The sequence below is a fragment of the Salvelinus fontinalis genome, chromosome 33 (assembly GCF_029448725.1).
Source record: "Salvelinus fontinalis isolate EN_2023a chromosome 33, ASM2944872v1, whole genome shotgun sequence".
Taxonomy (NCBI): Eukaryota; Metazoa; Chordata; class Actinopteri; order Salmoniformes; family Salmonidae; genus Salvelinus; species Salvelinus fontinalis.
In genome coordinates, this window is record NC_074697.1 from 28,022,945 (window position 1) to 28,094,661 (window position 71,717).

Sequence of the window (71,717 nt, forward strand, 5' to 3'; positions counted from 1 at the left end):
ATGATACTCACTCATTCTTTTTATACAACAAACAGATGTAAACCTCATATCTGAGGTTATTTTATAAACAGCGGTATGGTAATGTAGTCCTACAGTCTCTCATGAGTTTCCCACGTGGTGACAAACGGGTATGTTAATAGCTGGACTCTCCACCGATCTTTTATACTTTTGCAGGAACATGAAATATGTTCGTACCTCAAGTTCTGTGAGGTGGAAGAAAATTCCTTTGTCCTGAAAGTTTACCCTCTCCCTAATACTGTTTGGCCATGAGGAGATTCTCAGGAATTTACGATGTCTCTCTGTGATCACAGCATGGGTTGGAGGAGGGAGAGGGAGAGGGGATGGGGTTTGCAATACCCAAGCAGGCAACGTCATGACACTATCATATAATGTGTCAACATCGGTAACGATTATAAAACAATATGGTTTTCAGCCTAACATGCATTAGATATCATTTTAAAAGTGTAAACAGAGTGCAGCATGGATCACGATACATACCTCCATCAAAGTTGAACAACTCTTTGGCTGGATGCTGCGTGATTATGCCTACATTAAAAAAAAATCCAGAGCTAAGAGACCACTGATCTGGTGGTCCTCCAGCCACACCTTGATTGACCTGGCTGTGTGGCATGGAACATTGTCCTGCTGGAAAAAACAGAGTTGGGGAACATTGTCAGAGCAGAAGGATGCAAGTTTTCTTCCAGGATAACCTTGTACGTGGCTTGATTCATGCGTCTTTCACAAAGACAAATCTGTCCAATTCCAGCCTTGCTGAAGCACCCCCAGATCATCACCAATCCTCCACCAAATTTCATAGTGGGTGCGAGACATGGCGAGGCCTACAAGCCACAGTGTCTCACACCCACTGTGAAATTTGGTGGAGGATTGGTGATGATTTGGGGGTGCTTCAGCCAGCCCAATCTCCAGATCTGAACCCGATTGAAAACCTCTGGAATGTGATCAAGAGGAAGATGGATGGTCACAAGCCGGGAAACAACGCTGATCTGCTTGAATTTTTGCGCCAGGAGTGACATAAAGTCACCCAACATCAATGTGAATGACTGGTGGAGAGCATGCTAAGACGCATGAAAGCTATGATTGAAAATCAGGGTTAATCCACCAAATATTGATTTCTGAAATCTTCCTAAGTTAAAAGATTAATATTGTGTTTAAAAATGAATATGAACTTATTTTCTTTGCAATATTTGAGGTCTGACCACACTGCATCTTTTTTGTTATTTGACCAGTTTTAATTTTCTGCAAACAAATGCTCTAAATGACTATTTTTATTGTCTACTGAAATGTTGTCAGAAGTTTATTGAATAAAACAAATGTTAATTTTACCCAACCGCATACCTATAAATAGTAAAACGTATCATTTTGCAGTGGTCTCCTAATTTTTTCCAGCGCTGTATATAGATACTCACGGGAATGCAGTTACTCAAATAATACAGCAGGTGGCTTCACAGCTATACATGCATAACCTGACTGCTTAATTATGACAACTCATACAACTAAGAATGTCTATTTCAACCTTGTCACTGGTGCATTGAGTTGGTTGGTATCTCTCTAGCACGCTGACAAAAACAATTATTCATATCAAGATTGACTGAGTGTCTCTGTGTAAGAATTTCCACAACACCACATTGACAAATCTGACCACACCCTCACCCGTATGACCTGATCGAACAGGAAGTCCATAATCCAGTTATACAGACGTCCCCCAATTTCTCCCTTTTCTTTTTGTTCATCGTTCTTCTCGCCATTGAGCTCTTTCTTTGATACTCCGTTTCTGTCAATCCATTAAGTACCCGTGGAGCTATATCCCTTTCCTGCACCACCTTTGAGCACTCATCTGTCCACCATGGCACCACCCGCCATCTTCTTCCCTCCGAACCCACTGGAACGATCACATCTGCAGCTGTTATAATTACAGACATTACTGCCTCAGCGCACTCATTCACAGACCCCTGCAATGATAACTTTTGTCCCACCCATCTTCGTTAGCTTTCTCAAAGCACCACCTCATGTTATTGCCTCTATTCTGCATACACACATCCGTATTGAACTTACATCGAACCGGAAAATGATCTTGGCTATCTTGACTGAATGATGGAGATGAGTGTTGGTTCCTGCTGAACTTTGGGGTCTACCATCCACAAAAGCCAAGCCAGATTAGCGTGGTTTTTGACTCCAGTACACAGCAGTACAACCTAAACAACAGCCTCCTGGGAGTTCTCAACCGCTTCAGGAAAGAACCTGTAGCAATAACAGCACACATCCAGCAGATGTTAAATTGTTTCATTGTGAGAAGATAACAGAAACTACCTGAGATTCCTCTGGTACTGAGAAAACAACGTCACAAAAAGACATCGAGTACAGGATGAAGATTCCACGTCTTCGGCAAAAGCCCATCTACTGCCGTCGCCATATACAGGCTCAGGCGAGCTGAAGAAGGTGAACAGGACAATGGGGCAGGCACCTGACAGTTTGTGGAGAGACTTCTATGTCGATGACGGGCTCAAGTCTCTGCCCACAGACAGAGGCCATCGGCTTCCTACAGAGAACACAAACATCGCTAGCAGTGTTAAACATACGACTGCGCAAGTTCGCATTAAACAGTGCAACCATGATGGAAGCATTCCCCCCCAGAAGATCATGCCGAGGGCATTAAAGACCTAGGGCTCGGAGGAGAAACCACGCCCATGCAACAGTCTTGAATTATGCTGGAAAATAAGCAAGGACCCCTTTACCTTCAGAGCATCAGTCAATGACATACCATTCACGCGTCGCTGAGGCCTGTCAACAGTAAATAGCATCTTCGACACTCTCAGACGGGTAGCTCCGGTAACCATACAGGGAACTCTCCTCAGACACTTGCGATTGTGATTCACCAATCTCTGAAGAAAAGCTGAAAGAATGGGAAACATGGAGGGACTCACTACAGGATCTGAAGCAGCTTCATATCCCACGCACCTACACCACAAACTCCCTCTCAAATAAGAACACACAGAGCTACGTGTGTTTTTAGATACTTCCAAGATGTGGGCTTCATTCTAGGGAAAGCCAGGCTAATCCCTCAGTCTGATCCTACTATACCCCGGCTCGAACTATGTGGAGCAGTGTTGGTAGTAGAAATGGCAGAGCTCATGCTAGATGAAATAGACCTCAAACTAGACACCATCAATTTATACTGTGACAGCAAAGTAATGGCAAAGTGGGTGGGGTTATATCCTTCCTATTTGGCCCTGTCCGGGGGTATCTTCGGATGGGGCCACAGTGTCTCCTGACCGCTCCTGTCTCAGCCTCCAGTATTTATGCTGCAGTAGTTTGTGTTGGGGGGCTAGGGCCAGTTGGTTATACCTGGAGTACTTCTCCTGTCTTATCCAGTGTCCTGTGTGAATTTAAGTATGCTTTCTCTAGTTCTCTCGTTCTCTCTTTCTTTCTCTCTCTCTGAGAACCTGAGCCCTTGGACCATACGTCAGGACTACCGGGCATGACGACTCCCTGCTGTCCCCAGTCCACCTGGCCTTGCTGCTATTCCAGTTTCAACTGTTCTGCCTGCGGTTACGGAACCCCTACCTGTTTTCAACTCTTAATGATCGGCTATGAAAAGCCAACAGATTTATTCCTGATTATTATTTGACCATGCTTGTCATTTATGAACATTTTGAAAATATTGTCTCTCTCTAATTTTCTCCTTCTCTCTTTCTTTCTCTCGGAGGACCTGAGCCCTGGGACCATACGTCGGGACTGCCGGGCGTGGTGGCTCCTTGCTGTCCCCAGTCCACCTGGCCTTGCTGCTGTTCCGGTTTCAGCTGTTCTGCCTGCGGTTATGGAACCGCCACCTGTCCCAGACCTGTTGTTATTCAACTCTTAATGATCGGCTATGAAAAGCCAACTGAAAATTATCCATGATTATTATTTGACCATGCTTGACACTTATGAACATTTTTGAACATCTTGGCATAGTTCTGTTATAATCTCCACCCGGCACAGCCAGAAGAGGACTGGCCACCCCTCATAGCCTGGTTCCTCTCTAGGTTTCTTCCTAGGTTTTGGCCTTTCTAGGGAGTTTTTCCTAGCCACCGTGCTTCTTCACCTGCATTCTAGCTGTTTGGGGTTTTAGGCTGGGTCCCTGTACAGCACTTCGAGATATTAGCTGATGTACGAAGGGCTATATAAAATAAACTTGATTGATTGATCCTCCGGTACATATACAATGAGACTAAACGCTATCTGTATGTGCACAAGAGTCCAACACATCTGACCATCAACATGGCCGGAGCAGTGGCACTACGTACCTACAGAACACAATCTCATTGACCACACCAAGGTCAGTTCCCACTTCCCATCTCACCAGTACGTCATGGTTCACAGGACCAGTGTTCCTGTACAAACCTGATCATGCTCAGCCAAAGACACAAGATCTGTTCGAGCTGGTCAGTCCAGGCTTGGATGTCGAATTCAGCCCCAGGTAACAAGCCTCATCACGCAAACCAGATACAGAAAGCTTACATCAGAACACTTTGAGCGCTTCTCCACATGGAATTCACTACTGAGAGCCGTTTCATTCCTCATCTACATTGCTCGCTCACACAAGTCAGACTCGATGGGCCAACCTACCAAATGCATAGGTTGGCATCAGCGCAACAAACTCGGACTCCAGAAGAGCTGTCTCAAGCCAAGAAAGTCATCATCAGGTCAGTTCAAAAAGAAATCTACTCTGAGGAGTTCACTGCATTTGAAGTGAAAATAGACCTTAAGATCAGTTGACTCACAAAGCTGAATCCCATCCTGGACGAAGGTCTCATCAGAATAGGAGGCCGTCTGAAACATGCACAGCTGGACAGTAGTAAGAAAAAGTCCCTTCATCCTATCAAGACACAACCACATACGTATCTACACTGCTAGTACGGCAAAACCATGAACAGGTGAAACATCAGGGCCGCCACTTCACAGGAGCAGCAGTCAGAGCAGCAGGCCTATGGATTGTTGGGGGAAGGAGGCTCATCAGCTCTGCACTACACAAGTGTGTCACATAGTGGAAGCTCTGCGGGAAAATGAGCAACAGAATGGCAGACCTGCCTCCCGAAAGCCTCAAGACAACCCCTCCCTTCATATACTTGGGGTTGGATGTCTTCGGCCCTTGGACAGTCACTGTTCGCTGTACCAGAAGAGGTCAAGCTCAACGCAAAGCTGGGTGATGTTGTTCACCTGCATGAGCACGAGGGCAGTGCACATCAAAGTCATCGAGTCCATGGACACCTCCAGATACATCAATGCCCTCAGGAGTTTCTTCGCCATCTGTAGACCAGCAAATAAGCAAAGATCAGATTGTTCCACAAACTGCATAGGGGACTGTAAGAGGTTGGAACTCGGAAAGGAGAAACATCAGAGGCCTGGTGTCCAGAACTACCTCAATGAACGAGGCTGTACATGGGAAGTCAACCCTCCTCACTCTTCACACATTGGAGGTGCCTGGGAGCACATGATTGGGGTGGCGCACACAATTCTCAACTCCATGCTGCTACAAAACAAGTTTCACTTCTCACAAAAAGTCCTGTGCACCCCTATGGCTGAGGTCACAGCTGTAATCAACGCCAGACCTCTCGTTCCTGTCTTCACCGATCCAGACTCCCCATTCATCCTGACTCCTGCTATGCTACTTACCCAAAATGTTAGTTCACCCACTCCTCCTGGAGATTTATGACAGATTTCTTCAAGCGCTAGTGAAGACAAGTGCAGAGTCTCACCAGCAAGTTCTGGTCTCGCTGGAGCTGTGAGTACCTCCCTACCTTGCTGAGCTGACGGAAGTGGACTGAAGATCACCGCATCCTACAGAGGGAGATCTTGTGTGCTTCTAAGAAGCCAACCTTACTGAAGCACAAATTCGTATCACTCTGTATTGGCCTAGGCCTACTACTTACCCTTGGCCACCCATATCATCCTCTACTCTCTTCACTGCTTCAGCATACAACACATTCTGTTCTACTCTGACCCTGGCAACCTCTACCGGTCTCTCTCGCACCAGACACTTCTGATCCCCAGCAAAATTGACGCACACTGTTTTTTTCACCAATACTACACATTCCTTTGTCCCATGCCCTCCTGCACACTTCTCACATCTCGGAATCTCCCTCTAACACACTGCTGCAACATGACCATAAACTTGCCATCTGAAACACCTTAGTGGGTTCGGCACAAAAGCTCTCACTGGATAACTGACATATTCTAATATGACTTTATCAGGTAAAAATTCAAAAGGACAGACAGTGTCCTCTCAGTTTCACCATCGTTGCCACTGGGTCTGTGTTGCACCAAACGGGCGGCGTCACACAGGGAATTAAACATTTTAGTTGCTCCACCTCCACTCCCAATGGGCCTGAATAATCCTTTGCATGACCATCGGGGCGATGCTCTTTACCACACCTGCCACCCACCACAAGTAATTCCGGTTCAATTTCTAAGCCTTCAGAGACAGCAGAATACACATCCTCAACACATCTGCCCAATGCACTCGGCTCTTCTCTTTCTTCCTCAATGTCCATAACCATGTCTATCTGTTCACCATGCTCATGCCGCGTCTTCATCCGCTGTACAGCTTCTCCAATACCCACCTTCTGTTCTTTAGCCCAATTTACTAGTCTAGCTATCTCTGGACTTTCCAAGCTTCCAAGCTCCAAAAACGTGCCACAGTCATCAGCCAGGTCTCCTCCTCATCCATCGCAGTTTCTCGATGCCATGGTCACATTAAACTTCTTCTTCTACGCTGTAGTAAAATTTATGACATGCGTGTCATGAATCATAAATTATGAAATATCATGTATATATGTAGCCTATGCTAAAATATATAGAAAATAACTCGAATGAATACAAACAAATACAAAGCAGGGGAATAATCTGCATAGAAATTTGGACTCAATTAGGAGATTCATGTCAATTCAGTAAAACTATTTCTCTGGCTTTGACTGTACATTTTGTGTTCCAGTGTTAACATTTCCATTAAAACAAACATGCAAATTACTGTGCTGTTATGTGAGATAATCTAGTATCATCACAAACCACAAAACACTGGATGTATTTTCTTTTTTCACTGAGCAGTGTGAATTTTACTATGAAGATACTATAGTCACATCATTTCTAAGCCATGCTTTTCTGTGCTTCTGCAGTGGAAGATCCATTATGGGATTTTGGCATTGAAGCCCTTTATCTACTTCCACAGAGTCAGATGAACTCTTGGATAGCCTACCATTTTTATGTCACTGTGTCCTGTATGAAGGAAGTTAGATCCAGTTTCGCGAGCCAATGCTGTTAGCGTTAGCTCAATGACTGAAAGTCTACAAGAAAAATGGGAACTAGATAAAGGGCTTCATTGCCAAAATCCCAAAGTATCCATTTAATGCCCTGTAGGCACAAAGAGTGATGAAAATAACTTTGACTGCCACACTGTGGACCGTGCCCTACAGGGGCATAGATGAATGTCTCTGAAAGCTTCCTCAAATTTGCTTCCAACTACATTAACGGTAGCCTATATGAAAATATGTCTATTGAGAGCCCTTTGCTGACTATATCCAACTAGAAAAATCATTTTGCCTCTTGGTGTTTGATTTTGTGTTTCCCGAGTGGAGCAGCAGTGTAAGGCACTGCATCTCAATATGAGGTGTTACCGCAGTCTCTGGTTTGAATCCAGGCTGAATATCATCTGGCTATGATTGAGAGTCCCATAGGGCAGTGCACCATTGGTCTGGGTTAGGCCGTCATTGTAAATAAGAATTTGTTCTTAACTTTAAATAAAGGTTAAATTTAAAAATACCTGATCATTATCATATTGTGACTCTTTTTAAATCAGTATAATTATCACATTTCCCACTCTCCTATAGTAACACCATCAGGCCTATTGTGTTCAGGAGCCTTTTCAAGGTGATCTGTTAAAGGATTTGCTGTGTGGAACAAAACAATAACTTCTCTCTACCAATTAGCATGATTTCTCCACCAATACCCTTGTTTAATTAGTAATCAGTCATTGAAATAGTTTGGAGCTGGAATAATTGGAACATTAAAATTGATAGTTACACTACAAAATACTTTTACAGTATATGTACACTACTGTTCAAAAGTTTTGGGTCACTTAGAAATGTCCTTGTTTTTGAAAGAAAAGCCCCAAAAATTTAAATTTAAAATAACATCAAATAGAACAGAAATACAGTGTAGTAATTGTAAATTACTATTGTAGCTGGAAACGGCACATATTTTACATCTACATAGGCGTACAGAGGCCTATTATCAGCAACTATCACTGCTGTGGTCCAATGACATGTTGCGTAATCCAAGTTGATCAATTTAAAAGGCTAGTTGATCATTAGAAAACCCTTGTGCAATTACGTTAGCACAGCTTAAAACTGTTGTTCTGATTTAAAGAAGCAATAAAACTGGCCATCTTTAGACTAGTTGAGTATCTGGAGAATCAACATTTGTGGGTTCGATTACAGGTTCAAAATGGCCAGAAACAAAGAACTTTCTTCTGAAACTCGTCAGTCTATTCTTGTTCTGAGAAATGAAGGCTATTCCATGCGAGAAATTGCCAAGAAGCTGAAGATCTCGTACAACGCTGTGTACTACTCCCTTCACAGAACAGCGCAAACTGGCCCTAACCAGAATAGAAAGAGGAGTGGGAGGCCCCGGTGCACAACTGAGCAAGAGGACAAGTACATTAGTGTCTAGTTTGGGAAACGGATGCATCACAAGTCCTCAACTGGCAGCTTCCTTAAATAGTACCCGCAAAACACCAGTCTCAACGTCAACAGTGGAGAGGCGACTCCGGGATGCTGGTACGGTCTACAATATGCAAAGCTGAGGTTGAGTTTTTGTAAGCAGCCTGTTTTAATATTTCCATCAATGTTTTTACCAGGGGGTTGCATCATGCAAAGTTTCTAATTAATGACAAACTGGTTACCATGGTGTTCCACCCTCAGTCCTGTTGTAACATATCAAAGGTCTCTTTGTGAATTCAACACTTCCCTGATCCATCCTACATGTTATACTTAAATGTGAGAGCAAAATGGGTTGTTCCAAACAAAACAGATTGCCATACACACCTTGCCTTTCACCTGTGAACAAGGAAATCATCTCTGCCTCACATCACATAGCAGGCTATCTGGGCTGGGTTAAAAGGAGATGTGCCTGGGAAAGAAAAATATATTTTTTTAAAATGCAAGAAAGAATATCCTCTTGGCTTATCAAGGTTGCCTTTATGTTATGTAAGTACCACTGATTTAATTATGTTGCATAGTAGCTGGAACCAAAACGTTTTTGTTGTCCATCCTTTCCTTATTACTGAATAAATCGACAGCATGATGACACAGATGACAAAATAATAAATAGAGACCTTATGTGCAAAAAATAATAGATCTCTGTTAAATTTTGTTACATGTTTTATGTATGGTTTCATGAAGCTTTTAATTTGATAACTGATAACTTTAACCCAGTTGTTTCCTAGGTGATAAACTTTAAGTAGACTGTAGTTTATGACTCAGCTTTCCACTGTCCACTGAGGTCAAAGCAGTTTAAAATGAACTAATGCTAAGTATTTGAATGACATTTAAAAAGTAAAGAGCAGTGTGACGTTTTAGTAATTGTTAATATACTACATTGAGTGTACAAAACATTAAACACCTACTCTTTCCATGACATAGACTGACCAGCTGACTCGAGGTGAAAGCAATGATCCCTTATTGATGTCATTTGTTAAATCCACTTCAATCAGTGTAGATGAAGGGGAGGAGACAGGTTAAAGAAGTATTTTTAAGCCTTGAGACATGGATTGTGTTTGTGTGCCATTCAGATGGTGAATGGGCAAGACAAAAGATTGAAGTGCCTTTGAACAGGATATACTAGTAAGTGCCAGACGCAGCGGTTTGTGTCAAGAACTGCAACGCTGCTGGGTTTTTCATGCTCAACAGATTCCCATGTATATTGAGAATGGTACACCACCCAAAGGACATTCAGCCAACTTGACACAACTGTGGGAAGCATTGGAGTCAACATGGGCCAGCATTTCGACACCTTGTAGAGTCCATACCCCAGAAAATATAGGCTGTTCTGAGGGCAAAGGGGGAGGGGGGTGTACTATTCTTTCTATTTATCCAGCTTAACAGCGTACACCCAACATGTTCCCCCTGTTGATGATGCTTATTATGCATTATGGTTGAACTAAGAGATTACATGTCACAATAACACTTAATTCATACTAATCAACCTAATAATAATGACACACCCCTGACTATTGTCATTGGTTGCAATAATTGCACTGTTTGTCTACACAACCTGTTTCAAGCATTCATGAAATTACCCCGAAGAAGGCACAGTGATGCCGAAACGTTGGTGTTTTACCCAATAAATTACTGGGAGTTTATATATAGAGTGTGCGACTCTCTTCAAATAGATACATTGTTGTTTTTATTCACAGTTGTCACATACATTACATCCGTGTCAAGTGATGCCACTACTCCCTCAACTACACCAACACCCACTTCAAGTGACGCCACCACTCACTCAACTACACCAACACCCTCTTCAAATGACGCCACCACTCACTCAACTACATCAACAGTCACTTCAAGTGATTCCACCACTCACCCAACTACATCAACAGTCACTTCAAGTGATGCCACCACTCCCTCAACTGCATCAACAGTCACTTCAAGTGATTCCACCACTCCCTCAGCAGTCACTTCAAGTGATGCCACCACCACCTCAACTGCATCAACAGTCACTTCAAGTGATTCCACCACTCCCTCAGCAGTCACTTCAAGTGATTCCACCACTGCCTCAACAGTCACTTCAAGTGATGCTACCACCTCAACTATATCAATAGTCACTTCAAGTGATGCCACCAATCCCTCAACTGCATCAACAGTCACTTCAAGTGATTCCACCACTCCCTCAGCAGTCACTTCACGTGATGCCACCACCACCTCAACTATATCAACAGTCACTTCAAGTGATTCCACCACTCCCTCAACTACACCAACGCCCACTTCAAGTGATTCCACCACTCCCTCAACTACACCAACACCCACTTCAAGTGATGCCACCACTCCCTCAACTGCATCAACAGTCACTTCAAGTGATTCCACCACTCCCTCAACAGTCACTTCAAGTGATGCTACCACCTCAACTATATCAATAGTCACTTCAAGTGATGCCACCAATCCCTCAACTGCATCAACAGTCACTTCAAGTGAATCCACCACTCCCTCAGCAGTCACTTCAAGTGATGCCACCACCACCTCAACTGCATCAACAGTCACTTCAAGTGATTCCACCACTCCCTCAACTACACCAACGCCCACTTCAAGTGATTCCACCACTCCCTCAACTACACCAACACCCACTTCAAGTGATGCCACCACTCCCTCAACTGCATCAACAGTCACTTCAAGTGATTCCACCACTCCCTCAACAGTCACTTCAAGTGATGCTACCACCTCAACTATATCAATAGTCACTTCAAGTGATTCCACCACTCCCTCAACTACACCAACTTCAAGTGATGCCACCACTCCCTCAACTGCATCAACAGTCACTTCAAGTGATTCCACCACTCCCTCAACTACACCAATGCCCACTTCCAGTGATTCCACCACTCCCTCAACTACACCAACACCCACTTCAAGTGATGCCCCCACTCCCTCAACTGCATCAACAGTCACTTCAAGTGATTCCACCACTCCCTCAGCAGTCACTTCAAGTGATGCCACCACCACCTCAACTATATCAACAGTCACTTCAAGTGATGCCACCACCACCTCAACTATATCAACAGTCACTTCAAGTGATTCCACCACTCCCTCAACTACACCAACGCCCACTTTTAGTTATGCCACCACTCCCTCAACTACACCAACACCCACTTCAAGTGATGCCACCACTCCCTCAACTACACCAACGCCCACTTTTAGTTATGCCACCACTCCCTCAACTACACCAACACCCACTTCAAGTTATGCCACCACTCCCTCAACTACACCAACACCCACTTCAAGTGATGCCACCACTCCCTCAACTGCATCAACAGTCACTTCAAGTGATTCCACCACTCCCTCAGCAGTCACTTCAAGTGATGCCACCACCTCAACTATATCAACAGTCACTTCAAGTGATTCCACCACACCCTCAACAGTCAATTCAAGTGATGCCACCACTCCTTCAACTACGTCTACAGTCACTTCTAGTTATGCCACCACTCCCTCAACAACATCAACAGTCACTTCAAGTGATTTCACCACTCCCTCAGCAGTCATTTCAAGTGATGCCACCACCTCAACTATATCAACAGTCACTTCAAGTGATGCCACCACTTCCTCAACTACATCAACACCCACTTCAAGTGATGCCACCAATCCCTCAACTACATCAACACCCAGTTCAAGTGATTCCACCACTGCCTCAACAGTCACTTCAAGTGATGCCACCACCACCTCAACTATATCAATAGTCACTTCAAGTGATGCCACCACTCCCTCAACTGCATCAACAGTCACTTCAAGTGATTCCACCACTCCCTCAGCAGTCACTTCAAGTGATGCCACCACCACCTCAACTGCATCAACAGTCACTTCAAGTGATTCCACCACTCCCTCAGCAGTCACTTCAAGTGATTCCACCACTGCCTCAACAGTCACTTCAAGTGATGCTACCACCTCAACTATATCAATAGTCACTTCAAGTGATGCCACCAATCCCTCAACTGCATCAACAGTCACTTCAAGTGATTCCACCACTCCCTCAGCAGTCACTTCACGTGATGCCACCACCACCTCAACTATATCAACAGTCACTTCAAGTGATTCCACCACTCCCTCAACTACACCAACGCCCACTTCAAGTGATTCCACCACTCCCTCAACTACACCAACACCCACTTCAAGTGATGCCACCACTCCCTCAACTGCATCAACAGTCACTTCAAGTGATTCCACCACTCCCTCAACAGTCACTTCAAGTGATGCTACCACCTCAACTATATCAATAGTCACTTCAAGTGATGCCACCAATCCCTCAACTGCATCAACAGTCACTTCAAGTGAATCCACCACTCCCTCAGCAGTCACTTCAAGTGATGCCACCACCACCTCAACTGCATCAACAGTCACTTCAAGTGATTCCACCACTCCCTCAACTACACCAACGCCCACTTCAAGTGATTCCACCACTCCCTCAACTACACCAACACCCACTTCAAGTGATGCCACCACTCCCTCAACTGCATCAACAGTCACTTCAAGTGATTCCACCACTCCCTCAACAGTCACTTCAAGTGATGCTACCACCTCAACTATATCAATAGTCACTTCAAGTGATTCCACCACTCCCTCAACTACACCAACTTCAAGTGATGCCACCACTCCCTCAACTGCATCAACAGTCACTTCAAGTGATTCCACCACTCCCTCAACAGTCACTTCAAGTGACGCTACCACCTCAACTATATCAATAGTCACTTCAAGTGATGCCACCAATCCCTCAACTGCATCAACAGTCACTTCAAGTGATTCCACCACTCCCTCAGCAGTCACTTCAAGTGATGCCACCACCACCTCAACTATATCAACAGTCACTTCAAGTGATTCCACCACTCCCTCAACTACACCAACGCCCACTTTTAGTTATGCCACCACTCCCTCAACTACACCAACACCCACTTCAAGTGATGCCACCACTCCCTCAACTACACCAACGCCCACTTTTAGTTATGCCACCACTCCCTCAACTACACCAACACCCACTTCAAGTTATGCCACCACTCCCTCAACTACACCAACACCCACTTCAAGTGATGCCACCACTCCCTCAACTGCATCAACAGTCACTTCAAGTGATGCCACCACCTCAACTATATCAACAGTCACTTCAAGTGATTCCACCACACCCTCAACAGTCAATTCAAGTGATGCCACCACTCCTTCAACTACGTCTACAGTCACTTCTAGTTATGCCACCACTCCCTCAACAACATCAACAGTCACTTCAAGTGATTTCACCACTCCCTCAGCAGTCACTTCAAGTGATGCCACCACCTCAACTATATCAACAGTCACTTCAAGTGATGCCACCACTTCCTCAACTACATCAACACCCACTTCAAGTGATGCCACCAATCCCTCAACTACATCAACACCCAGTTCAAGTGATTCCACCACTGCCTCAACAGTCACTTCAAGTGATGCCACCACCACCTCAACTATATCAATAGTCACTTCAAGTGATGCCACCACTCCCTCAACTGCATCAACAGTCACTTCAAGTGATTCCACCACTCCCTCAGCAGTCACTTCAAGTGATGCCACCACCACCTCAACTGCATCAACAGTCACTTCAAGTGATTCCACCACTCCCTCAGCAGTCACTTCAAGTGATTCCACCACTGCCTCAACAGTCACTTCAAGTGATGCTACCACCTCAACTATATCAATAGTCACTTCAAGTGATGCCACCAATCCCTCAACTGCATCAACAGTCACTTCAAGTGATTCCACCACTCCCTCAGCAGTCACTTCACGTGATGCCACCACCACCTCAACTATATCAACAGTCACTTCAAGTGATTCCACCACTCCCTCAACTACACCAACGCCCACTTCAAGTGATTCCACCACTCCCTCAACTACACCAACACCCACTTCAAGTGATGCCACCACTCCCTCAACTGCATCAACAGTCACTTCAAGTGATTCCACCACTCCCTCAACAGTCACTTCAAGTGATGCTACCACCTCAACTATATCAATAGTCACTTCAAGTGATGCCACCAATCCCTCAACTGCATCAACAGTCACTTCAAGTGATTCCACCACTCCCTCAGCAGTCACTTCAAGTGATGCTACCACCACCTCAACTATATCAACAGTCACTTCAAGTGATTCCACCACTCCCTCATCTACACCAACTTCAAGTGATGCCACCACTCCCTCAACTGCATCAACAGTCACTTCAAGTGATTCCACCACTCCCTCAACTACACCAACGCCCACTTCCAGTGATTCCACCACTCCCTCAACTACACCAACACCCACTTCAAGTGATGCCCCCACTCCCTCAACTGCATCAACAGTCACTTCAAGTGATTCCACCACTCCCTCAACAGTCACTTCAAGTGATGCCACCACCACCTCAACTATATCAACAGTCACTTCAAGTGATTCCACCACTCCCTCAACTACACCAACGCCCACTTTTAGTTATGCCACCACTCCCTCAACTACACCAACACCCACTTCAAGTGATGCCACCACTCCCTCAACTACACCAACGCCCACTTTTAGTTATGCCACCACTCCCTCAACTACACCAACACCCACTTCAAGTTATGCCACCACTCCCTCAACTGCATCAACAGTCACTTCAAGTGATTCCACCACTCCCTCAGCAGTCACTTCAAGTGATGCCACCACCTCAACTATATCAACAGTCACTTCAAGTGATTCCACCACACCCTCAACAGTCAATTCAAGTGATGCCACCACTCCTTCAACTACGTCTACAGTCACTTCTAGTTATGCCACCACTCCCTCAACAACATCAACAGTCACTTCAAGTGATTTCACCACTCCCTCAGCAGTCACTTCAAGTGATGCCACCACCTCAACTATATCAACAGTCACTTCAAGTGATGCCACCACTTCCTCAACTACATCAACACCCACTTCAAGTGATGCCACCAATCCCTCAACTACATCAACACCCAGTTCAAGTGATTCCACCACTGCCTCAACAGTCACTTCAAGTGATGCCACCACCACCTCAACTATATCAATAGTCACTTCAAGTGATACTACATCAACAGTCACATCAAGTGATGCCATTACTCCCTCAGCTACATCAACAGCTACATCAACAGTCACTTCAAGTGATGCCACCACTCCCTCAGTTACATCAACAGTCACGCAAAGTGATGCCATCACTACATCAACAGTCAATTCAAATGATGCCACCACTCCCTCAGCTACATCAACAGTCACTTCAAGTTATGCCACCACTCCCTCAACTACACCAACACCCACTTCAAGTTATGCCACCACTCCCTCAACTACATCAACAGTCACTTCAAGTTATGCCACCACTCCCTCAACTACATCAACAGTCACTTCAAGTTATGCCACCACTCCCTCAACTACACCAACACCCACTTCAAGTTATGCCACCACTCCCTCAACGACATCAACAGTCATTTCAAGTGATATTACATCAACATTCATTACAAGTAATGCCAAAACCCCCTCAACTACATCAACACCCACTTCAAATGATGCCACCACTCCAACAGTCACTCAAAGTAATGCCATCACTCAGTCAACTACATTGACAGTTACTTCAAGTGATACCACCACTACTACATTGACTTCAAGTAATATTACATCAACACCCATTTCAAGTGAAGACACCACTCCCTCAACTATGTCTACAGTCACTTTAAGTGATTCCACCACTCCCTCAACTACATCAACATCCACTTCAAGTGATGCCACCACTCCTTCAACTATGTCTACAGTCACTTTAAGTGATTCCACCACTCCCTCAACTACATCAACATCCACTTCAAGTGATGCCACCACTCCTTCAACTACGTCTACAGTCACTTCAAGTGATGCCACCACTCCCAATGCTACATTGACAGTCACAAGTGATGTCACTACTCTAAGACCAATAATGCCATCAACAAGTGTTACTACTACAGTAATAACAAAAACCTCAACATTTGTAGCAGTATCCACTCCCTCCACTCCCTCACAGGGACTAACTTTCAGAGACACTACTTTGTTGACAACAACCAAAACCACTGTTGCAGAATGCGGTAAGATTATATGCACTCATCATCTTATGATGGTTTTTGAGAATATGATTCTTAATAAAAAAAGTAGTAGACATAGTATAGAATTATTTATTTTTTAACTTACAAATTAATACCAAAGACTATTGAAATGTGTGAAAATATTGCTGTACATACACAGAATTATTTTATCTTTATTTATTGTAATTTGTTTTCAGTGTCAGAAACTCTGGTGAATGTCATCAGGCTGGAGAATGCCACCAGTATGTTAATCAGTGTGAGTTGGACAGGTATTAACCTGGACCAGCAAATACAGTACAAGGTGAAGCTGGAGTCTGGTTCAAACTCAATCCAGAGTGAGACCTCAGCCACCAAAGCTGTTTTCTCAGACCTTACTCCTGGAACCATATACACTCTGATTATTGAGTACTTATCCTGCAGTATCAAGAAATACATTTCAGCAAACATAATATAAATATAAACATAAACAGATAAACATAAAGCGTCATTAATGTGCTGAATTCATCTGCACTCGGAGTGGATCTGAATATCACCTCTGTAAAAGGTTCAATTCCAATAACTACGTACAATGATATTTTCTATGCTAGTTAATCAAACAAGTGATTTCGGAATAAATATTTAAGAAGTAACATAAATATTGATGCTTTGGATCAATTGAATGATAGATTTGTATGTCTAGGTATAAAACAAGTCTACACACCAGGTGGCTATCATATCGCCATGTGTATTTAGTGGCTTTTAGTAACTTAATTTATTACTTTATTACAGAGGCAGATATCTGTCAAAGAGGAGGTTACACATGCTCAAAAAATGCCAGCTGTGTCAGAGAGGGACCTTCACATACATGTGAATGCAAGGCAGAATTCTATGACCAAAATCCAACCGTACTGGGTACCGACTGCAAGAGTAAAATAACTTTGTTGCTTGAAATGTGTGCTACACTTTACATTAAATAAGTACTTTATACAAGAGTAACTACCAGTGGAATAACATTTGTTATTACCCTGTAATACACTAGTAAGTACCTCCAGTTAAGCAGTATTTACCACTATTGCACTCACTATTTTGTAGGAAATATCACTACAGGTGCAGATCCATGCAAAGGCTTGTGTTCATCACGTGCTCAGTGTGTGGTTGGTCCTGGAGGCAGCCAGCAGTGTAGCTGCTATCCTGGTTTGATAGATCAGAATCCTGTTAATCCTGGGAAGCTGTGCATAGGTACACTAACGTCCTCTGCCTCAAAATGTATCTGTGTCAATTCCTTACTTAAGTATCTTACACATAGGTTACATTACATCTACATGTCATCAAAATCTACCCACTCTAGATCCAGTGGACTGTTTTGATCAAGAAAATGAACTTTGTTCATCCCAAAATCAGTGTCTTCCGTCCAAGTTTCTCTGCTCACGTAAGTTCTGAAATCATACCAACTCTTCAGATCTCACATACGGTATTCAGAGAAAGAGGAATCTGTAATACTGAGGCCTTTTTGTGCCTCTGACTGAGTCATGATGACCTACAGCTTATTATAACAACTCTCTCTGCTTCCCTCAGTGAGGAATGTTTTCCAATTAACAGCAAAGTTAAACTCTTGGATCTTCAATTCCTCTCTGTACGACCCAGGGAGCGATGCTTGGGCGTATGCCTCTACAAAGATCGTAACAACTGTAAGTGCATAGCTTTGTAATTATCATTATGTCTTAAATATGCTATCTTAAAATACTATGGTTTCTTTTCCGTAACAATTTCTTCAAATAGACATCTACTTTACTATTTTTTTAAATCCAGGTTGTCCCCAGAATACGGCGTGTTCTGTCAGAGCCATCCTTTGACATGACAGTGGTGGGCTTTCAGAAGGGTAGTGTGGTAGTTAGGATGATGTGTGGTTTTAATGGGAATATTTACGATGATGAAAGAGCTCTCCAGACTGCTCTACAGGACACTATCTGCCAACACCTGGGCACAACCGCCATAACTACCTTGAAAAGTATGTTTAAAACATAATTTTTTGTTGTGTGAATTGGCATAACATGGCGATGGTGTTTGTTCTGTTCAATTAATGTATGTGACTTAGTTGTGGTTTCACTAATTTCTTCTGTTTTATTTGGTGTGGGATGCTGCTTATCTAATATTGTCCTTTCAGTAGTTACTTATAGACATTGACCAAACATTCGTTTTTTCCCCTGTAGGAGTTTCCCAGATATCAACGGCCCCGGGAGAAGGCTGGAAAGTGGCGACCATAGTCCTGGGAGTTCTGTTGGGCTTGATTTTGTTAGTCGGGGTTGTCGTTCTGATCAGCACCACAGTGAGGAGAGCAACTAGCAAGCTGACCTCATACAACCTCCAGCACACAGAGCACAACAGACAGGTGGTGTCCAATGACTATTTACAAGGATGTTATTCTTACCAGATGTAGTTCAGAGATAAAAAATATCAAGATATTGAATATTAATAACATTTGAATTATATATTTTGATAGACAGAAGTATCAGCTATCACACCATGTAAAGGAACAACGTCCTAATTCTTTAATTGTTTTATAAAATGCAACTGGATTGATGTCAACCCCATCAGACAAATATTTATTGTCCAACAAGTGTTTAATAAAGGCCTTGATTGTTTAATTCTAACATTAGATTGTTCAAATATGATATGATAATGCTCCAAGGCTAATTTCGTTAGCATTTTGACATGTTCTTCTAGATTCAGAACATAAAACAACATTTAGAAAGCAAACAATAACCCTTAGGTCTAACACAGCAAATAAGTCAGTAGTTTAAGCATATGTTGCAACAATGTTAAAATATATTGACAAAAAGATCGATATTAAGAGGGTTAGCCATCAGTGTGTTGACAAGCCATTGACGGGGCTGACAATGAATACTCAAAACAACCTCTAAAAATATAACCATTCTATCAGATCTTTCAGCACTCTGACGGAGTTGACTTTAGACAAAAATCTGGAGTTGATGTTTTACGGAGTTGACAAAAATAAAATATTTCTTCTTCAATCAAGTAATATACAAAGTTTTTCCTCAGTTTCTTTATGACTCTAAAACCTAATCATATAATGTCCTATCTTAAACTATTCGGCAGATGGAGTTGACAGTTTATGGTTGTGACAATGGTGATTTTAATATTGTTTGTTTAAATCTATCAAAAGGAGAGAACTTTACAGACCATAAGTTGTTGCACTACATGTAATGAGGACATGAAGAAGGGGTCCTTATGGTGAAGCTGTCTGTAACGGCTCTCTTTCGGTGAGTGAGTTGACCAAGGCGCAGCGGGTTGTGAATACATAATGAACTTTATTTAACAAGACGAAACTAAACACACGAAGAACACTTGAATCATTTTACAAAAACAACAAAACGAACTAGACAGACCTAAACTATGAACTTACATGAAATGAGGAACACATAAACAGGACCGACCGAGACGAGACAGTACCGTGTGGTGCAACAAACACAGACACAGTGACAATCACCCACAAACAAACAGTGAGAACACCCTACCTTAATATGACTCTCAATTAGAGGAAAACGCAAAACACCTGCCTCTAATCAAGAGCCATACCAGGCAACCCAAAACCAACATAGAAACGGAAAACATAGACTGCCCACCCAAAACTCACGCCCTGACCATCACACACATAAAAAACAACAGAAAACAGGTCAGGAACGTGACACTGTCCCTGCTCATTCATGATATATTTAGGATTTTAGACAAATCTGACAGAGTTGACCAAATCTCCTAGTTTTGAGAGAAATATTATTTAAAGTCAGAGAGGGCTATTGGAAGAAACTACATAAGATATTTTTTCAGTTAGTATTCATTATTGCCTGTTTTTAAAAATGTTAAACACTTTTTTGGAGAGTTTGAAATTGGGATCCTTTGTAAGGGCATTTCCGGGCATAGAGCCGACATGGAAATGAATAATATTGAAAATATTTGGACAATTCCAAAAGCAAATCTTTGCTCTAATAAAATTCCCCTAAATGTATTTTAAGCTCAAATAATGCAAAAAATATATTAAAAAATCTAGTATAAAATCTAGTTTCCATGCCGGACAAGGATTGTCCCGACTTTCAAGAATCCATTAATTAAGATTTGTGACTCATGAGAACAGGAATAATGTTTGGATCTGGAGAAAACATTTACTTTTGCAATGGGAACTAAATATATTGTTTTAAAGTGCTATTGTGTACGTATGCAACTTCACTGAGTGCATAATGGCCTGTATCTTATTGCAGTGGATAAGAGTACTGAAGCAATCCACCAGAAGCCACAGTTGTCTGATAACTGAATATAGTACCATGATATCACCTGTGTCAGTGTGAGTGCAATGCCATGAACCCATAAAAAAAAAAAAAAGTTTTATTATTTAACTAGGCAAGCCAGTTAACCTGTCTAGCCCCTGCGTTCCGCTAGCGGAACTCCTCCCACATTCCACTGAAAAGGCAGAGCACGAAATTCAAAAAATATTTTTTAGAAATATTTAACTTTCACACATTAACAAGTCCAATACGGCAAATGAAAGATACACATCTTGTGAATCCAGTCAACATGTCCGATTTTTAAAATGTTTTACAGCGAAAACAGCACGTATATTTATGTTAGCTCACCACCAAATACAAAGAAGGACAGACATTTTTCACAGCACAGGTAGCATGCACAAAGCCAACCTAACTAACCAAGAACCAACCAAACTAACCAAGAAACAACTTCATCAGATGACAGTCTTATAACATGTTACACAATAAATCTATGTTTTGTTCGAAAAATGTGCATATTTGAGGTATAAATCAGTTTTACATTGCAGCTACCATCAGAGCTACCGTCAAAAATAGCCCCGAAGCAGCCAGAGCAATTATAAAGACCAACGTGTATTACCTAATTACTCATCATAAAACATTTCTTAAAAATACACAGCGTACAGCAATTGAAAGACACAGATCTTGTGAATCCAGACAATATTTCAGATGTTCTAAGTGTTTTACAGCGAAAACACAACATAACGTTATATTAGCTTAGCACAATAGCAAACATCACAATAGCTCACAATAGCATTGATTCAAGCCAAACATAGCCATTGCGTATAAACCACCAAAAGATATGAATTTTTTCACTAACCTTCTCAGAATTCTTCAGATGACAGTCCTATAACATCATATTACACAACGCATATAGAGTTTGTTCGAAAATGTGCATATTTAGCGGCACAAATCGTGCTTATACAATGAAAATAGTGTCCATAACGTCAAGCAATCTGTCCGGCGCCATCTTGGAAAGACACCTATTCTTATCGAAAACTATTCCAAAACTTGACTAAAAAATACAGGTTGGACAGCAATTGAAAGACAAATTAGTTCTTAATGCAATCGCCGAATTACATTTTTTAAATTAACCTTACTGCGCAATACAGTCTGCGATAACGCAAGGCTACACTGCAGGAAATGGCGTTTCATGCATTTGACATTTTTCCACAGAACAATGAATTATCAGCATAAAGACTGCTTACTATTTTTTTATTTTTTATTTTTTTTAATGGGGTGTGGATCAGCTTAATATTGCGGAAAGAATGTTGCTTCCAATGTAATTGTCTGCATCATTTCCAATCCCCCATATTTTTGGGGGTAAATATATATATCCATTCACGTATGCATACATATACACATATATACATACACATACCTACATAGACATACATACTTTTTTTAAAGAGTATACCTTTATTATTATTCCCCGCAAACCCTACCACCGATCCCCCAATTGGAGTAAACTGATAAACATTTCTGTTTTTACCTTCAATTTATACATCTTATACACATTTTACAGACACAGTCTACTTTATAATAGTTCTCTCTTGTTTGTTCTTAGTCCTTCCTCTATTTCTGTTGTCCATCCAGTTTGATTTCCACTTGTAACTGTGCTATTTCACAATAGCTCCGCACCTATACACATTTCACAGATCCCGTATGCCCTACATTGTTTATATTGTTATTAGTCCCACCCTTCAGCTCCACTCAACCTTTCCCATCTATCTTCCAACATCATCCATTTCGGATTTTTATTTGCCATATATTTTTCAACTGTGCTGTGATGCTTCACAAAAGATTTGAATCTTCCTATTCTCATAGCTTCCACGGATTGTAAATTAAAAATAATTTTTTTTGCTAAAATAATTATTATATTATTGATTGATTGACTATGGCTACAGACTGCTTACTATTAGCTGAGCTTCCATCAGAATCTTGGGCAAGGTGTCATTTCTTCAAAACAATCGTCTTTGGGTTGAAAGATGTCCTCTTGTCCGGTCGAATTAGCCGCTAAACGTTAGCCGCCAACTGGAGTGGTGTCCAACTCGTGAAGCGCATGGCAAAGAAATCCCAGAAAATCGCAATAAACTGCTATAAACTGCTATAAGTCGGTTTAAATTAACTACCTTATGATGTCTTTAACACCTATAACGAATAAAAACATGACTGGAGATATAGAAATACTAAAACGAAAGCGTTTGCAGGACGCCATTCTGATGTCTGCATGCGCCAAGCGCACTGTTGAAAAGAACGGTACTTCCTGTTCCACGGTCTATAAGGTCCCAGATTGCGCAATCGACTCCATTCAAAGTCTCACCGCTTACTGACATCTAGAGGAAGGCGTCTGCAGTGCATGTACCCTCATAGCTTGCATGGGGACTTATAAACTGATCTCAGAACAGGGACCTGGATTTATGAAATCTTACTCCATGACAGGAAAAGTGCTGCAGAAGGAGTTCTGTTTCACTCAGAGAAATAATTCAAACGGTTTTAGAAACTAGAGAGTGTTTTCTATCCAATAGTAATAATAATATGCATATTGTACGAGCAAGAATTGATTATGAGGCCGTTTAAATTGTGAACGATTTTCCCCCAAAGTGTAAATAGCGCCCCCTATCATCAACAGGTTTTAAGAGCAAATTCTTATTTACAATGATGGCCTACTTCGGCCAAACCCGGATGATGCTGGGCCAATTGTGCATCAGATGTGAAGCAGCCTGGATTCAAACCAGGGACTGCAGTGACGCCTCTTGCACTGAGATGCAGTGCCTTAGACCGCTGTGCCACTCGGGAGCCCTAAAACTCATAATGCGCTCATTTTAATTTTTAATTTTGATATTATTCATTTTGAATGTGCCTTTTAAACGTACCTCTATTCGTCTTGGAGGAAGGTGATTCTATTTTGCAGACAAGCACCTCATTCGCTCCTCCAATCTCCTTCACTTAGTACAGACTACATGACGTATCAATGATGTCGCTCTTGCTGTGGGTGATTCTTTGATCCACCTCTATGCAGACGACACCATTCTGTATACATCTGGCCCTTCTTTGGACAATGCCATACAACACTCCCTCTCTGGCCTCCAACTGCTCTCCTTCGAGACTCATATTAAAACGAAATGCATGCTCTTCAACCGATCGCTGCCCACACCCGCCCGCACGACAAGCATCACTACTCTGGATGGTTCTGACTTAAAATATGTGGACAACTATAAATACCTAGGTGTCTGGCTAGACTGTAAACTCTCCTTCCAGACTCATATTAAGCATCTCCAATCCAAAGTTAAATCTAGAATTGGCATCCTATTTCGCACTCATTTTACCATACCCTGGTAAAACTGACTAAAACTTGACTTCGGCGATGTCGTTTACAAAATAGCCTCCAACACTCTACTGAGCAAATTGGATGCAGTCTATTGCAGTGCCATTCGTTTTGTCACCAAAGCCCCATACTTATTTGTACCTTCATTTAACTTGGTAAGTCAGTTAAGAACAAATTCTTATTTTTAATGACAGCCTAGGAACAGTGGGTTGACTGCCTTGTTCAGGGGCAGAACGACATTTTTACCTTGTCAGCTCAGGGATTCAATACGTATTCGTCGCCAAACCCACTGGCTCCAGGTCATCTAAGTCTTTGCTAGGTAAAGCTCCACCTTCTCAGCTCACTGGTCACCATAGCAACACCCACCCGTAGCACACGCTCCAGCAGGTATATTTCACTGGTCATCCCCAAAGCCAACACCTCTTTAGCCGCCTTTCCTTCCAGTTCTCTGCTGCCAATGACTGGAACGAATTGCAAAAATCACTGAAATTGGAGACTTATAACTCCCTCACTAACTTTACGCATCAGCTGTCAAAACAGCTTACCGATCGCTGCAGCTGTACACAGCCCATCTGTAAATAGCCCATCCAACCAACTACCTACCTCATCCCCATATTTGTTTTTGTTTTTCTGCTCTTGCACACCAGTATTTCTACTTGCACATCCTCATCTGCACATGTAAATTGCTAAATTGTAATTACTTCACCACTATTGGCCTATTTATTGCCTTACCTCCTTACTTCATTTGCACACACTGTAAACAGATGTTTCTATTGTGTTATTGACTGTACGTTTATTTATCCCATGTGTAACTCTGTTGTTTTTGTCGCACTGCTTTGTTTTATCTTGGCCAGGTCGCAGTTGTAAATGAGAACTTGCTCTCAACTGGCCTACCTGGTTAAATAAAGATTAAATAAATAAAAATGCTTTTACTGGTGGGGTCTTGACTGGTCACATGGCAACAGGGGCATTCCTGATAGGCTAGACTTCTCTGGGGCAGACAGACTGACGTTCCCTGGGTATTAACTCCCAGACAGGAGGAGTTGTCTGTCACTCCAGATCAGAGTCCTTTCCTGATTCGCTCATTATTCATTAATAGGTCTCATGTCTCCACTGAGTCCAGTCTCTCAGTTAAATAGCTGCAGCCTGTGGGAGTGTCTACATTGGTTACCTGAATCACCTTGTTCTTTACAAAAGGTAAATGAAGAAGTGTCTGATCATATTCGTTTGAAGATGTAGCACTAATGTTTTCCTTTTTACCCAATGGGAGATACAAAGTCAGCTAGACTTTTTAGCGTGGACCTGGTGAATGTAGATTAAAATAATTAAACATCACCTTTGTTCTTGTAAAAGGTCTACAGTATGGCGAGCTATGTGCGTGAAGATACTTCTGGCCAAACAGGGGATTCTGCATTAGGCAGTTCCACTGCCATCTTTGCTCCTCCATTAAATATTTCATACAGCTCGCTCTCCAAATAGTGGCCCATAACAACTTAATTATTCAGGAGGTTTTACATTAGGATGACTGAATCACAGACAAACAACAGACACTGCATGTGTTCAGTCCTTCATTGGATTGGCTAGGAAAGCAATCAATTACTGTTTCCATTTTATAGCTGCAGTTGCCTGAGGGCACCTTTTGTTTGTGGGAAGCAAAATAATTTGTTGACTTCTTGTTGATGGGGCCATTTATATCTCAGAACTAATTCCTGATGATGTTTTTCTGTTCCTCATTTATCAATAGTTGGAAGTGTTCCTTGTTTTACAAATTGTAAAGCAATTTTTTTTCAAGTTGACAACTTTTTTTTTGTTCAAGTTGTACTTTATGCTTATATGATTAAATAATTGTAATTTGACAGAATGTGAATTCCACTACCATAACAAACACTTTATTTTACCACCCAATGGGAAATAACAAAGCAACCAAACCATCTTCACTGGTCCATACATAATTTCTCTGAATCTTTAATGTCCACTAAAATAAAGAGGCAGTTTTGGTGCCCTCATTTTCCAATAGGTTTTTCAATCTCTCTTTGTCTATGTAGCGTAATGAAAATGACTAATACCTCTTCTGAAGGAGTCTGAGAGAGTGTCTATGGGCCAGTTCAAGACTTCAAGACAGGTGCATTAACTAATACTGTATCATGATAATAAGTCACAACATTCAGATTCTGCTTCAACATTTTTAATTAGTTCATTCAGTGCAAGCTGAGAACACAAGCACACAATCACAACACGTCTGCAATATATGACATCTTATTATCTTCATTTCACACGGTTTGAGTACATTCGCATCAAACTGACAGCATATAGATGAGAGAGTAATAGCACCGAGGTGTGGTGTGCTCAGCACGTTAGTTACTGTACTGGGGGGCAGGCGCTAGGAGCCGGCGAGTTGCGGAGGTCTAACACACTGAACCCTGACAGGCACTAGAGAGCAGGGTGGTCTGGGGGTACAATAGATAGTAGCAGACACACAGCAGCATATGGGAGGAGGACTGCCACATACTGTAACACACTGGCGGACTGCAGGTGCACAGACATAAGAGAGACAGGGTGAGATGATTTTAGAGTAGCACTCACTGTGAATAGATGTGATATCAATGGTTCCAGACAGACAGCTGCATGTTCCAAAAAGCTGTTTTGATCTTCTTATCCTGGCCCCCTCATCTTTCTACACCTAACTACTGAGCCCATTGAAGAAAGTGGAGGTGATTGAGTAAATACAGTAGGTTTTCCTATGTCCTATATCATACATATGCTAATTTCTGACATTATACATGGTTTTGCACACCAATAGCATCACAGCTTTGTAATGGATACAATAATGACATATCATTAAATAGGGGTATATTATCAGAAATACATCAGTTTTCATACTGTATCAAATAACTGGGAAGTGGACAAAGTGGTTCTCACATTGAAGAAGGCAGTAGAACCATGTGTGTGAAGGTGAGAACTACAAAGCTGGTGGGTTGACATAACAGTTTCAATAGGCACTAGAGTACTAAGTGCTATCTTTTGTACTGTAAGTCAGTGACAGTTTTCTTGTTTGTGTAGACACTTATGGTATGAGATCAGACTATGACTACACATGCAGTAATTCTGGAAATGGTTTGCCCCCATTTGATTTCTCATTAATGATTTCAATTACAAGCTAGATTGTGACCGTGAGAATAGGATACTAGAATGCTACTATACGACCACAAATAGGGCCTTTGCATGCAAGCTGTAGCAATTACATTACAGTTCAATTGGTTTCTTAGCAACCAAATTTATGAAACCAGATATCCTCCCGAATATGATAAAATATTAAATGATATTAAATCTTGGTTCAAAGTGCGGAGTCACTGTAACCAGGAAACGCTACAGTAGTTAAGATTTTATATCTGCAGAGACCACATAGTCAATGCCGTCTAAGAGATGGATAAGAAGAACCATAGAGAATCCATCATCAGTATGATGATAGGTAGTCAGGAAAAAAAAGCTTAACCTCTCACTGCCTTCAACAGCCGTTTAAGAGCCACATACTGTGTATCAATGACTCTCTGTTTTAGAATGGTTAATCATTCTTTCTACAAAGGTTTGACAAATGCAACAAAACAATGTGCAATAAAGGTGCTGAAGTTATAACAGAGAGAGGAAGTGCGCATGCTCGCACGCACGCACGCACACACACACACACACACACACACACACACACACACACACACACACACACACACACACACACACACACACACACACACACACACACACACACACACACACACACACACACACACACACACACACACACACACACACACACACACACACACAAAGCATTATAGTTAAACGAGAGCATGGTGAAGATGTCAAACTGTCAACTTAAAAGCTCCACATCTAGTGAGTATACACAGAGATGAGGAACATGAAGGAAAAGACAAAGAGAAAGAGATAGACCAAATGGATGAGAGTTCTCTAATTCTTTAGGCAGCCTTTAATTCCCAAAATTAAGTAGTGCAGAGATGTTTTGTTTTTACTTTTTTGCCTCAGCCAGTCTATTGCTTATCTCTTTGCTCTTCTTTGAGATAACGCCTCCTTCTGGCTTGGACTCGTCTGGTTTGGTGCTCGTGGATGTTTTCTTCTTGGTTGACAGTGCACCAGCGATGGTCTTCTCTTTCGCCTTTTTCACCATTTTGCTCGTTGTTGTTGGTGTCTTTTTTGGTTTGGTTTTTGTCTTGTCCACCTATAGGGGCAGAGACGAGGGCATTTTGTACTTGACATCCTCCTAAAACTGGAGAGAAACTATGCAGCAAAAATGTCATCAGTCCAGGTTACAGTATCCTCTTTGCAATGATACTATATGATACAGTAATACAAAGAGCTCATGAATCTATAAGGTAATTCATTTCCTGGAGATGTTACAGTAAATCTTTATTATGAGCATGCAATACATACCTTCCTGTTACTAACATCAAATAAAAATAAAATAACAAATGTCATCATCTTGTTGGTAATATTTGCACTGCGTGGTTAGTGCACTTTACAATGGAAGAAAACCACTTGTGTCCATTGTAACAAAATCTCTGTTTAGAAAACGAATTTCACAAAACAAAGGTTGTGTCTAAAATACAAATTTACAGTATAAAGTTGGGGTTAGTATATGAACAACTAACTTAATATGCACAGTCTTATTCTATTTCCCTGGGACGAGACTACATTTTTGGTCATTCATCTAATTTTTTTTTTAAAGAACATTGTGATGTTTGCCTTTTGTATAAAGTGCCTCTTCTGACACCAATCAAACCAAAGGACTGAGAGTTGAAATGTCATGCAAAATAATACATTCATTTAATGAATCCAAGCTTTCTTGGTGGTCTTGAGAGAGGCAATCCAAACTCTGAAGATGTGGCTGACAGCTTTACAGAAGGATTTAATTATCTGTCAGTTTGGTGGCTAATGTGACCCTAGTCCTGTTGGTTAAGGTGCATTCATCAAGGCGTGAGTTAATCTGAGGTTAACCTCCATGCCTTCCAGAAGAAATTGTCAACACACCTGACTACAGCAGATCTAGAATAGAGCTGCTCTCAGTCTCAGAACAGTCCTACAAGAGTGAGAGAGGGAGGGGCCATATAAACATAGCATGCAGACACATGAGACTTTCCTACCACGCACAAACATGCACGTGGAGATTTAATTAACCTTGATTGATTACATTAGTTTTGTGATGTGCTAATGCTTATCTTCATTTTCTAGTTTAGACAGTTCCTCTGGGATTTTATGCTGTACAACTTTACAAAGTAATTAGGACCATGGAACACGCTACAGTGATGATCTCAATCATTATTATTGTAGCATCTAAATCAAAATAGTATATTGCTTGAATGAGAACATATACATGAAAACAACCATGTCCAGAATAACTAATGCAGTTGGAAGTGTAATTTGCATTATCTTAATTTTCAATGAGACATAAATACATAAACATTAATTGGCCCGTCACAGCAACAGGTTGGAAGACTCTAAATTGAACATGTATTTTGTGCAATTAGATACACATTTTAACATAAAATAGTTCGTGTTCAGTGTCACATGCATGTTGATGTGTGCTCACCTTGGTGGTCTCCTTGCCGCCCGGCTCGTTGTACAGGCTGCGTATCCTCCTGCGCTCCAGTAGCTTGTTGTCAGTGGGCTGCACCTTGGTCTGCTCCCCCTTGTAGGTGGCGCTGTAGCTGGTCTCCAGGCTGGTCTTGTCCTTCTCATCCAGAGGAGGTTTGTACTGAGACTGTGGCTTGGTTAACTTCACTGGCTTCACATCTTTGTACGCCTTGAACTCATTCCTGAAAAACAATGAATCAGCAAACTCAGCATTAGTTCCACTGTTGTTTTTTCTAGATGCTACTGTATTAATTAATCATAAAACAAATGACTAAGTCTTATTATGAATCCCAAACAAACATTGCTGTTGCCCAAAATCGGTGGGAGGAAATTGACCAAAATGACATCTACAGCCAAAGTGTACACCGGGAGTGTAGCATGACTCGTTAGTCACTTTACTATCCATTACAGTAACTACAAAACAGAGCTTTTGCTTACTTTTACACACAGACGACAGCTGCAAAACTCTATACATATTTTACACAGAAACTCATTGACCTTGCAGTCAAAATGGAGGGAAATAAAGGGAGAGCCCCCCTAGAGAGGCCTTAGGGATAGGTTGAGAACAGTAGACATGATTATATCCAGAGCTCCTTTACTGCCTTGGCCCTGACATGATGCGCTTCTGTATTGATCTGGTAATAGAGGAGGATGAAACAGGGGGCAATCAATGCTGCAGCAGCTACCTATGACAATATTAGTCCGATCATCATGATCACAGGACACTGAAATGAGAGAACATATGTTTATTCAAATATCAAACAAAAAAAACATGTAAGATTAATCTAGAAAGAAACTGACATGTACAGTTCATGATGGAGAGGCAGCGTGGGCTTTCTTGAGTAGATTATAAAGCCCAGTAGGGATTATGTGCACTTTATTGTCAATAGACTGAAGGCTACATGCATCTTGGCTTTGCTACTGCTAGTACAGTAACTACCAAAAATGCCTGCATCAATTGTTAATCAATTGTATTTAAATGTTGTGCATAATATGTTCTTCTCTTACCAACATGTGCACAATATTTAAATACAGTTGATTAACAATTGATGCATGCATTTAGGTAGTTACTGTAATGCTATATTAAGATGTTGTGTAATTAATTGTACATTGAGTATTGGCTAAGCAACACAAAATATTGTGTTATGCCTTATTAAATAATTTTGGGCTCCACAATAAAGTTCATTGTGGCCTACATTCCATGTTTAATTTATGGTTGATAAACTGTATTTAAACTGTGAAAAAATATATTTCAGAGGCAGAAAATGTGTACATAAAGAAATTCAATAATGACATTCAATGAAAATAGTCCCACGGTAATCAGATCGTCACCTATAAGAGCTGCCAGTGCCAGTTGAGACGACCTGTTTTATCTGTCTGTTCAGCGCGTCTGCTGCTGCCCTTCCTTTCCCCTCCACAGTGGCACCTGCTGGTGGCTGTCCCTCCGTTTTGGCACTCACTTTCTTCTCTACAGTCTTCTCCTTCTTCACTGGTTTCTTTTTCCTCTCTATGGATTCTTTCTCTTGCACCTTTTCTTCAATTTCACTCTTCTCAACACCGCTCTCGGGCTCTGCGGCTGCATGCTCCAATTTGGTCCCAACGCCTACTTCTTGTGCACCGGAGGAGGCGGTGGGGCTGGGTTTGGGGATCCAGGGGTGGTCTCCCTTTTTCGGGACAGGCCATGGTTTATAATCCTTCTGATACTGGGTTACGTTGTTGAAAGGAGTCGCCGAGGGGTGATATTCATTCTTGGGTTTGTAGCTGGGCTCCGGGCGTATATCTTTCCATTCCCTGAAATCCTGGCGCATCACAGACGCACTACAGCCATGTTTTCCTGATGCGGCACCAGTCGCGGGCGGTGCCTTGGCCGCCACCGCCGCCGGTTCACTGTGAGAAGGTTGGGTTTCTATGGTGATAGGTCCGGTCCTCTTCTGTCTAGATGGAGGCTGAGGATGGAGGTGTTGCAACTCGGCCACATCCGAATATTTCGTGAAAACCAGAGGGACGGCGATGTCCGCTTTGTCTAATTCACTCCAGAAGCGGTTAATGCAGCAAGCCCGTGTGATGCACGGCCATGCCATAATCAACGATGGAGATAGAATAACCTCTGTACTTCAAATCTGAATCAAAGTGTTAGGCTACTGATGAGAGTCCTGAAAGAACGTCCTACTCACGGACTGGAGACGGAGAAATGATGCTCCTTGCACCCACTCAAATTCTGTCCAGTCAGGAAAATGTACTTGTCCACCTATGTCTCATTTTTTTCAGAAATCCTACGATGCTTGCTAGATGGTAAGAAATGTAAGAGCCTTATAATACAAATTAGAAAAGTCCTCTGTAGGCTACTAGTTCTGCACAGCTAAAATAATTTAAGTTGAAATAGACTGGATTTGCTGTGTGGAGCACATTGCATTCGCGGTCTGGATCGGCTTTCTGGTTGCGCATCAGAGCGACCCCACCCCGCTACGTTTCGTAAAACCTCAGAAGATGCCCTGGGTCTGCATTGTGAACTGTCACCTGTCACCCTCCTTAAAGAGGGAGGAGACGCTGCCTGGTTAACCCTCCTTTTCCCGTGGATGATGTACAGACACTGCCGACCTCGATCTAGTGTACAGTATAGCTTACCTCTGCCCTCACAAACTATATATTAGAATGTATGATGGGAGATGTACAGGTAACTGCCAAAATAATGGAAACACTTGAATATGAGGGATACAAGGTATATTAAAAGCAGGTGCTTTCACACAGGTCTGGTTCCTAGCTTAATTAAGCAATTAACATCCCATCATGCTAAGGGTCATGTATAAAAATGTTTGGCAGAACATTATTTTGGACATTATTTTGGCTGCCATGGCTATGCCCCCATCCACAGGGCATGAGTGGTCACTGAATGGTTTGATGAGCATGACATTATGTAAACCATATGTCATGGCCATCTCAATCACCAGATCATAACCCAATTGAACACTTACAGTATGTGAGATTCTGGAGCAGTGCCTGAGGCAGCGTTTTCCACCTCCATCAACAAAACACCAAATTATGGAATTTCTCTTGGAAGAAGTGTGTCGTATCCCTCCAATAGTGTTCCAGACACTCTATGCCAAGGTGAATTGAAGCTGTTCTGGCTCGTGGTGCACCAACGCCCAATTAATTAAGTCACTTTATGCTGGTATTTACTTTATTTTGGCAGTTACCTGTATGTCTATAGCCTAAAGCTCTGTGAGTAGGCTTTAGTTCAATACAGTACATGTCAAAAATTATGTGGACATCGGCTCGTCGGACATCTCATTCCAAAAGCATGGGCATTAATATGGAGTTGGTCCCCCCTTTGCTGCTATAACAGCCTCCACTCTTCAGGGAATACTTTCCACTAGATGTTTGAACATTTCTGCGGGGACTTACTGCCATTCAGCCACAAGAGCATTAGTGAGGTCGAGCACTGATGCTGGGCGATAAGGCCTGGCTCACAGTCGGTGTTCCAATTCATCCCAAAGGTGTTTGATGTGGTTGAGATCAGGCCTCTGTGCAGGCCAGTCAAGTTCTTCCACACTGAACCATTTCTGTATGGACATCGCTTTGTGCACGGGGACATTGTCATGCTGAAAAAGGAAAGGGTCTTCCACAAACTGCTGCCACAAAGTTGGAAGCACAGAATCATCTAGAATGTCATTGTATGCTGTAGCATTAAGATTTCCCTTCACTGGAACTACGGGGCCTAGCACAAACCTTGAAAAACAGCCCCATACCATTATTTCTCCTCCACCAAACTTTGAAGTTAGCACTATGCATTGGGGCAGGTAGGGCTCCCAGATTCGTCCGTCAGACTTCCAGATTTCATGAAGCTCCGGCGAATAGTTCTTGTGCTGATGTTGCTTCCAGAGGCAGTTTGGAATTCAGTAGTGAGGTTTACAACCGAGGACAGACTATTTTTAAGCGCTACGCAGTTCAGCACTCGGCAGTCCCCTTCTGTGAACTTGTGCGGCCTTCCACTTTGCTGCTCAGTCGTTGTTGCTCCTAGACGTTTCCTCTTCACAATAACAGCACTTACAGTTGACCAGGGCAGCTCTAGCAGGGCAGAAATTTGACAAACTGACTTGTTGGAAAGGTGGGATCCTATAACGGTGCCACGATGAAAGTCACTGAGGTCTTCAGTAAGACCATTCTACTGCGAATGTTTGTCTATGGAGATTGCATAGCTGCTCAATTTTAAACACCTGTCAACACTGAAACCCCACCTCTTCAAGGAATACCTAGGATAAAGCAATCCTTCTGCCCCCCCCCCCCTTAAAAGATTTAGATGCACTATTGTAAAGTGGCTGTTCCACTGGATGTCATAAGGTGAATGCACCAATTTGTAAGTCGCTCTGGATAAGAGCGTCTGCTAAATGACTTAAATGTAAATGTAAAAACACTGGGTGTGGCTGAAATAGCCGAATCAACTAATTTGAAGGGGTGTCCACATACCTTTGTATATATAGCGTAGCATCAATACTGAATAATTATAAGTAGACCTATGGTGCTTGAGGCTATTGGGGTGTGATTTAGTGTGAGTAGTCCTACTTTATTGAGTATGTAAAGGTCACAAATATCAGTTGCAGAGACACCGCTGGGAACAAACACAGAAACACAGAGGGATAGAAAAAGCTACAAACAGTTGGAACAACCAGGGCATTATTCAAAACATTTACACGTGGCTGAGAGATACAAAGTATCATCAATTATAGTGGAGGGGCGTATTAGATAGGCTTTGTGAATGGGTGAATTGCACAATTGTTTAGGTTTCATATCATGTGGGAATGTTATTAAATAAGCCAATATGAGGCTTATAATGCATTTAGGCATTTTGCCTCCATCAGTGAGACTAAAAGTGGCATATTCTGTACGTAAATCCACAACACTTCATCATTTAGTATGATATTACGTTTCATATTAAGGTATGTATTAATATGTGGATGTCCATCACCCCTTTCATATTATAATTTACAAATTCCATGATGAAGTTCAAACTCGCAACCCAAAGGTTGCGAGATGTTCGCTTTATACGACCACTCATTCACCCTGACCAACCACCCTACTTTAGTTTCTGCCTTAACTAGCCATCTGTCTTATGTAACCATACCAAACTTAACATACCACAATAATTTGAGTGCCCCGGATTTACATGTACTATGTTACGCCTAGTCTATGAGACCAGGATGCTTGCTTATGTAGCTTATAAATGTCATGTAATATGACTAAAGAGAGGCAACGTAGCCCAGTTGGGGATTCTGACATAATGGAACAATTAATATACAAGGACAATGTTCAGATGTCCCCTGCACTAATAAAGAGAGTAGATGATTGGAACACACACAAACAAGGCAAGCTAATCGCTACATTACAGCCCTTTAGAGAATACAGTTGGAGTAGGGCACTGGTTGTTCTTCAGACTTACTGTAGCTTTTTGTTGATGATATGGTGTGTTGACTCCTAGCTGGCCGAAGGTTCTCGTGGGTAAGGAACTGGACAGCGTGGACCTACTACCGAAACTACTTCCATATCCGAGTGAGTGATAGTAACCGCACACTGATTTGTCACATTCCAAGGTCAAATTAACTGTTGTTCAAGACAATATTTGCTATTTAGTATTATTTCAATGTTGAGTCTCATATTTAACAATCTTGTGATTTCAGCTTATCAAGACTCACAACTTGTTGCCCAATCGAAACTATATCCTTGGCTACCACCGACATGGAATTGGAGCACTTTGTAACTTTGCAACAGAGGCCAATGGTTTTTCAGCAAAGTTCCCTGGAATAACACCATTTGTGGCTACCCTGGCTGGGAACTTCCACATGCCATTAGCCAGAGAGTACCTGATGTCTGCAGGTGAGGACACTGGTCTCTGGTTAGTCTCAACCCATACTAAAACAATGAGTGATTGTTCGTAACATGGACATACATTGTAGATGAATTTCCCTCCAAGGACAGTAAAGGTTTAATTTATAGATATGATTGAGTAGTTCTGTAAATGTTGCTCCTAAAAATAGTGATTCATTATTAATCTTCAGGGGTTTGTCCTGTGAATCGTGCCACTCTGGAGTTCATTCTGTCCAGTATTTATGCTGTAGTAGTTTATGTGTCGGTGGGCTAGGGTCAGTTTGTTATATCTGGAGTACTTCTCCTGTCTTATCCGGTGTCCTGTGTGAATTTAAGTATGCTCTCTCTAATTCTCTCTCTCTTTCTTTCTCTCTCTCGGAGGACCTGAGCCCTAAGACCATGCCTCAGGACACCTGGCATGATGACTCCTTGCTGTCCCCAGTCCACCTGGTCGTGCTGCTGCTCCAGTTTCAACTGTTCTGCCTGCGGCTACTGACCTGTTCACCGGACGTGCTACCTGTCCCAGACCTGCTGTTTTCAACTCTCTAGAGACAGCAGGAGCGGTAGAGATACTCTTAATGATCGGCTATGAAAAGCCAACTGACATTTACTCCTGAGGTGCTGACTTGTTGCACCCTCGACAACTACTGTGATTATTATTATTTGACCATGCTGGTCATTTATGAACATTTTAACATCTTGGCCATGTTCTGTTATAATCTTCACCCGGCACAGCCAGAAGAGGACTGGCCACCCCTCATAGCCTGGTTCCTCTCTAGGTTTCTTCCTAGGTTTCTTCCTAGGTTTTGGCCTTTCTAGGGAGTTTTTCCTAGCCACCGTGCTTCTACACCTGCATTGTTTGGGGTTTTAGGCTGGGTTTCTGTACAGCACTTTGAGATATCAGCTGATGTAAGAAGGGCTATATAAATAAATTTGATTTGATTTAATGGGACAGGGAATGCAGTCATTATTAGTGTTGGAGGGGCAGCTGAATCTCTGGACTGTACTCTAGGAATTCATTGTATGACCCTAAAGAACCACAAGGGCTCTGTGAAACTGGCTTTGCAACAAGGGTGGGTCCCCATGGTATACACAAACAATCCACACCAGAAAGCTACATTGATTCAAGGAGATACACTTTGAACAGACTGTCAAACTAATCATCTGGAGGTGAGACTGACTATGTTGTGTTGTGTCTTATTGTGTTATTGTCTACCAGGGCTAACCTGGTGCCTGTGTACTCAGTTGGAGAGAATGATGTGTATAAGCAGCTGATACTGAATGAGGGGTCGTGGTGGAGGCTGATCCAGAGGAGGCTACAGAAGATCCTGGGATTTGCCCCCTGTGTGTTTCAGGGCCGGGGCCTCTTCTCCCCTGACACTTAGGGCCTGGTCCCCTTCTTCAAACCCATCAACTCAGTTGGTAAGCTTACCATGTTCCCTAGAAATACTAACGGGTCTTGTGTAAAGTTATTTATATGTTATTACTATGTAATTACCATTTGACCATGTCATTTCTTAGTAATTTCTGTTCCTCTAAAACAAAGTGCAACCAAGCGTTTACATTTTTTTTTTACCCCATTAAAGTATGTATGTGGAGAATGACCTTGGATGTAATCTAGAATTCAAGTACAATTGATCTATTTTAGGGTGAGTAAAACTGAGAAAACGATTTCGCCTTTCAGTTGGAAAACCCCTGGAGATGCCCAAGATCAGTTCACCCAGCCAAGAAGAAGTGAATCATTACCACACCATGTACATGAGCTCCCTTACACAACTCTTTGACAAGCACAAGACCCACTTTGAGCTGAGGGAGGAGAATGTTCTGGTGATTCACTGAGGAGTGGTCATACCCTGGCCGGGTCAGACGCAAGCACTACTCGTTGGCTGCTCCAGATAAGCCTTGTACATTATGACTGAAGCTGTGACTAAAGGAACCATCTCACAGATCAAAGTCTACCTGTCAAGACAGACAGAAACACAATAGATGCTGCCGGTTCTTTACTAGGATAATCACTAGGTGAAGTGTCCTGGGGTAAGATTGTTGTTTTCTGTCTGGAACCATTGCCTGCTGTAACACATTTGATGCATTATTACTGTCATCACATTCCCTTCAATATAACCCCCAGGGGGCAGCATATTACTTCAATTTATGGTTCTGCTGATGAAAATAAAACAGATCATGTGTATTTTAAATCCATAACATTTGCTTTTTGAATCAGAACTGGGTTGTTTTCTAGGCACTTTCTAAATATATTTTGCAGAGAGAACATAGTGATGTCAAACCATTTCTGTATTTGTCTTAACAAGTCTTTCTGTATTTGTCTTAACATGTCACTTGCATGGCCACACGGGGGTGTCTTGACTCTTCACTACAGTGAACGAACCAATGTATCCCAGATATTTAAACCTTTTGTAAAATATTGTATATCAAGCAGGCATGCAATATCATGTATTATTAGTTGCTTGTATGTTTTAATATAACTATTCAGTGGTTCAGTGTGTAAATTTAAAGATATTGTTCAGAGAGACACTATCTAAATTCACTTGTCCTCAAATTTTTCCACATAAGAACAAGTGAGGTCAATAGACACTCACAATGTAGCTTCCACATTATCATAGTCTGTGACTATCTGTTCACAAAACAGTGATGCGAATGTAGGTTTTAATAAAACATATACACACTATAACCTTCCCCCTTTATTTTAGAAGGGCACAGAACACAAAAAACATTCAACTGTCGTCACACTACATGTTTTATTCCTTCTTTAAAACGATAACAAAGTATGAAGGCCATGATTTCTCATTGGTGCCCTCTGATGTTATTGATCATAGTTTGAATCATTAAGCCCTCACTGAAAGCCCTGAATCTGCCTGTCAGTCAGTGCAGTGGTCCCCAGCTTTACATCCATCCACATGTGCATCTGTTGAAGGAGTAATGTGTTTGTTACCACAGCTTAACAAGATACAGTATGTCACCATATTGACTTTCAGTTGCTTCTCAAACATTACATAGGCCTGTAAAACATTTGATATCTTTGTTTGTTCATTGTAAAGAACTGATGCCTTTGAGCCATTCACCCTGTAATTGTTGTTCTTTCCATTTTCTGGATTTTACAGCAAAACAATCAAAATGTGGAAAAAACAAACTACTTTATAGTAGTATCATAAAGTTGGGTTGACACCTAATCTTGAAAGTGAATCAATAAATGAAAGACTAGAAAACCAGCTGTAGAATATATTATTAGCATACTATGTATATTGGCATGATTATTTAAAATGCAGCACATACATTTCCATTTTTTACCATTACCTATGGCCTTGTGTCTCTTGCCTTTTTTCTATTATGACATGGTTTATCATTTGTACCTACAGTTGAAGTCGGAAGTTTACATACACTTAGTTTGGAGTCATTAAAACTCGTTTTTCAACCACAAATTTTCAACCACAAATTTCTTGTAAACAAACTACAGTTTTGGCAAGTCGGTTAGGACATCTACTTTGTGCATGACACAAGTAATTTTTCCAACAATTGTTTGCAGACAGATTATTTCACTGTATCACAATTCCAGTGGGTCAGAAGTTTACATACACTAAAATGACTGTGCCTTTAAACAGCTTGGACAATTCCAGAAAATTATGTTATGGCTATAGAAGCTTCTGATAGGCTTATTGACATCATTTGAGTCAATTGGAGGTGTACCTGCGGATGTATTTCAAGGCCTACCTTCAAACTCAGTGCTTCTTTGCTTGACATCATGGGAAAATCAAAAGAAATCAGCCAAGACCCCAGAAAATAAATTGTAGACCTCCACAAGTCTGGTTCATCCTTGGGAGCAATTTCCAAACGCCAAAAGGTACCACGTTCATCTGTACAAAAAGCACGCAAGTATAAACACCATGGGACCACGCAGCCGTCATACCGCTCAGGAAGGAGACGCATTCTGTCTCCTAGAGATGAACGTACTTTGGTGCGAAAAGTGCAAATCAATCCCAGAGCAACAGTAAAGGACCTTGTGAAGATGCTGGAGGAAACAGGTACAAAGTATCTACATCCACAGTAAAACGAGTCCTATATCGACATAACCTGAAAGGCCGTTCAGCAAGGAAGAAGCCACTGCTCCAAACCCGCCATAAAAAAGCCAGACTACGGTTTGCAACTGCACATGGGGACAAAGATCGCACTTTTTGGAGAAATGTCCTCTGGTCTGATGAAACAAAAATAGAACTGTTTGGCCATAATGACCATCGTTATGTTTGGAGGAAAAAGGGGGAGGTGTAACGGTTTCTCTCCTCTTCGTCTGAAGAGGAGGAGTAGGGATCAGACCAAAATGCAGCGGGTTGTGAAGACATAATGAATATTTATTAACAGAACGACGAAACACGAAAACTCTTTAACAAACTACAAAACAAATAAACGACGTAGACTGACCTAAAACATGAGAACTTACAAATACACGAAGAACGCACGAACAGGTACAGACTACAAACCAACGCTACAGTCCCGTGTGGTACGAACATACATACAGACACGGAAGACAATCACCCACAAACAAACAGTGAGAACAGCCTACCTAAAATATGGTTCTCAATCAGAGGAAACGTCAAACACCTGCCTCTAATTGAGAACCATATCAGGCAACACATTAAACCCAACATAGAAACACAACACATAGAATGCCCACACAGCTCACGTCCTGACCAAAAACAAAGGATTAACACAATAACTAGGGTCAGAACGTGACAGTACCCCCCCCACCACCTAAACCTATAGGGGAGGGTCTGGGTGGGCATCTGTCCGCGGCGGCGGCTCTGGCGCAGGTTGTTGTCTTTGTCTTGTCTTTGTCCGCTTCTGTGGCCTCCTCAAGGTGGCGACCCTCGCCACCGACCTTGGACTGGGAACCCTAGACATGGGTCCCGCTGGACTTAGGGGCAGCCCCGGACTGAGGGACCGCTCCGGACTGGCTGGCTCTGGCGGATCCTCGCTGGCTGGCTCTGGCGGATCCTGGCTGGCTGGCGGCTCTGGCTGCTCATGGCTGGCTGGTGGCTCTGGCTGCTCATGGCTGGCGGCTCTGGCTGCTCATGGCTGGCTGGCGGCTCTGGCTGCTCATGGCTGGCTGGCGGCTCTGGCTGCTCATGTCTGGCGGAAGGCTCTGGCTGCTCCTGTCTGGCGGAAGGCTCTAGCGGCTCCTGTCTGGCGGAAGGCTCTAGCGGCTCCTGTCTGGCGGGCGGCTCTGAAGGCTCAGGACAGACAGGCGGCTTTGAAGGCTCGGGACAGACGGGCGGCTTTGAAGGCTCGGGACAGACGGGCGGCTTTGAAGGCTCAGGACAGACGGGCGGCTCTGACGGCTCGGGACAGACGGGCAGCTCTGACGGCTCGGGACAGACGGGCAGCTCTGACGGCTCGGGACAGACGGGCAGTTCTGGGCAGACTGGCAGTGCAGGCGGCTCTGGGCAGACGGGCACACCTGTAGGGAAGAGACAGAGAGACAGCCTGGTGCGTGGGCCTGCCACAGGACCCACCAAGCTGGAGAGACCTACAGGAGGCTTGATGTTCAGAGGAACCTGAAGGACCGGGCTGTGAGGGAGCACTGGAGCTCTGGTGCGCAGCCTTGGCACCACTCCCCCAGGCTGGAATACTACTCCAGCCCGTACCCTCCAGAGTGCAGGCACAGGTTGAACCGGGCTGTGGATGAGCACTGCGGATCTAGTGCCTACTACACGCACCTCTCCCTTAGGCTCCACTCCCACATTTGCCCGGTACGAGCGGAGCGTAGGCATAGGACGCACTGCACCCTCCGCCCCGGAGACACAGCACGCAGAGCGGGCGCAGGATACCCTGGACCGAAATTGCGTACCGGAGACCAGACGCGCTGAGCAGGCACAATACGCCCGGCTGGATGCCCACACTCACACGACACTTTCGGGGGACTGCCCTATAGCGCACCGGGCTATGGGCACGCACTGGCGACACAGTGCGCTTAACCGCATAACACGGTGCCTGACCAGTGCCTGACCACGGTGCCTGACGCGTTGCTTATAATAAGCACGAGGAGTGCGCTCAGGTCTGCTACCTGGCTTAGCCACACTCCTCTCTAGCCCCCCCCCCCCCAAAAAAAATTATGGGGCTGCCTCTCGTACCTGTCGCGCTGCCGTGCTGCCTCCTCATATCGCCGCCGCTCAGCTTTCGCTTCCTCCAGCTCAGCTTTGGGGCGGCGATACTCCCCAGCCTGTACCCAGGGTCCTTCTTCGTTCAAAATCTCCTCCCATGTCCAGGAGTCCTGGGATTTCTGCTGCTGCTGTCGCTGCCCTTTTCCCGCTGCTTGAGCCTTTGTGGGTGGGTGATTCTGTAACGGTTTCTCTCCTCCTCTTCGTCTGAAGAGGAGGAGTAGGGAACAGACCAAAATGCAGCGGGTTGTGAAGACATAATGAATATTTATTAACAGAACGACGAAACACGAAAACTCTTTAACAAACTACAAAACAAATAAACGACATAGACTGACCTAAAACATGAGAACTTACAAATACACGAAGAACGCACGAACATGTACAGACTACAAACCAACGCTACAGTCCCGTGTGGTACGAACATACATACAGACACGGAAGACAATCACCCACAAACAAACAGTGAGAACAGCCTACCTAAAATATGGTTCTCAATCAGAGGAAACGTCAAACACCTGCCTCTAATTGAGAACCATATCAGGCAACACATTAAACCCAACATAGAAACACAACACATAGAATGCCCACCCAGCTCACGTCCTGACCAAAAACAAAGGATTAACACAATAACTAGGGTCAGAACGTGACAGGAGGCTTGCAAGCCGAAGAACACCATCCCAACCGTGAAGCACGGGGCTGGTAGCAACATGTTGTGGGGGTGCTTTGCTGCAGGAGGGACTGGTGCACTTCACAAAGATGGCATCATGAGGTTGGAAAATTATGTGGATATATTGAAGCAATATCTCAAGACATCAGTCAGGATGTTAAAGCTTGGTCGCAAATGGGTTTTCCAAATGGGCAATGACCCCAAGCATACTTCCAAAGTTGTGGCAAAATGGCTTAAGGACATCAAAGTTAAGGTATTGAAAATGTGTGGGCAGAACTGAAAAAGCGTGTGCGAGCAAGGAGGTCTACAAACCTGACTCAGTTACACCAGCTCTGTCAGGAGGAATGGGCCAACATTCACCCAACTTATTATGAGAAGCTTGTGGAAGGCTACCCAAAACGTTTGACCCATGTTAAACAATTTAAAGGCAATGCTACCAAATACTAATTGAGTGTATGTAAACTTCTGACCCACTGGGTATGTGATGAAAGAAATAAAAGTTGAAATAATCATTCTCTCTACTATTATTCTGACGTTTTACATTCTTAAAATAAAGTGGTGATCCTAACTGACCTAAGACATGGAATTTTTATTCCGATTAAATGTCAGGAATTGTGAAAAACTGAGTTTAAATGTATTTAGCTAAGGTGTACGTAAACTTCCAACTTCAACTGTACTACATACATTAATGACTTTGACCTCCATATAGATCTTTTTAAGTTTTTATGTAATCTGAGATTGTGTGACTTCTTTAATAACAGTGAAATTTACATGACTCCACTTGAAATGTCATCCTCAGTGAGATATACACATAGGTCTACCATGTTAATCAATAGACTTACCTGCCCTACTGTGAGCCAAGCAGGAGATAGAGCCATCAATCAAGCTAAGGTACTTGACAACTCTGAGAGAAACACATTTAGAGCAAAAAGTTAATTCATACCTCCCCCAAACGCAATGCATCCGTAGAAACCTTCTGTACAACCTTCTGCAACCTGTACAGTGCTGCTACTCGCTGGTTGTTTGTTACCTATGCATAGTCACATCACCCCCACCTACATATGCAGATTACCTCAACTAGCCTGTACCCCTGCACACTGACTCGGTACCGGCGCCTCCTGTATATAGCCTCATTATTGTTATTCTTATTGTGTTACTTTTTATTATTTATTTTTATTTTAGCCTACTTGGTAAATATTTTCTACTTTTTGAACTGCACTGTTGGTTAAAGGCTTGTAAGTAAGCATTTCATGGTAAAGTCTACACTTATTGTATTCGGGGGCATGTGGCAAATAAAGTTTGATTTGATATCCACAGTGAAAATCTATTTGGAATCATTATGTGAATTTCTTTATGTGAAATTTCCTAAGATACCAACTTTTTATACAGTTTCTAAATTACACAAATAAGTGTCTCCTCCCACAGGTAGACCCATTGTAGCAGCAATTGACTCTGTGACGTCCAGTGGCAATTTTAGAATGTAAATCTTGGTGGGGCAAAAACAAAAAAAGTGGGATGCACACCAGCAAATCCACTACACAACACTAAACAATAGATTAATTGCACTATAACGGTGACAAACGGTGCCCACAAACTGTTAGGGCCAACATAAAGCTGTCCCAACAGCAGAGTCCCAACAGCAGTCCCAACACCTTACCACTGCTAGACCTGGCTTTCAGCTGAGCCTTGTCTGGCAGCGAAACAGTTCATTCAGCCTCCTTTACTGCCTTTAAAAAAAATATAGCTGATATGGCTGACTTGCTTAAACAAATGTGGTTTCTACTGACAATTGAGATGTGCAAACTATGGCATAAGGGGACGACAAGCGGATAAGAGGCAATCCGTAATTTCAATTAAGACATTCATGAGCGAGCGACAACGGAGATAGTCAATATAACTACTTGTTCAGCAGTTTTGAAATGTACAGCGACAGAATTCAGAACATGGACTGTTCTTACAGTGTACTCCCTGTACAACAAGTCAGAACTGTAGGTTAAATAAAGTGGGCATTTAAACAGACAATGAAAGCTCTTACAATATTCGATGATTATATTTCTCTAAAACAGGTTAAAGGCTACATGTGCACCACCAAGTCAGAACAGTAGCTGAAATTAAGAGGTGAAAATAGACCAAATTATTAGGGTGAGGCACATTGAACAGCTTTTGAGTCTTTGCGTGTCAAAAAAAATATATAACACTATTTGACACGCTAATTAAGCTTTTAATTTGACACGTCAAATAACACAATTCTATTATAGAATGTTGTGTGTGCTGAAGTTGCACCTGCAAGCCAAGCGCCACCCCTACTATCAGTAGCACTGTCAAAGCTGTACCAAACAAGCACACAAACACCACAAAGGATGTGTGTACAATACCGCTTTGGTGAAAATAGACGAAATTATTAGGGTGAGGCACATGGGCTATTAACAGCTTAGTATACAACATACACTTAGCACTACTTTCTTAGCTACAGTATACATATCTTCCTGACATATTACATCATTTATGCAGCAGCATACAAGACATTATTGGACTCACCTTGTGAAGGTGGTGCGGTGGTCCTTTGTGGGCAAATTTTATCATCAAACTTTGTCATAAAAGTCTGGTATTCTCTGGATTTATGGTGGGAACTCTGAGAAAAAAACACAGCCACTCCATTGAATAGCAAGCTAACGTTAGTGGTTGCTTTGCAATGCTTGCAGTTAGCTACTGATTCCTTCCAAACGACACTGTTGAATTTGCAATTTCCAACTTGTGTAATCTTTATGTCCAATGGCCGAAATCTATAATTTCTCTTCATTATTTCTCATCAAATGACAAGGATTAAAAAGGATTTGCCAGTAGATTGTCGACTTGATTCGTGATGATGACTGCTAGCTAAGACTTTGAAAGTAAGATGTTGACATAATCACTCCAATCAAAGCTACTGTACATATAACTTGATTTGATGTAATTTTATCTTTGACCAATGACCTTGAGCCTTCTTGGAAGGGCACTCTATGGCAGCCCCCAAAGGGCTGAAATTTTGGATGTCTACCCTTACGAAGGACTTAAACTTGGCGATGACGTAGTGTCCCCATGAGTGACAGAACACTGAGCCAATCGCGGAACAATGCTCCTATTTCTGCTGGCTCGCCCCACCACAGAAAGCACTGAGCTAGGCTGAAACACCTGCATTTTGGAGCTGCCTTATTCAAGAAAATAAAAAAGAGACCATGTGTGTATGCAGCTTTATTAACATTGTTTGCAAACTGATATGTGACACGTATTAATGCCAAAATAACATGCATAACAGGCAAGCCCGCCCAAAAATGTTTGGCAAGTGGCAAGAAAAAGTATGTGGACCCTTTGGAAATACCTGGATTTCTGCATAAATTGGTCATCAAATTTGATCTGATCTTCATCTAGGTCAAAACAATAGACAAACACAGTCTGCTTAAACTAATAACACACAAACAATTATATGGTTTATACATTTTCATGTCTTTATTGAACACACTGTGTAAACATTCACAGTGCAGGGTGGTAAAAGTATGCAAACCCTTGGATTTAATGCCAAAGGAGGTTGACCCTCCTTTGGCATCAATAACCTCAACCAAACATTTTCTATAGTTGCGGATCAAACCTGCACAATGGTTAGGAGGAATTTTGGACCATTCCTCTTTACAAATCTGTTTCAGTTCAACAATATTCTTGGGATGTCTGGTGTGAACTGCTCTCTTGGGTCATGCCACAGCATCTCAATCGGGTTGAGGTCAGGACTCTGACTGGGCCACTCCAGAAGGCGTATTTTCTTCTGTTGAAGCCATTCTGTTGAAGCCATTCATGATTTACTTCTGTGTTTTGGGTCGTTGTCCTATTGCATAACCCAACTTCTGTTGAGCTTCAATCGGCGGAGAGATAGCCTAACATTCTCCTGCAAAATGTCTTGATAAACTTGAGAATTCATTTTTCCGTCGATGATAGCAAGCTGTCCAGGCCTTGAGGCAGCAAAGCAGCCCCAAACCATGATGCTCCCTCCACCATACTTTACAGTTGGGATGAGGTTTTGATGTTGGTGTGCTGTGCCTATTTTTCTCCACACATACTGTTGTGTATTCCTTCCAAACAATTCAACTGTAGTTTCACCTGTCCACAGAATATTTTGCCAGTAGCGCAGTGGAACATCCAGGTGCACTTTTGTAAACTTCAAGCTGTTTTTTTTGGACAGCAGTGGCTTCTTCCGTGGTGTCCTCCCATGAACACCATTTTTGTTTAGTGTTTTACGTATCGTAGACTCGTCAACAGATATGTTAGCATGTTCCAGAGATTTATGGAGCTAACACTAGGATTCTTCTTAACCTCATTGAGCATTATGCGCTGTGCTCTTGCAGTCATCTTTGCAGGACGTCCACTCCTAGGGAGAGTAGCAACAGTGCTGAACTTTCTCCATTTATAGACAATTTGTCTTACCGTGGACTGATGAACATCAAGGCTTTTAGAGTTACCTTTGTAACCCTTTCCAGCTTTATGCAAGTCAACAATTCTTAATCGTAGGTCTTCTGAGATCTTTTCTGTTCGAGGCATGGTTCACATTAGGCAATGCTTCTTGTGAATAGCAAATTCAAACTCAAATGTTGTGAGTGTTTTTAAAGTGCAAGGCAGGTCTAATCAACATCTCCAATCTCATCTCATTAATTGGACTCCAGGTTAGCTGACTCCTGACTCCAACTAGGTTTTGGGGAAGTCATTAGGGGTTCACATACTTTTTCCAACCTACACTATGAATGTTTAAATGATATATTCAATATAGACAAGAAAAATACAATAATTTGTGTGTTATTAGTTTAAGCACATTATGTTTGTCTATTGTGTGACTTAGATGAATATCAGGTCAAATTTGATGACCAATTTATGCAGAAATCCAGGTAATTCCAAAGGGTTCACATACTTTTTCTTGCCACTATATATTATTATTATTATTTATTTTGCTAAAAATAGGGTCTCCGCCCCACCTGCCCTGAATGACAGGTGGCCACTCGTGACGTCCAACATTTCTACGTTTGTGGACCACCACATTAAACCAATGGTTGAGAATCTCCCATCTTATGTCAAAGACACCGGTCACATGATCTCATTGATAGAGGGCGTTGGAAGGATACCGGAGGGCACCCTGCTGGCAACTTTTGATGTGAGGAGCTTGTACACTAACAGCTTACACACTGGAGGCTTGCAGGTGCTACAACACTTCCTTCAGCAGAGAGACCCTACCCTTGCTCCATCCAACGATTGCATCTTGCAACTCACTGAACTGGTATTATTCAAAAACTACTTTGTATTTGAGTCAGACTTTTTCTTTCAAATTCGAGGTGTAGCCATGGGCTCCCCTTTTTCCTCTAACTATGGGAACCTGTATGTGGGACAATTTACAAAACAGAGACACACCACCTACTTTCTAAAATCGTCCTATGGAAGAGATACATAGACAATGCATTTTTGCTCTGGGAAAGAAGTCAGCAGGAACTAAATGAATTCCAAACTCTGTTAAACGAGAGCTCTGAATATCTCAAATTCACCATGCAGACTGATGAGAGAAAAATTAATTACCTGGACTTACGGATCATCAAAGAGAATGCTGCATTACATACAGACTTATACACAAAGCCCACAGACCGCAACACCATGCTACGGGCAGATAGTATGCATCCACTTCCCCTCAAGAATTGTATACCATATAGCCAGTTATGCGGGGTTAAATTAATTTGTGGCCATCTGTCAGATTTTGACAGCAATGCTAAGAAAATGACAGATAAATTCAAAATGAGGGGCTACAAGGACAAAACTCTTAATGCTGCAATGATGTATATATCTCAAAAACCAAGAGAGTAATTGCTAAAATCTAAACCAAAGAAAAACAACGCAAGTGTTTTGCACTAAGTACACCAAGTGTTCGGAGAAAATGAAAGCAATCCTAAAAAAGCACCTTTTTTTTTACTGTACTGTATAAGGATAATGAAATTGTAAGACTGACATGCTCATAACCTGTCATTGGATACAATTTTTTTTAAATTGGGCATATCAAGTTATAGTCAAATACTGCATGGAAAATTATATTTACCATCTATTATTCAGCACTTCAAAAATAACTGTGTATCTAGAATTTTTTGCTATTGGATTAAATGTTAGTAAAGATTACTAAATGGTGAGCCTATCATTCATTATCTGATGTATTGGTGACTAAACAAAACACAAAAAAAGTTATACTTTTGAATCATCTGGCCATAGAACATTCTTCCAAGAGTCTTGATGGTTGATTATGCCTGACGAAAACCAAACGGTGCATTCCAGAGTAAGAACCTCATACCAACTGTCAAGCATGGTGGCGGTAGTGTGATGGTTTGGGGATGCTTTGCTGCCTCAGGACCTGGACGACTTGCCTTAATAGAAGGAACCATGAAAGCTAGACTTAGATGACAAAGTTTCATGACAAAATTTGCTCACAAAAAGGACCACTGCGCCACCATCCTGTTCAAGCATTCACAGCACAACAAGGTGAGTCCAAAAATGTATTTTATGCTGCTGCATAAATTATGTAATATGTCAGGGAGATATGTATACTGTAGCTAAGAAATGAATACTAAGTTTATGTTGTGTACTAAGCTGTTAGTAGCCCATGTGCTTCACCCTAAGAATTTGGTCCCTTTCCCCCTCATAACTTAGCCTACAGTTCTGACTTGGTGGTGCACATGTAGCCTATAGCCTGTTTTAGAGAAATGTCATCAAATATTGTAAGAGTTTTCATAGTCTGTTTATATGCCCCCTTTATTTATCCTATGGTTTTAAGCTTGGAAAAGAGACCCTTAAACACAGACTTGGACCACACACCCTCTCCACCGAATAGCAAGCAGGGGAAGCAAAATAGGTATTGCTTTGCAACGCTTGCAGTTAGCAACTGATTCCTTCCAAACCAGTCTTTGTTGAATTTGCGATTTCCAACTTGTTGTGTGATGTATGTCCAATGGCCGATGAGCATTGATACGTTTTATCTATAATTTCTCTTCATATGACAAGGATTGAAAAGGATTTGCCAGTAGATTGTCGATGTGATTCATGATGATGACTGCTTGTCAAGCTTGCTAGCTCAGATTTTGAAAGTATGATGTTGACATGATCCTTTCAATCAAAGCTACGGTAGATTTAACGTGATTTTACATAATTGTATCTTTGGCCAATGACCTTGAACCTTCTTAGATGGGCACTTCTAATGTAAATCTATGGCAGCACCCAAGGGGGCTTGAACTTTCAAGCTATCCCTGTAGATTTTGCAGTGACGCGGTCCCCATGAGTGACAGAACACTGAGCCAATCACGGAGCAACTAGAGAAGATTACCAACCCCTATGCTCTGTATTTTCCGCGGCTGACCCTCCACCACAGAAAGCACCGAGCTGGACTGAAACACCTGCATTTTGGAGATGCATTATTTAAGAAAAGCAAAAAACACCATGTATGTATGCAGCTTTATTATGAAAATATATATATTTTTTATATTGTTTGTTTGCAAACTGATATGTGACACATATTAATGCCAAAATAACATGCAAAAGAGCAACAACAACAAAAAATGGAGTGCGGCCTTGTTCTGGGCTCTGTGGGATGTCATACATACCAAACAGAAACAGCTATCAAATGGAGTCACATGCACAACTCTCCCCCAATTAAGTGATGACATACTAATGCACCATATTAAGGTTGTTGTTCCCAAGACATATTACAAAGTCTAGTTATTATCAGAATTGTTTACAACAGGTAATTTTGCAACGCAAAAATGTGTAACTATTTACCATCTGGCCAGCTTGTAGTCCTAAAAACTGGAAATGAGTTACCTCTGGTTTGTTCAGCCATTCCTATGGGGAAAAATTTGGGTTTTCGGATAATGCGCCAAATAAGGTCTGAGTATAACACAGGCTTATGAGATTTTATGTTTTATTCTATGAGATAATATCAATCAGTTAACACGACCATTATGAATTTACCAGACCTTATTTTCGGTGTAAAAAAAAAACTCCATTAATTTCCTCATAGGCTTTGTCAAACATTTCAATAACTAAGACCACATCCTTTCGTTTTAATGGGAACAAATGAGCGATGGGGGGCAGAGCCGAGCATGAGCTAGCGAGATCCTCTTGGCGCGTTCTAGCGTCATCTGCATATTTCCGTTAGGGAACACCTACTCTGTGAGGTGCGCGTGTGCAATAACTCAATTCGCCTTTGCACTCCTCCTAAACAACGCGATTTTTTCAAACTTTTGCAATGGGTAAAGTCTACAAACCTGAGTCCACTCTGTTCATAACATATTGTAGTTATGGCAACATATAATTAATTGTATTGAGATCAAACGTTCCATTGGTGAGAAAATGTGCAGAATTTCGGCCAAAATCCATCTAATTTCATCCTCTCCCACTGCCCGCCAGTGGGCTAGTATGAGTGGAAACGACAAGCGGATGCTTCACATTTATACATCCAGTGAAATATCTGTCTCATTGTTGTATCTGTGGCTTTGTCCAACGAACAATGGCGGAATTAGTGCCTACAAAAAGACGCCATTACTAGGTTTATGGCTCTCTTTCGGGATGACGATATCTACTTTGCAACTTTTGAGATTGGACTGCCCTCTTGTGGATTTTCCAAAATAATTTAAAGACAAAATTCGAACGTCATAGTAATAACGTAGCCTGCAGTAAAATTGCAACATTATACGATTATAGTATCTTGGTATCATCTTCCCTCCTCTGCGCAAGGTCATGGGCAGGTCACAGTAACTGGTAGACTTGTGCTTGTAGCATAAAGGAGGGAAATGGTATAACCTTTTTTGTAAAGTTGTCATAAAGCAGAATGGCAAATAATGGTGACAAATACATATTTACCCTCCAAAATTATAGTGGTAGCCTATAGTCCTAAATCAACAAAAATGTATATGACGAATTCCCATAAAATAAAGAGCAGTATCATTCAAGACACCAAGTGGCATTTAATTAGAACAAAACAAAATATAAAAAAAATGTTTAATGGCAATATTCTTAAGGTACAGAGCAATATTAATTATCAAAATGTTACATAAAATTATGCCCCAAAAAACCTTGTCTAGAGGTCATATTTTACTCAGACTTTACAGTTACTATGTTCATGAAACTATCAGACTAAAGTTAGAATACAACAGGGAGACATCATTTGAATGTAATTTTAATTGGATTTTGTCCCATTTATACGGAAAAAAACTCCACAAGTTCAAACTTAATATGCTATATCACCACGGTGCTGATCTCAGACTCAGGCTCAGGCTCGGGTTCAGGCTCATCCTCAGGGTACAGTCTGCAGTATTTGTCAACCATGACATCCAGGTCATGCTTAACATGGGAGTTTATGTGGAGCACGGCCAGACTCTTGCACCTGTGTTTGATAGGTGTGTCACTGAGATAAGTCTGCAGGCGTTTCCTGGATGTCTCAGAGCTGCCGCTGTCCTCCAGCATCAGAACAGGCAGGGTGGTCAGGACCTTCAGGAAGCAGTTGACGTTGGGGAAGAACTTGACGTCCGACAGCTGAAGTGTCTCGTGGATGGTGGAGGGCAGGCGGACCTCCTTGCTCCGGTGCTTCCATTTGATCTTCCAGCAATGCAGCTCAGCGGGCAGTGTGTCTGGGTTGGGGAGGTCCTTGCGATACACATCTGCATGGTTCTCCTCTGAGGTGTTGAACTTCATCTGGCCCATGATGGCAGGGACCAGTGACAGGCACTTGAGGGCTTTGAGGTTGCTCTGGGAGAAGATGTCGTCCACTTCATCGATGATGCCGCGGATCACCGGGACCGTCACATACTCCTTGAAGTAAGTCTCTGGCGGGATCTCGTCTGTGTCGGGCAATCGGTGCTTCCGGAGGAACAGACGAGGCACCTTCACAGGGATCTCCATGGTACCTGCCAAATTCACAGCCTCCTCAAACCAAAACTCATGGTAGACCTCGATGTTGTCGAAGACTTCATTCAGAGAGTGCAGGACAGCTGTTAGACTGTTGGCAGCGAAGAACACATCAAGGGCCTCCCCTTGCAGGTTTTTGCCGAAGGCTCGTGTGAAGGAAAGCGCATTTTTCAGGATGACCAAGGTGACAATAAACTCAAAGTCAGCCAGGGTCTCTGCGATTGAGTAGGCGTCCCCAGTCATAGCATCAGGGAACTTGACATTCTCATTGTCCCGAATGCAATCCATGCACAGCAGGAGGGACTCGAGCAGGTCCACAGTCAGTTCAAACACGTTGTGCTGCACTGTCCAGTTAGAGCTGCATGCCTCCTTCAGCTCGGTTGCCTTCTCATAATTTCCCTGGTGGTAAACAGAGATGGCATTCTCCAGCTCAGCCTGCAAGAATGGAGACTGCTTAAAGAAGATGCCAATCTTTCTCAGGGTTGCCATGACAACCTGCACACTGGGGAAGGGAAGGCTGTTGGCCAGGTGTATATTCAGTGCGCAGGTGGAACAAGGCGTGTGCATTGCCATGGGGTACTTTCCCATCAGTCCGACTGCCACAGCTTTCATCTTAGTGGCAAAGGTGCCGGTGGCTACATGGGCCTGGCCACGGCAGTCCTCCATCCTCAGCCCCCACCCGTCTGTCACTTGAGTCTCCAGCCTCTCCACCAGTGAGGCCTCGTCCCCCTCGAATGGCAGAAAGTCCAAGAACTCCTCCCTGAGAGTGTTGGACTGATCTACAAACCGCAGAAAGAGAGGCAGGTGTCTCTCCCCAGCGAACTCCACCAGGTCCCCTGTGACCAGTGAGAAGAAGCGACTCTCTCTCACCTCCATGAGGATCTCCTCTCTGACAGTGCCCTCACAGACGTCTAGGAGCTGGCTCTGCTGGACCGTGGAGAGGTACTCCACATTCACTGCTGTGGCCTCAAACCGTCTCCTCAGAGCCTTATCTCCAGCATTAATGCGGTACTCCAGTAAGGCCTGGAAATTACTGGGATCTCTCTCCAGTCCTTCTGGGACATTGGTCTTCAATGGGATGTTCTGCTTTCCTAGCATGAAAACAATCTCAAACAGAGACCTCAGGTAATCTCGGAACTCCTTCTCCTCTGGGGATAGCTTGATTTCCTCCTCAGCGGCATCTTGACCTTCAGTTGCCTCAATGTCTTTCTTTGAATGGAGCTGTTCAATGGAGGATGCCACTGCAAGGAAACAAAAAAATGAAATTCGATATAAGCTGATGTTTAAAAGGTGTATGGATACAACAATACTTTTAAACAAAAACAATGCAACTTACATCTTCTCTCTTTAATTCTCCTTATGTCTTCTTCAGTCTGTTAAAACAATTATTTGAAACATAAGACAATGTAACTATGTTAACTATTACATTGAAAACAGACCTACAGAAATATAGCCAGTAGTAGTTAACAGAATTTTGGTTTTTTTAAGCAACACAAGGATATAAAGTCCTAGTAAAAAAAGAAGCGATATTATACCAATTCTTTGATCCGCTTGCGATGTCTGCTATGAGGATTTTTGAGGTGGCTTGTTAAATCAAATATGGTTGGAATAGCAGTATCCTTCAGTACTGTTCTGTAAGGGCTCTGAAAAACAATAATGTCGACAAAACAAGTTATTCAAATACATGAATATCAAAACACACAGCTCCTAACCTATCAAATGTAAGATTATGATAATCTCTAAAAGGACAGATTGTTCAGTGAGGTAGACATGTTTCAAAGAAAGACCTTTGTGGTTTGAAATGCACTTACTGTTTTACAAACCATAGCCGGGTCAAAGTGTTTGGCACACAGTCTGTAGTGTTTATTGAGTTGGTCTGATGTTTTCGCCTCCAGATCCGCCCGGCGACAGTTCTCAACCCAGAGCCTACATCTGAACAAACCAGAATAGGAGGGGTTAGGTGGAATTTTCTTATTGGCCTAGTTACCTGTAAACTATTAGTTTTAAAGAATCATGGTCCAGACTGAAGACGATGATTAATTTATTATTTAGGTGTGTTGGTGCTGGGGTGGTACCTAATGTATATGTCCAAAAGTTTCACTAGAGGTACGATGGATCTACACCACAAATGCCATGGGGGCTATCTTATCTGTACAACTCAGCTACAGGCGAATGTCAGCACTGTAAGCCACACACACACCACTTGGCTCGCTGCAAGTGAGCTGGCTAGGTAGCCATTTTCCACATATTAAAGTTAGCTATGATGACTAGCGTGTTACTGAACACAACATAGCTACATTTAGCAAGCTAACGTATAACTGGTTACTCCCTGGGAAGGGTAGGGGTTCATATTGTGACGGTCAGACGTTGTCATACCTTTCTGGATCTCTTGGAAACCTGAAAAAAGCCAAATCGGATTGAGTGCTCTTCCTGGTACAATTTGGAGCCGCGCAAAAATTGGGCATTGTGCATAAACGTTTATTCGATTTCAAATGAATTTAGTATTCAGACATATGCTTTGCGTTTGAATAATGTATACTACACAAGCTAGCTACCTGTTACTTTGAAATTAACCTAAAAGGCGCGCAACAGTGCTAAGCGTGGCCTGGAGGATTTGAGAAAGAGGAAACCGAACTGCTTCCGTTCAACAATGTACGTCACAATGATGTCTTGTCACGTGCTCATTTGTGTTATCTCTACGCACAGATCCAGGATCAGCTCTAACTAACAACCATTACACTCGTACATTGTAAGGGTTAAAAGTAAAACGTACCTCGGATCAGTGTAAAAACCCGTGAACAGAGGCTTCCAGATGACCGTGCGTCTTCTACGTTACACTAACGATTTCGTTACACTCGTGTAAGAGGTACCCCAAATTTGCAAAAATATAGCTAGTTTGTCATGGCAATTGGACATATAGGAAATATAGTCAACTTTAAACGGCTACAGTTCTGATTCATGAAAAAAAAAACACTAATGTACTTGTAAACGAGCGTGAATAAAGACAAAACACATACTTTATATGCTTCATCTGGCTCGTTGGTCTAGGGGTATGATTCTCGCTTAGGGTGCGAGAGGTCCCGGGTTCAAATCCCGGACGAGCCCTCTTTTTATGTGTAAAATTTAATGTGTCAACGTTGTGGATGGAAACATGGTGAATTCGCTATACATGTGCATGACCCAGCAAAAACCCAGCAAAAATAGAACTCACTGCGTCATAAAGTTATTTTTCAATCTCTGTTATATTCTATGTAGTTGCACCAAATGTACCACTTTTCACTACGTTGTTGCTATGTTACAGCATTCAAATACTTGTATCTTACCATTACTCTTCAAATTTAAAAAGATGGGCTCGTCCGGGATTTGAACCCGGGACCTCTCGCACCCGAAGCGAGAATCATACCCCTAGACCAACGAGCCACAGCGTAAAACAAGCTGATCTACATGATTATAAAATAAGAAATTCCACGTGATAATTTGACTAACATTAAAGAGTTCATAAGGACACTTCAATTATAATACAAATAATTTACATCTCATCTACACCCATTACATGTAGCTTGCTGTTGTGTAGAGAATCACTCGGCTTTCTTACAACACGAGTACGATAACGTTGCCGGTTTGTTGTGCTGATCAGTGTATTAATGATTGTGAATCGTAATTTTAGGCTACACAAAGGAGTTATGGTGTTAAACAGTTATTATTATTCAGCAGAAAAGTGTCCACTATCATGGTAATTTATTTGGTGTTTGTGCAAGTATAAATTGCATTGAGACAATAGTGTATTCCTGGAATAAATACATATTGGTGTGTGTGAAGATAAGTTGAAGAACAGAGGCTCACAACAGTTCAATTAACTTCTTTTTATATATCATACATAAGACTGTCTTAATATAATACAAAGGGCATTGTCATATACACAGCAAAGTCTTGACTAGATCTTACAATCTGTGGATACATGGACTTATCCTTTTCCCCATGCTGTTCAGTTTTATAGTGCATGTTGCATGTACAAAAAATTTGATAAAATAAAAATTGAAGGAAAAGGTATTCAAATGAAATCAGAGGACTTGCGCTTCTTTCTGTAGGGTGAGGGATGTCAACAAGTACTCAAATGTGTGAAACCCAAACATAACAGCCTTATTGAAAATGGAACCATTTTTTCCCCACCATGTGCTTCTCATACAACCAAAATGTAAGGTTTGTGGATGTACATGCACTTACAATATACCCTGTGAAAATTAAGGTTTGAAGATATAGCTTTCCCTGTTTGATTCAAACCCTACCTCATAGTGTTGTCCTGATGTAGTCAAGTACCTCTGACCAGAGACCATGATACACCACTGACTAAGAAAACTGAGATCTTGCCACTGAATGGTCACCAAATTGACAAACAATCATCATACCAGCAGGAGCAAGGTAGTGAGTTCTATACTTCCTTTATTAAAAAATATAAATATATACATAAATTCTATTTCAACTATTAAAAAGGGGCTGCATGTCATGACAACTGCTCTAGATCAAAGGTCATTCAGCATGATCTGAAACAGGCTCACACTTAAGAGTCACTCAAGTAATTTTTTTTAAATATTTTTTTTAAACCTTTATTTTGGAATGTTTAGTACCAGTATGAGTGCCAGCAAAACCACTGTTACTTTCTGAATCTCAAAAATCATGAGGGGTATGAAAAATGATTGTGATTAAAATTTTAACATTTAGATAAAATCAAAATATCATTACAGGTAGCTTTGCATTTGAGTTTGTGGTTATACCAAACATGATTTGTCCTTGTGATGGTCTCTCCCCTGAATTATGATGACAATAGAATGGTGTCCTGCAGTCTGTGTGTGTTTAACTAAGAAGGCTGTTATGAGCAGGACTTTGGTCTTGTTACTTTTCCGGAGATGACCAAAAAAAAAAAAGCATTAAAAAAAATAAGCACTTAAATCCCTGATATAAAATAAACTGAATGAAACATGTATTTTATTTACTGTCGAGTTCTACGGACATGCATGTCTGCCTAAGTTGAGCACCATCCTCAGGACATTAGCAAGAGGGCTGACTGGTACCCTTTCCATTTGAATAGGACCAGGCTCACAAGGTGCCCTGCCAAATAATTTTGAAACAATTGTCTGTACACTGCCAGGGTAATGAAACTAAAATAGTCTTGAGTTATGGCAGTAGCTAGCATGTCGACCAAATTATGTATGAAAGGCAGCGAAACCCTTAACGAATAGGCAGTTAACCCACTGTTCCTAGGCCGTCATTGAAAATAAGAATTTGTTCTTAAATGACTTGCCTAGTTAAATAAAGGTAAAAATAATAATTGGTATACGTGGGTGAAAATGCAGAAATAGAATGCAGTTGTCTCCATTGAACCATGAGCTTTTAATTCTGCTACTCTGGAGCCTGCAGAGTAACTACCAATGTCGCTAAACATACTAAGGTTAAAAGAGAGACTCCACAAATTAATCAACCAAATAATATGGAAACAGGTTTGGTAAAACATTGCAACCTTAACTGTTAAAATATACGGCAGCTAAGTTCAACAACGGGTTCCCGTTTTGCTAGAGCAATATATTGCTGCTGTTTTGTATTGACGTTAAAATAAGATCTTGATAAACGGAGTCAAAAGTGGTGAACTGCTACATTATTGGTTACAGACACCTAATATGCTTTAAAAACAACTGCTTTGGTATAAAAAATATCCAAAGGGAAAATAAATTATTGTAAAATTCACAGCATAATTTGAGGAGGAAAAAAGGCAGTCACTTAACTCGTTTTTTTTCTTTTCAGTTTCCGTTTAAGATGGAGAATTTGTGCAGGTGTTCAGATGAAGAACTACATGCAGATTTGGGGGGGGTAAGCAAAGGGACTCTGGAAAAGATAGTTCTTTCCACTGTGAAATCCTTAATCTGTGAACAAGATTTTAAGGAAGTAATGTTTAGGAGATTGGTGTGTACAATAAGACCCTGTAATGTGGGGCCCCATTCATGAAAAATCTTTGTAGAGAAAGGCCTCAGAAATCATTCTTAAATTACCTTTTTCTATGATGTTTATTCTCCTTAAAGAATTAAGGGCTGTCTAGAGAGAAAAAAATAGAGGAAAGCCATGTTAATTCAAATGATAATGTCCAGCTCCGTCCCATTCCAAGTCCATGAGTCGTAAGGCCAAAGGGTTATCTGAGAACCAGCCACTGACTGAACCAGTCTTCCCCGCGCTGGGCCGGATCCTTTTCTTCTCCAGAGCCAATCTCTCATCGGTGCCAGGCCGGGCCCAGCTCACCAGGCCCCTGAACTTAATGGGGGCAGCGCTCCCCTCAGAACCTCCCAACATCTTCCACCTGCAGGGTATCCCCTCCACTGTCTGGGCCGGCGCACGCTATAGGAACTCCACTGCTATGTGCTCCCCTCTCACAGAGTTACACAATACCGACAGACAACACGAAATATCACTGCAAACACTTCCTCCTGGTCAAGCTACATGTTTTAAAAGCAGCTCTTTTGTGAAAATTCACTTTAAAAAGGGTAAAACAATCAACAACCTGTGGAACAAAAATGTCAGAAATTCCACAGTTTTAAATAAGAGGATGTGTTAGCATTTCATTACTGACAGCTACCTGTAAAACTGCTTCCAACTTTATCCCCAATGCTCACCAGAAGATTTTGCCACGTAATACCAGATGGTGGTTATTTGTTACATGAATTTTGTGAAATGGATTGAATTTTACTATGGTTATTTTGCAACATTACTATGTGTAATGATTGCAAAAGAAAAACGGAAACCACATTCTTTTAAAGGATCTTCGCTGTAGTAGCGGTTCAGTGATATCTCCCTTCTGACGTGAGCAGCTTTAGTTCGACACACCTGTAGTAAAAAACACCACCTTAAAAATGACGCACAGGGGGAACACACAGCCAAATGTCAGTGCAGTCACGAGCTGGCCATGGAACTCTGCTGCACACATACTCCAGTCATGGGAGACTCCTCCCGGTCCATGCCCTGCCTCATGCCCAGGTGGCCCTCTGGTAGGTAGTGAGCCGGCCCAGTGTTTGTGCCCATGGGGTACGCGGGGTGGGCGGCCATGCCAGTCTCCTGCCGGGGGTTCGAGAAGGCGCCCAACCCCATGCTCAGCCCGCCGTGGTGCCCAAAGGGCAGGTGGCGGAGCTGGTAGGCCTGGTTGCCATGGTTCCCAGTGGAAGAGGAAGATGTGGAGGAAGAGGAGGCAGAGGAAGACAGGGAGGTCATGGACAAATGGCCATGCACCACCTCCATGGAGTCCTGTGTGGAGGCGCTGTGTGTGGGGGAGGTGTAATGCCGTGGGCGGGGCCTTGTGGCCATCACCTGCGCGTGGTGATGATGGGGGTGGGAGTGGGGGTGCAGGGCCTTGGGGTGCTGAGGGGGGACATGGAAGGTGGTCTCCTGGACTGGGTGGGTCTCTCCGGCCACTGGCTCTGGTCCAATGCCGCCTCCCCTCACCAATGGGGGAGGGTAAGTCTTTCTTGCCTGTGAGGCCCACAGATACAGAAATCAAATCAATTAATGTCTCTCATACTGGCTCTGACTGTGCTGATAGCTACTTTGAGGAAACATGTACTTAATATGGCTGATGTGGTTGTCCCACCTAGCTCTTAAGATGAATGCACTAACTCAGTCACTCTGGATAAGAGCGTCTGCTAAATGCCTAAAACGTCAATACTCTTGTCAAATGCTACTTGGAAAATGTCATACCATTACATTCCTAGTGCATTTAAATAATATTGACTATATTAGGACTTACAACAGGTTGTCTATTGATTAATTAGCTTCTTCAAATGAATGACAAAGACATGTCACCTGTGGACAGAGGGTGTCACCATCGATGGCTGGCAGCACTGCCCCAAAGTGCCCTCCACTGTGTAGGTGGTGATGGGTGGGGTCGGACCTTGCTCTGCCACTGGTACTTGTCCCAGATGATCCTCCTGCAAGAGAGAGACGAGGGCACAACCTCAGCCCATCACATCTAAAAAATGACAACCTAACAAAGGTTTAAAATAGTATATATTTTTTAAGCACCATCAACGGTTGGGTTTCCCACCAGTGCACTGAAAAGGCACCACTTTGAGATGAGCCCGCAACCACAATATTCCGAGGAGAGAAAGAGGGTCAATTGAGCCCGGGAGTGTTACCTGAGCTGGAGGAGGTGCTGGAGGTGGTTCCAGAGGACTGGGACTGCTCCAGCGCTGGGCTGGTAGACACGCTGCTGCTCGTGTTGGTCCCCTCGTCTGCAGTCTTCTTGAAGAAGCTGTGCTGTAGGGCGTAGTAGGGCTGTATGCGGCTCTTGGGGTCATAGTCCAACATCCGCAGGATCAGGTCCTTGAACTTCAAGTAGTCAGCGACGGCATGGCCAGACTCCCCCGCCCGCCGGCCACCTGGACCCCCGGCCTCCACACCCAGGATGGAGTGGAGCTTTCGAGAGGCTGGAGGCTTATACTGCTCAGAGTAAAGACGAGGGGGTGTCAGGTACTTGAACTCAAATGCACAACACTACCAAAAGCCACTGTTAGGACACCATATTGAGAGAGGAACTGCAGAACCCTCACCCTTTTGCCATCTTTGGTCTTCTTAACGCTCCATGTGCCATCTGATAGCTTCTCAAAGAACTTCCTGGCTTTTGGGGCTAGGTCCATAATATGATTGGGGGGGATACCTAGAACTTCAACTATCTTATTCATCTGGTCCACCTGAGAATTATAGAACAGAACAAAATACTGCCATGGATTAATGTTAATTGCGTGTATCAAATTAATTTACTCAGAGTTGGCTACATTTAAAAAGATCTCCAGCTAGTCAGTCAAGCCTACTGTACCTCGTTGGCGCCACTGAAGAGGGGCTCTCCGGTGTGCATCTCTACCAGGATGCAGCCCAGGGACCACATGTCGATGGCCAGGTCATAGGGCATGCCCAGCAGCACCTCTGGGGAGCGGTAAAAACGACTCTGGATGTACTGGTATATCTGAGGAAGGAGAAAGAGTAAATCACAACCCATTCTTAAAGATAACATTACAGATATCAGCATTACAAGCTTGAGAACAGAATATACGTCAAAGGTATACAGAACATATGCAAGAAAAGAGACTTGTGAAAGACAAGGTTAAACTCTTTTGGACCAAGACAATAAGTAGTAGATTAGCATACCCTCTGTCCCAGTTGGCAGGAGCTGCCAAAGTCCACTATCTTGATGGCGCTCCTCTTGGGGTTGCACAGCAGGATGTTCTCAGGCTTCAGGTCACAGTGGATGATGCTGAGCTCAGGCGTGGCCAGGAACAGCAGCGCAGTGCAAAGCTGCTGGGCAAACTTCCTGGTCAGGTTGAGAGAGACGCCACGGAAGTTGGTGTTCCGCAGCAGGTCGTATAGGTTGTATGAGAGCATCTCAAACACCAGGCAGAGGTGGTTCCGGAACATGAAGTGACGTTTCAGGTGAACTACATGATAGGAAAAGGAGACATTCTGCCAGTCAAGTTCAGCTGATACACATACAGGAGAGATTGGTGTAAAACATAACAGTACTCCATAATGGCTTGGACAACAGACAAGCACTAGAGTGCATTACCTATGTAGTATTTCATCTCAGTGTCATGTTTGTTCATGAGCTCTAGGAGACGCACTTCAATCTGGGCTTGATTGAGAAAAGCTTTTTTGTTCTTGATGATCTTGATGGCAACCCACTCCTGCTCTGCACGGTCATAAGCTTTTACAACCTACAGCAATCACAAGGAGAGAAAACACCAACACATACAGTACCAGTCGAAAGTTTTAGAACACCTAATCATTCAAGGGTTTTTCTTTATTTTTGCTATTTTCTACATTGTAGAATAATAGTGAAGACATCAAAACTATGAAATAACACATATGGAATCATATTTGAGATTCTTCAAAGTAGCCACCCTTTGCCTTGATGACAGCTTTGAACACTCTTGGCATTCTCTCAACCAGCTTCATGAGGTAGTCACCTTGAATGCATTTCAATTAACAGGTGTGCCTTGTTAAAAGTTAATTTGTTGAATTTCTTAATGTGTTTGAGCCAATCAGTTGTGTTGTGACAAGGCAGGGGGGTATACGGAAGATAGACATATTTGGTAAAAGACAAAGTCCATATTATGGCAAGAACAGCTCAAATTAGCAAAGAGAAATAACAGTCCATCATTACTTGGAAGACATAAAGGTCAGTCATTCCAGAAAAAGTCAAGAACTTTGACAGTTTCTTCTGATGAAACTGGCACTCACGGGAAAGGAAGACCCTCTGCTGCAGGGGATAAGTTCATTAGTTACCAGCCTCAGATTGCAGCCCGAATAAATGCTTCAGAGTTCAAGTAACAGACATCTCAACATCAACCTTCAGGAGACTGCATGAATCAGGCCTTCATGGTCGAATTGCTGCAAAGAAACCACCACTAAAGAAGAGACTTGCTTGGGCCAAGAAACACGAGCAATGGACATTAGACCGGTGGAAATCTGTCCTTTGGTCTGATGAGTCCAAATTAGCGATTTTTGGTTCCAACCGCTGTGTATTTGAGAGACGCAGAGTAGGTGAACGGATGATCTCCGCATGTGTAGTTCCCACCATGAAGTATGGAGGAGGTGTGATGGTGCTTTGCTGGTAACACTGTCAGTGATTTATTTCGAATTCAAGGCACACTTAACCAGCATGGCTACTACAGCATTCTGCTGTGATATCCCATCTGCTTTGCGTTTAGTGGAAGTATCATTTGTTTTTCGACAGGACAATGATCCAACACACCTCCAGGCTGTGTAAGGGCTATTTGACCAAGAAGGAGAGTGATAGAGTGCTGCATCAGATGACCTGGCCTCCACAATCACCCGACATCAGCCCAATTGAGATGGTTTAGGATGAGTTGGACTGCAGAGTGAAGGAAAAGCAGCCAACAAGTGCTCAGAATAGGTGGAAACTCCTTCAAGACAGTTGGAAAAGCATTCCTCGTGAAGCTGGTTGAGAGAATGCCAAGAGTGTGCAAAGCTTTCATCAAGGCAAAGGGTAGCTCCTTTGAAGAATCTAAAATATATTTTAATTTGTTTTAACCCTTTTTTGGTTACCACATGATACCACATGATTCCATATGTGCCATTTCATAGTTTCGATGTCTTTACTATTATTCTACAATGTAAAAAATAGTAATAAAGAAAAACCCTTGAATGAGTAGGTGTGCCTAAACTTTTCACTGGTACTGCATTTTCTTATGTTTTAATCACACTAGCTACACAAGTGATCACGAGAATAATGTTGAATCATTTACAAAAGTATACCTGTCCAAATGACCCTTTGCCGATCAATGAGTCAATCTCATAGCGGTCCATCCACTTTTCCCCATTCTTGACAATGTAATCGTAGTTGTCATCGTCATAGCCATCGTTGAAGACCTTCCTCTCTTTCTTGTGACTGGAGTCTTCACCCTGACCCGTTTGGTGCCGCCGCTTCTTTTTTGCATAATACACCTAGAGTCCAGGAAAGAACCGCAATACAGACATTAGCATATGTACGTCCTTATCTAACTGACTACACGAAAAATATTCAAAACTATACATTTTTATGCTGTGGCAATTGCAGTACATTAAACAGCAGAAACCAGTCTCACCTCATTGATCTGTTTATAGGTTTTGATAAGGTCTATGGAGAGCTTCCGCAGGGGAGCCAAAGTAGGGTCACGAAAGCACTGGGGCATGTGCCTCTGTAACAAATCACAAGAAAAGCATTAATATCTCAGACAAAAAAAAAAAATGTGTATGAACTTTTCTTACAAATTGCAATCAAAAGGGTAGGCAACTTAAATGTTCTGATTTCTACTGGGCAAGTGTGTGTTAAAGTGTATGACAAATTGAGAGGTTTGTGGGTTGCTTGTATACCGGGTTGGCAGTGAGCTGTTGCGTCTGGTCGCTGTACGGTAGGACCGCAGCAGTTTGGTCAGTGCTTGGCTGGTGGCAGTCACTGTACTGCTGGTGCGTATGGGGCATTGGAGCAGCCATCTGAAGACCAGCAGCGTGGAAAGAAAAAGAGGGCGCAAGCCGGACGGACGAAAGTTTGCATGCTGAAGTCTCTCCTCCTGAAAGAAGTCAACATTTACACAAGTTAATGCTGAAAATGTTATATTATATATAAACTTATACAAACTTTCACTGAAGTAGTGAGAAATCTATTTGATTTTTCAGATTGATTACTCTATCAATGGCAGGTTTCCTGCAGTGACAAACTGATCTAAAATACCACATCAAGGGGTCTAGAAGTGTAGGCACACAGCGTTACTATGTAGTATGAATCTCAATGATTATCAACTGAAATTCCGAAATGGGATGTTGGTAAATTCTAACTAACATTTTACAGTCAGTGTAATTTCTCTCATATAATTGACATGAGTAGGAAGACATAGGCCTAACTCTTACTGTTAAATAGTGCTATTATTCAAATTATATATGGTATGTTTGTTGTATTAGCATCCATGTGAAGGTGCCGACAGAACAGCGGGAGGCTATAGAATATGTACTTTAAGATCAGGAATAAAAATGCAATATTTATACAGCCTGGGTAGTTAATCAACCTTCTCTTTATGTGAAAAGAAATCAGAAAAGTATTACGTAGCTTGTTCATCTATCAGCATCTCACCAGACAACAATTCACTAGCGCTACACAGTAACCACTATTCAGAATCCCAGCAACAGCACCTAATTAGCATAGCCTATCACCACAGAGATACAGTGTGATTTGGCAAGCCCATCAATGCACAGGCCAATCACAACGCAGTATGCAAATAGCCTACTTTTGTTGCCAGGGCAGAGCAGCTCCCATTTTCCAATGAGAAAGCAAGAAATAAACAAGAAATAAAATTGAACTTTGGCACACTTAGAGGCCTCTTTCAGTACACTAGAGCCTGACAGCAAAATAGCAGCACAGCCTAAAACCTGCACTCCATCTGAGAGCACTAGAAACAGAGCTGACCCAGCTGTAGAGGAACAAATATAACCAGACTGATAGATATTATTAGCAGAACCTTGGAAATAAAGATGTACAGTAGCTACATTCCAGGAGAATCCAGTTTAGAATTATACAATTGTAATATGCCATTTCTGACACATCATACAATAATAAAACATGTATTAAGTATAACTGATCATGGGGGTGACCTCAAAATCGGACAAAAATCAAACAAGGTAGCATAGAATAACCCCGTTTCTCACTATATGTAGTATAATACTATTCCTTATAAATTGTGATTTATATTTCATGTATAATATTGTACATTTAATATTATATAGGCAATTATAGAATTATATCTGGGGCTGGTCAGTTCACCCTTGTCCTTTGTGTAACTGTTCAATAATAATGCTTGCCAGTTGTTGAAGCATCCTTCCAAGCTCACTAAATGCAAAAGATTCATCTGTAAGGATGACTAGCATTTCTTTCTTCTCCACTTTCTTGGCTGACATCTTGAGGTGCACCATGGTTTATTTTAAACTTCACTCCATTTAATGTAATCCCAACTCCAAATTGTAAATTGTCAGAAGACTGCCTCCTCCCCATCAAAGAGAAAATATTGCAGATATTGCAGCTAACCTGGATGCATCGTCTCCTGTAAAATTTCATATCATCCTGGGAGGAGAGTCCAACAGCAAACCACAACCCACTATGAAGAACAAAAAGGAGATAAGTATCATTGACTGTGCATTTCTGGTGGGATCTACTTTCCAATAGTACAAAAACTTGTGGAAAAAAGAGGGAGGAAAAATACCAAAACATTGCAAAGGCAATGGATGACTCACACAATGTTTTTTTGAAAATATATATTGTAAATTTAACATTCTGTAACTCTAGAAAATAGAAAGCTCTAATCAATCCAACAAATCACATTTCCCAGTCAGTCTGGTTAATTTCAGTGAACCAATGACTCAAAGATTGTGTTCGGCATGTTGACAAACCATATAAATCTAAGCTGAATAAAGCTGTTGACTTTTTGCAAGAACAGTTCAGAAACATGGTTCACACCGAGACAGGTGCCATCCTAACAAGCAGGTCAAAACAGGTTGACCATTGTCAACCATTGACCATTGTCAACCATTGACCATCTCCTCTCAGAATGTCTATACTCATTGTCAAAGCCATTAACTTGATATGCCTGTGATGAAGACGACCCGAATGCCTCAACAGCAACTAATTAATAAAATAAACAAAATATTACACTATGTATAGACAGTCAGCTGAAGTATTATCAGTGTGTGAAGGGTTGCTAAATATGATATGCAGTATAAGCCTACATTGCAATGCAAGTGTTTTGAATACAAACTGTACACCACTTAAATTATTCAGAACAGTGCATATTAAGTAGAAATAACGCATCCAATTGTTCCTCGAAGTAAAAACATGGTAACTGCTTGTAAAGCATAAACGATCATAAAATCCCCTGTTTTCAGGACCGTCTTCTGAACAGTTCCTTTCCTGGCTATTGAGTCGAGGCATGAACACAGGCCTAGTTACATTGATATACCGTTATAATACGAATTGTGTGTATGCATCTTCATATCTAACTATGTCTATCTTATGACATTATTTATTAAAAACGATTCCCTCAGTTTTGTTACATACTTGCACACTCAAATCGGGCTGTCATCAGTTCAAAATAAGGAATTGTCAACTGTTAGCTAACTACTCACAGGTGATGGAGTGGTTCTCGCCATGGTTGGACTTAGGAAAGGAAATCATCTGTTTAGTTTAGCCTTCTCAAGAGCAGAAATGTCAACGGCAAAGTCTGGCTTCGTCTACAATGACAAATACTACCTAGCTTGATTGCTCATTAGCTAACGTTACCCTTCTAGCTTTGGTACGTTAAGGCAAGCCACCCGTTTCCTCTCGCCAGAGTGATTGCAGTGACGATGTGTTCTGCGAGCGAGCTGTATGGGCCTACTAGCAAGCTACGCGTTAGATGACCAGCTAGCTATGTGGCGAGCTTGCCAACTTGTTAGCAAGCCAATAACGCAAGATATGGGGCCTGAATTGTTAACTGGCTACCTTGTTACTGTTACCTTGCCCACACCTTTCTAACAGGTTAGCCATGTTAACGACCGTAGCTAGCTAACGAGCCTTACTTGCCCATAAACCCTTAACGTTCGCTAGCTATTAACTTCCGTTAGCACTTCGACGTAACGTTAGCTAGCTATTAACTTACGTTAGCACTCTGACGTAACGTTAGCCGCTAGCTACAACTAAAGGTACAATGTTGTTAGCTCACTAGCTAGGTTTAAAACATGTTAGGTGTAGTTAGATCCAGAGCGCTAACGTTAGTTAGCAAATCTGTACTGGCTAATGTTAGCGACATTCGGATGACATCCTCCGGCCAATGCAATGGTTGCTGATCGCTAGCTAGTTTATTAGTTAGCTACCTTTATTACACAACACACATAGTCAGCTTCACATACGTGCTCACCTCTGATGGCACGATCTTCATTTAAAGTCAAATAACCTGTATGATAGGGCAACTTATCCAGCTTGAGCTTCTCCGCCCTCAGTCGTCGGCTAAGTTAACGGTAGCAGTCAGTCAACTCAATTCCCGTAACGCGAAGGTGAAAAGTATCCCCCTCTGGCCAGCCAAGTAAAACTCCTTGACGATCAAATGCGTTCCGAACCAAGAAAATTAGTTATCCACCCAACTTCGACCTGCATCAGCTGATGACTAGCGCCAGCTAGCTTGTATGCTCGCTAGCTAGTTGACAAAACGAACGTGGCTACTGCTGTTGACTAGCTAAGGTTAGCTAACAAGATTCTGTAGCTAGGAATTCAATAGCTAAATAAAAGGTTGTTACATTCAGATTGTTCCGTTTTCTTGCAAGCTCACCACGGGAAACACGGACGTAGGCAATCATAACGAATAACAATCAAAATCCCCCAAAATATGAAACAAATATCATACCCTAAAATATACACTTATTTTGGACAATAATTTTAATGTCAATTTTCACAAAATGGCGCGCGTCCCAAACCTGCGCAGTGAACCGGCCCGGTAGACCAGAGACACTGACAACTATAAATGCGGCTCCCCCTAAATATATTTAAACTATGCTAAATTATTTGCTTCTTAATTGTCTAAATTCGATCCATTCGACGCATTGTCTTCAACACAAATGTCAATGGTATATCCAGTGATTGCATTATTCCGGCGGGAAGGGAGAACATTTGAAAATAATCCGCAAAAAAACCTTCTGACAAAATGGCGACGGCCTGAGTTGTTACTATGACAACTGTCAATCAAATTATCCAATCCCCGGATGAACCAATGACGAGAATAATTCAACCATAGATTCAACGTTGCATGCTGTCATAACTTGTCAATCAATCAGTAATTCTAATGAAGAAATTGTTTCAATTTAACTATAACATTCTAAAGTAGAATAAAATCATCTAGATAGGATTTCTAAATTAAATGCATGAATAGGAATTTGCCAAACTTTCTTGCATGCATTTTTGAGGCAGTCATAAAACTGTATGTATGACTGCAAAAATAAATGAGTAGAAAATGAAATGCAAGACATGCAGACCTAGTCTTCTTCATTGTAAATGAGAATGTGTTCTTAACCAACTTGCCTAGTTAAATAAAGGTTAAATAAAAAATAAATTAAAAAACAGTCAGATTGACATCATGATTCCTGAATATGAACAAGCTGTGTGATATTGTTGCATAGAACACAGCTATAAAATACATTCCTTATCAGGACAGAATTAAATTCAGTTTTTATTTTAGTGGCTGTTGTGCTTTACAGCAGAGACTAGAGGTATAAAGGGCACCCACATGTAGCCTATACTGTATGGCTTTCAGCTTAACGGTTCTCTAATGTTCCATGAACTCAGTTTAGCAAAACCTGATGCTTGACATGAATTTACTAGTAACATTTACATGTGATAAGATATTCATAAATCAGATCAAACTACAGAAAGTAACCTGATTTAAATATCCAAGTGGGATCTGATTTGTAACATTTTTTATCTCTCTGAATGATGATGAAGCAAATCCATGTGCTATGTTCTTTGGCCAATGGATGGCAGCATACGTCCTTTCTATGTGCAGTTCTGGATTTCTGATTATCATGGTTTTGTATGATTCTGATTCTATATTGAGTCATGCTATTAGTGTTGAGGAATGCTCAATAGTGGTCCAATTGTAAAATATGGATTTATGGATGATGAATAGAGATTGATTCTCTGGGATTTTGGTGTGTATATGTACCTATTCTCAATGATGACCGAAGGGCGATCATTTTTAGGATGTTTTGTGAGTAGAATGACAGAGCCAACAAAACATTCTTTAACAACTTTCTTCAAAATGTAGGCTACACTTTATTTTAAACAAAAGTACAAAAACAAAAGCCAGTATTTACAACACTTGCATGGCAACATTTACCCTCTTTGGTCTTATTTCCAATTTGATGGTTTCAGATTAACTACAATGTAGGAAACAAACAGCCAGCTGACAGTATGAGATAACATGTGGTAAATCTCATAGAAATCCACAGAATGCTTACATTATAATTATTATTGTCAAATACCTGCAAGAAAGTACCATCAATTGTTCAATACCTTTAAAACTAAGTGGTGGAATTTGTGAGAATAATTGAATATAACTAACAGAGATGCTAAATGTGTAACCTTGAACAATATAAATAGCGAAAAATAACCTAAACAAATCACAATTACATCCAGATCTGATATATTTACAGGTTCATTAAATGCTGCTCATAACCCTGACCTAAATTGTGAAGTATACAACTGCTGGACAACTTGTCTCTTTCCACATAAAAAATGACATGAAAGCACAGAAATAAACACTCTGAACACAACTGAGATAAGACATATTCTGTAATGTAGTGGTTATGTTCAAACTAAACACGACCCACTGATACACAAACAGATGGTAAGAGTGTAATGGATGCCTAACAGCATCACTCAATCTCCTGATACTTTTGATGTTAATAATAATGTTTTTTTTAAATAAACAGGAACCATGAAACATGTCATGAAATAATTTGTACAACAGATCCTCTACTTCCTGCAATGCAAGGCGATGCATCTTGGTATAATACTTAACTCATATTACCTTACAACACCCAAAGCTGTTTATGTAGCCTATACCCTTAGCCCTTTCATTAACATTTTCTACAATTTATTTTCCCAGTGGAGACTACAAAAAATGTCAGTGAATGTGCCATTAAAAACAGACAAAATGCACTGACTGTGGTTGTGTAGATGGGTGTTTGGTTGTGTTGATGATATGGAACTGAGACGTAACTGCGGTGAAGACCTTCAGCTCTTCGGGATGCATTGAGAGTCAGGGAGGTATAGGCCAATGTACACATCCTTACAGAAAAGGCAACTGGTCCAGTAGTAATTCTACCAGCAATAATGTTAATTAAATCCAAGCCAAACACTCCAATTGTCATTTTTCTCAATTTGACCAAATCCCTCTTAACCAACACTTGAAACAAAAACTATTATAGAGGAAAGTTAATGCATTTTATCTAGAGTGTAGACAATTTAGGCTTATGTACAACACATATCTGTTCATTTAGCCAGTTTTTTTCATTCAATATTTAGAGTAAACAAAGTTTTGTGTATAAGTCCGAATCCAAATCGTCTTCATCCAATTCAATGCCCCCTTTCAAATTTTAACAGAAGTGTGCAAAATCTTCTAGTTGCTGCTTCCACACTGCAGAAAAATAAAAAGTGATGATGTTAACGGCATATTTTAATCTAAAACATAAGCAAATATTATAATATTCAGTAGTAGATGTGTTTTTCAAAACAAGTTCTTTACCTTTTTTCTCTCTCATTCTTTAAACATTTCTTTTCTTTACACCTCAACTTTCTGGCTGTTCTCCTCCAGCTTCTCTTCTATTTTCTCCTCCA

At 42.0% G+C, this 71,717-nt stretch overlaps 5 protein-coding genes, 2 non-coding genes and 1 pseudogene across 12 annotated transcripts in view; 3 read left to right on the forward strand and 5 right to left on the reverse strand.

Annotated features, from left to right (window-relative positions):
- The first annotated feature begins 5,206 nt into the window (after nt 1-5,206).
- LOC129831567 (mucin-2-like) lies at nt 5,207-19,268 on the forward strand. The gene is made up of 5 exons (XM_055894925.1): nt 5,207-5,309; nt 10,469-13,105; nt 15,932-16,684; nt 17,050-17,187; nt 19,042-19,268. Exons 1-5 carry the CDS (start codon nt 5,207-5,209, stop codon nt 19,266-19,268), a joined length of 3,858 nt encoding a protein of 1,285 aa, XP_055750900.1.
- Nucleotides 19,269-26,662: 7,394 nt separating this feature from the next.
- LOC129831935 (microtubule-associated protein 6 homolog) lies at nt 26,663-32,220 on the reverse strand. Of its 2 annotated transcripts, XM_055895563.1 has the most exons (4): nt 31,469-32,220; nt 30,093-30,318; nt 29,534-29,582; nt 28,636-28,724 (listed from the first exon to the last, which is right to left on the reverse strand). In XM_055895563.1, exons 1-3 carry the CDS (start codon nt 32,215-32,217, stop codon nt 29,538-29,540), a joined length of 1,020 nt encoding a protein of 339 aa, XP_055751538.1. In that variant the 5' UTR covers nt 32,218-32,220; the 3' UTR covers nt 28,636-28,724; nt 29,534-29,537. The 2 variants fall into 2 exon arrangements, with proteins under 2 accessions (XP_055751537.1, XP_055751538.1); XM_055895562.1 differs by lacking the exon at nt 29,534-29,582 and having other exon boundaries at nt 26,663-28,724.
- Nucleotides 32,221-32,348: 128 nt separating this feature from the next.
- Nucleotides 32,349-39,293, forward strand: LOC129831936 (diacylglycerol O-acyltransferase 2-like; annotated as a pseudogene).
- A 12,527-nt stretch (nt 39,294-51,820) lies between these two features.
- LOC129831937 (52 kDa repressor of the inhibitor of the protein kinase-like) lies at nt 51,821-55,423 on the reverse strand. Its single transcript, XM_055895564.1, has 5 exons — nt 55,157-55,423; nt 54,592-54,712; nt 54,316-54,423; nt 54,117-54,153; nt 51,821-54,021 (listed from the first exon to the last, which is right to left on the reverse strand). Exons 1-5 carry the CDS (start codon nt 55,243-55,245, stop codon nt 52,112-52,114), a joined length of 2,265 nt encoding a protein of 754 aa, XP_055751539.1. The 5' UTR covers nt 55,246-55,423; the 3' UTR covers nt 51,821-52,111.
- A 390-nt stretch (nt 55,424-55,813) lies between these two features.
- On the forward strand, nt 55,814-55,885 carry trnap-agg (transfer RNA proline (anticodon AGG)). Its single transcript has one exon. It is a non-coding gene; the product is annotated as a tRNA-Pro (tRNA).
- A 243-nt stretch (nt 55,886-56,128) lies between these two features.
- trnap-cgg (transfer RNA proline (anticodon CGG)) lies at nt 56,129-56,200 on the reverse strand. The gene has a single exon. It is a non-coding gene; the product is annotated as a tRNA-Pro (tRNA).
- A 428-nt stretch (nt 56,201-56,628) lies between these two features.
- Nucleotides 56,629-69,039, reverse strand: LOC129831938 (dual specificity tyrosine-phosphorylation-regulated kinase 1A-like). Of its 4 annotated transcripts, none has more exons than XM_055895565.1 (12): nt 68,248-69,039; nt 66,384-66,453; nt 64,682-64,878; nt 64,414-64,506; nt 64,085-64,273; nt 62,373-62,520; nt 61,958-62,244; nt 61,629-61,775; nt 61,363-61,503; nt 60,949-61,252; nt 60,617-60,741; nt 56,629-60,286 (listed from the first exon to the last, which is right to left on the reverse strand). In XM_055895565.1, the coding sequence occupies exons 2-12, from the start codon at nt 66,391-66,393 to the stop codon at nt 59,714-59,716; spliced, it is 2,214 nt and encodes a 737-aa protein (XP_055751540.1). In that variant the 5' UTR covers nt 66,394-66,453; nt 68,248-69,039; the 3' UTR covers nt 56,629-59,713. The 4 variants fall into 4 exon arrangements, with proteins under 4 accessions (XP_055751540.1, XP_055751541.1, XP_055751543.1 ...); XM_055895566.1 differs by lacking the exon at nt 68,248-69,039 and adding an exon at nt 67,478-68,237; XM_055895568.1 differs by lacking the exon at nt 66,384-66,453.
- A 1,088-nt stretch (nt 69,040-70,127) lies between these two features.
- Nucleotides 70,128-71,717, reverse strand: part of LOC129831939 (CD166 antigen homolog A-like) — a 75,085-nt gene continuing 73,495 nt past the window's right edge. For both annotated transcript variants that reach the window (XM_055895571.1, XM_055895570.1), the window contains 2 exons: nt 71,626-71,717; nt 70,128-71,517 (listed from right to left, as the gene is read on the reverse strand). The exon at nt 71,626-71,717 is cut by the window's right edge and continues 59 nt beyond it. In XM_055895571.1, the coding sequence (XP_055751546.1) occupies nt 71,662-71,717 (56 nt within the window). In that variant the 3' untranslated portion in view covers nt 70,128-71,517; nt 71,626-71,661. The remainder of the gene's footprint in view (nt 71,518-71,625) is intronic.

Coding starts and splice junctions, on each gene's coding strand:
- LOC129831938 (XM_055895565.1), bottom strand. Junction 62,521..64,084: donor GCAAAGGGTCATTTGGACAG/GTATACTTTTGT, acceptor TGATTGCTGTAG/GTTGTAAAAGCTTATGACCG. Junction 61,776..61,957: donor CCTGCCAACTGGGACAGAGG/GTATGCTAATCT, acceptor CTCCTTCCTCAG/ATATACCAGTACATCCAGAG.
- LOC129831567 (XM_055894925.1), top strand. CDS start 5,207: ATGTTGTTCACCTGCATGAGCACGAGGGCAGTGCACATCAAAGTCATC. Junction 13,106..15,931: donor AAGTGAATCCACCACTCCCT/CAGCAGTCACTT, acceptor CCACTCCCTCAG/TTACATCAACAGTCACGCAA. Junction 17,188..19,041: donor TGGTTCAAACTCAATCCAGA/GTGAGACCTCAG, acceptor TTTCCCCTGTAG/GAGTTTCCCAGATATCAACG.
- LOC129831937 (XM_055895564.1), bottom strand. CDS start 55,245: ATGCCCAATTTTTGCGCGGCTCCAAATTGTACCAGGAAGAGCACTCAA. Junction 54,713..55,156: donor TTTCCAAGAGATCCAGAAAG/GTATGACAACGT, acceptor TGGTTTGTTCAG/ATGTAGGCTCTGGGTTGAGA. Junction 54,154..54,315: donor GCAAGCGGATCAAAGAATTG/GTATAATATCGC, acceptor TTGTTTTAACAG/ACTGAAGAAGACATAAGGAG.
- LOC129831935 (XM_055895562.1), bottom strand. CDS start 32,217: ATGGCATGGCCGTGCATCACACGGGCTTGCTGCATTAACCGCTTCTGG. Junction 30,319..31,468: donor GGCACTGGCAGCTCTTATAG/GTGACGATCTGA, acceptor ATTGTTTTTCAG/GAATGAGTTCAAGGCGTACA. Junction 28,725..30,092: donor GCGGCAAGGAGACCACCAAG/GTGAGCACACAT, acceptor CTGCCCCTATAG/GTGGACAAGACAAAAACCAA.